We start from the raw sequence: 58,517 nt of genomic DNA on the forward strand, positions 1-58,517 counted from the left end.
ATGATTCCACGTCTAGCCAGGAGTGGCTGCTTAAGTTTAGAACAGCGCCTGGCACACAAGAGGTCCTCAATCAATAGCTAGCTGCTATCACTATTATAGTTGTCATGCGTTCAGCAGATGCTCATTGCAAGCCTACAAAACGTATGCCAAGCCCTGGGAACAGAGAAATGAACATCGCAGGGCGAGTGGCCCAGAGAGAACTTACAAAAAAGCAGAAGAGAGGTCTCAAACTCGGCCTCGCATCAGCGTCTTCTGGAGGGCTGCTGCATGCCGATTGCTGGGGCTCCCAGAGTACCTGATTCGAAGGTCCTGGGGTGGAGCCTGAGAATTTGCATTTCCAGTAAGTTCCCAGGGACTGTGCTTTGAGAACCTCTGGAGTAGAGGATACTGACCCAAAGAAGAGCAAGGACTGTAATAGTGCCAGGGAGGGCAGTGCTCAGGCGGGTGAGGGTAGATTATTGGGACAGTGATCATCATGCAACCCCCCTGCTCTCTCTTCCCAAGGACCTCTTGCAGTCCCAGGTGAGTATTACCCTGATCCCCTGGACAGATGAGATAACCAAGGAATGCTCCCTGGAATCCAGGACCTGACCCCCAAGCCCACACCTACTCCTGCACCCAGCTTTGAGGGTAGGGAGCACGTGGCTAGAAATCTGGGGTAGAGGAATATGGGAGGATTGGCTCGCTTTCCCCACCAGGCTTTCTTCTCTACCCTTCCCTAAAAATCCCTTCTGGACAGGTATGAAGGGAATGTCTTCTATCTAAGAAGCCAAACCTCTCCCCTTTTAGTCATTAGTCCTTCCTTCGTTCCTTCCTCCGTCCCTCCCTTCCTTCCTTCCATTACAGTTTTATTAATGGACTTGTAACATTTTGACATTATAATGCAGGAGTATGAATTTCTCAGCACTGTCAACAGCTAGGCTCCTCCTGTGCTCACTAGGTGCATGAGTCATTATTTCATTCATGCATTCATTCAAAAGGCACTATGGAGTGCCTACTGTGGGACAAATGCCATATCAGGTGCTGTGACACCAGAGGGACAAAACCAGATGTAGTGCCAGCCTGGGAAAAGCCAGAGTTTAGTCAGGCTGGCAGTCACACACATGTGAAACTCACCTGTGTGAAATTATTAACTGATGTCAAGAAGTACAAAGTGCTTTGAGAATGTATACAGGGCACTTGTCCAAATCCAAGGTACCTGGAAGAGAGTAAACTAGGTTACTAACAGAAAGGGACTGCACTTAGGCCCCCTGACTCACATTCCAGGAATTTTTATTTTAAACTATTCTTAACTTTTTAAAAAAGATCCTTGCCAGGGCACTATATTTATTCATATCTCTAAGTGTCAATTTTTTTGAGGTATAATTTATATACAAAGAAATGCTCACAGTTTAAGTTATTTTTAACATTTTTTTTTTAAACATCCTTGAGGAAACCACTGGATTTCCTTCATTTCTGTTCCCAGTGACTGGGGTTGAGGCACTCAATAAATATTTGTGGAAGTGACTTGGTCCATGTGACAAAAAAATAGAGAAATGGGAAGAAATTCACTGGTAACGGCTGCCCCAACACAGTGACTGTCTTGTCTTCCGATCTTTTTCCGCACCACGGGTCACTGGGTTTTCTCTGATTTGTTTCTTTCAGTATTTTCAAAGCTCTTCCATTTGGCCAAGCTATTCAGTCTCTGATACTACAAGTGCAGTCCTTGGACCAGCAGCGTGGACATCACCTGGGAGCTTGTTAGAAATGCAGACTCTCAGTCTCCACCCCAACCTGCTGATTCACAATCTGCATTTTAACAAGATACCCAGGTGATTCCTCAGCACATTGAAGTTTGAAGTATAAAATAATAACAACCATTTTTGTTACTTATTTGTTATTGAAGTGTAGTTGACGTATTGTATTCATTTCGGGTGTACAACATACTGATTTGACATTTATATACATTACAAAATGCTCACCGTAATAAGTATAATTACTGTCACCATATAAAGTTATGACAATATTATTGACTATATTCCTTATACCAAAATGTTTTACTTCTATTTCATTTTTTCCATTTTTAAATGCCTACCATGCACATGGCTTTGTTAAGCACCTGAACACACATGTATAATGACAATACTTTGCCTTGTCTACTTATTGCCACATATTATTTTCTGTTAATGTTTGTCACATTGTGTTAATTGTTGTCATTGAGTCTGTATGCCCTATTTACTAATAATGTTGTCTTGGGCAACATTACTAAGCTTTCTGTCCCTCGATTTCTTTTTTCATTTGTAAAAATGGAGACAATGATAGAACCTATTTGAAAAGATGAAATGAGACAAAGCTTGTAAAACACTTCGGAGAGCCACTGGCCCATAATAACCAAGTGCTTGCTAAGTGCTTGCTGGTATTACTACAATTTTTCCATCTTACAAAAACAACACGGCAATAAAGCATCCCTGTACACAATTCTTTACACCTAATTATTTCTTTAGGAAAAATTCCTAGAAGTATCAAGGGATGTTATGTTCTGACTTTCTGGGTTCTAAAGAGCCCAAGGATGGACAAACTTGGAAGGTAGGGAGAGACTAGATCCTGACGGACCTCTCCGAGAACGCCCAGAAATGAGCTGGAACCTGTTCGCACGAACCTGTTTGCAGTTTCATTTCCCTGACCAGGCTCTTGGAGAAACCTGCTTTCCTCCCACCTCCGTTCAGTTGCAAGGAGAAGAATCCAAGCCTTCTAAAAGAAACCTCAAAATTTCAGACTATCATTCTTGGCTTTGTTTATAAATGTTATCAACATGATCATAAAATGCTACATAATATACTACTGAGCAACAATATAATGCCATACCCAGTTCCCGCAGTCGCCTATTTAGGTGTTTACAATTTTTCAGTTTTATCAAGAACCTGGCCACTAGCAAAGACAACAGGTAAAGATCGGCTTTCCCGTGCTTTCCTCTACCATTTGCTCTTGGATGGAGGAAGAGCAGTGATTACTGTTAATGTGATAACCTTGTCGCAGGAAATGCAGACATGGGGTCAGTCCTCCTTTCTAGAGAGCCCCCGTCCCCAGCAGCTCCCATTTCAGCCTTAATGAGGGACCTTGCTCCTTTCATTCACTTTAAAATGTCCCGAATGTCCCTGTGGAGGGCAAAGGAGGTCCCCCTTCCCCCACCCCTGCAAGTGAAAGGAATTCATTAAGAAGTCTTTCTCAGTCACAGCTATTCCTGCTGGGAATTTCACCAAGGGGCCAGGTTCCTCCCAGGAGAAAGGCTTGACCCTGTGTGCTCTGCAGTAACAAACAGCATTTTTTAAAAGTTAAACCTTTTATTTTGACATAATTGTAGATTCATGTACAGTTGTAAGAAATAATACGGAGAGATCCCTTGTGCCTTCCTCCAGTTTCTCTCCATGTACGAATCCCATCTTGCAAAGCCATAGCACAATTTCCCAACGAGGATACTGACATTGTAACAGTCAAGATATAGAACATTTCCATCACCATAAAGATCCTGCATGTAGCCCAAGGATATTTTAAAAGATGGGACAGACTCCAGGTCTTCTTTCTACCAAAAATGGGAGAAAAAAAACACTATGGACATCTTCATGTTTCCATTTATTATTATCCTCATCATACCTTCAATATTAGCTTCTCCATGAAAAAAGCACATAAAATTGCAAAATTGCAGTTGGTCTGGACTCTTCAAAACACCTGTGTCCTGAAAACCATTGACAAAGGAAGGCTGTGGAATTGTTCCAGATTATAAGAAACTAGAAAAAACACAAGATAAACTAAATGCAATGTGTGATCTTGGATGGAGGTAAACAATTGCTATAAAAGATATTATTGGCACAGGAAAGTGAATATACTTAATGCTACTTAACTGTACACTTAGAAATGGTTAACATGGTAAGATTTATGTTATGATATTTGTAAAACCACAGTTTTAAAAAGATGTTATTAGAATATTTGATATTTGAACAGTATTGTAGAAAAGGTGATCATATTATATAGATGTTCGATTTCCAGAATTTGATAGTTGTACTTTGGTTATGTAAGAGAATGTCTCCATTCTTAAGAAATAAATGCTGAAAGTATTTAAGGTAAAGGGAAATAAAATGGCTCAGGAGAAAAATAAGGAAGAGGTAGCACAAATACGTCAAACGTTAGTAATTGATGGCTCTGGGTAAAGAGTATACAGGTATCCTTTCATTATTCTTGTAACCTTTCTGTAGATTTGAATTTATTTACTGAATACATTTTAAAGGGGTCTTTAAAAAAGTTAAAAAACCTTTGTTCCCATCCTGTCACAGGGGAAATGATCTTGTTTTTTAATTGAAGTATAGGGAAATGGTTTTCTATTTTAACTAATGTATTTTTGAGTACTCACTCTGGGAGAGGTGTTGGGCATTTACATTCATTTTCCCCGTTAATCCTCTCAGTAACCCCACCAGGAGGTCTTAACTCTCATCCTTGTTTTTTTCGGGGGGTGGGGGGGGTGGGGGATGGAACTTAGAGAGGAAAGGTGCCATCCAAGGTCACATGCTGGTTAGGGGCAGACCGAGGTTGGAACCTCCCAAATGTGCTCTTAGGATCATTCTGGAATAGCACAGACACCTTTTTCATTTTTCCTCCCCCCAGATCAGGACTCATACATGCACTGCTTTTGCTGTTTAGCATCTTGTCTTTTTACATATACATATATCAGTGCATGCAGATATTTTATGAATGGAGTTACTAGGTCTTAGAATGGAATTGCTGGATCAGTACCTTTCATTTGGGTAGAAGTTGCCAAATTGCCCAAGAAGATAGAAGTCAGCCTTGTACATACATTTGTCCATTCACACAACATGTCTTTACTGAACATCTACTATACAAGAGGCATTGTGCTGGGGGCTGGGGTAGAGCAGTGAGCCAGACAAACACTCCCCTGTTGGGAGGCTGTTACTGGCTGAAGAAATGGGACCCTTAAGATAGGAGGAAACAAACAAACAAACACGAATCAGGACCAGGTAGGATGCAAACTCACCAACATATGGGATCATGGAGATATTACTTAGTTTTCAAAATGGCTCTGAGTTTGCTGGAACCCAGGGAGAAGGGAGAGGAGTCAATTCCTCCTTTAGCTTTCTATCCTTATACTTATAAATTAATGTGAACCATCTTCTATTGTTGGGCTTCTAAGACAGTTCCAATTCTCTGATTTTTCTATCAAATGTGGTGATGAACTTGCTTACCTGTTCAAAAATCTCCTTCCAAATCTCAAGGTTTTTCTTTGAGATAGATTTTAGGAGTGAAATTCCGGAGGTAAAGCTTAAGCCTTTTTCAGATCCTGAGCCTAAGCTCCACCGGACATTTAAACTGACCCCTCTAGAAATTTGCTTCTTAAAGGGCTCTATGGCAGTTTCTAGCTTTGAGGGTGGGGGTGACAACACCTCCACCTTTTGGGAATCTCACCTCTTATTTCAAATTCAAAGGTAGGAATCACTTTGAGAAAATGAGGCCTCGGATCTCTATTGTCTGCTTTGTTTTTTTCCTCAGGATGATTATAAAGTGAATGCCTGGCCTGGCCCCCATTTCAGACTGCAATGCAAATCGCTGGGGGGTGTAACCTTGGAGGAGTTACCTGGAGAACTTTCTCTGTCAGACCATTTTTATTATCTGAAAGTTGGTGGAATCCATTCAGACATTTAGGCAGTGGACATTCACTGAACACCTACTATGTGCCAGGCTCTGTGGTAGGTGCTGGGGACACAGTGGTGAACTGGACTGGCCACTGCTACGCTCCCATGCAGTGGGGTTGGTAGTGGTGGGGAAGAGATACACTCTGTTTGAAAAGCCACTCAAAGACATGATGATAAAGGGATAAAAGCTAGGAAGGAAGGTGGAGGATTGTGAGCAGGTTTGATGGGGGTGAACACATCTTGGGGGTGTAAGCCAGGTGTGAAGACCTAAAAGATGAATGGAAGTTAGATTGAGTCCTCAGCCTCTGACAGGGTGTGGACACACAAACATAACAATCAAGGGGGATCCTCAGAGTCCTGGGTATGTCACCCTGCCTTCTCCCATACTTCCCAGTCAGCATAACTCAGTAATCACTTTCCCAAGCCCAGCCTTCAGGCAGGATCATTGGCATGCTGCATATATGGGCTTCCTGAAACTTGGAAAGAGAGGGCCTGCCCAAAGGAGATAAGGACAGGTCTGAACAAGAGGGATCCATCCTCTTTATGTTTATCCCACAACAAAAGAGGAGGCAGAGTCCAGAGTCAGAGTAAACCCAGGAAGTAGAATCCCTCCTTTTTAGGCCTTTAACAACAACCATTATTATTACTACAGGTCAGGCACTGTGTTGAGCACTTCCCACGTGGCTTCTTGTTTAACCCTCAACAGACTAATGAAGCAGGTTCTAATAGGGACAGGAAACTTGAGTGATCTGCCCAAGGTCACACAGGTGTCCAGAGCCAATGCCCTAAGCCACTGGACCTCCTCACCACCAACATTTGGGCAGCACTCCTAAAACATGCATTTCCACTTACCATCTACTTTTTATAACAACACAGTTAAGGAAAACATTAGGAGCCCTTTTTAAAGGGAGGAGTCCAAGCCTTAGAAGATAAGTGCTGGGAGATAAGTCCCAAATCCATGTGCCCTGACTCACTAACAAATCACTTACTGAGCCCCTACCATGAGCTAGGCCCTGTTCTATGTGCATAGTGAACAAAATATGGCAGTGGTCAAAACAGATAAATAAGCTATCCCTCACGGAGCTTACATTCTAGTTGGGTAGACAGACAATATAAGGGCAGAAATACACAACACATTGAATGACAGTTAAGTGGAAGGGAGAGTGAATGCAGTAGAGGAAGGTGGAGGTTTGTTCTTTAAACAGGAGGTGAGGGGAGGCATCTTTCATAATGTGATGTTTGAGCAAAGACTTGAAGGAAGTGAAGAAATAAGCCATGCAAATATCTGGGTGGAAGACTTCTAAGCAGAGAAGAAAGTGACTGCAAAGGCCCTGAGGTTAGTATGTGCTTGGCATGTTCAAGGAAAAGTAGAGGTCAGTGTGGGGACAGCTGAGGATACAGAAAGTGGGATTGCACCAAGGTCATAGGGGCCCTTGTGAGCCACTGGAAGGACTTTGACTTTTGCCCTGAGATGGGGAGTCACAGGAGGGCTTTGAACAGAGGAGGGGTGTGTTCTGACTTAAGTGTTGCAAAGACCTAATCAGCTGCACCGGAACAGAAGACTGACCGTGGGGCCAAGGGTGGAAGCCAGGAGCCCAATAAGGATGCCGGTGCAGTGTTCTAGTGCAGTGAGGAAGATGGTAGCTTACATTAGGGTGGTGGCTAAGTGGAAGGGTGGTAAGGATCTGATCTGCTGGTGAATCCAGCACAGAAGCATGAGAGAAAGGGGTCAAGAATGACAGTAAGGTTTCTGGCCTCATTCCACACTAGACCATCTGCTTCATTTGACAGTGGAGGAAAGCAGGTGCCCAGAGAGGGAAAGATGCTAACACGAGGTCACTCAATAGGTTTGGGAGAATGAGACTGGGGCCCAAGGCTGCTGACCGTCTTCCCTTTACCATCTTATACCCCTCAGGTATCAAGCCTAAATTTCCCCAAAATTAAGGAAGGCCCAAGTGTACTTGATAGTTTCTTTGAAGGTCAGAGAAAGATGACAATAATAAGTCAAGGCTTCAAGGAAAACAAACATATATTGAGCACCTACCATGGAGTAGATGTGATGGCTGCTCTCAGGTAGTGAGTGCAAAGCCTAAATGCACGTGTCCCAGGGGATGAGAAGTTAGTTATTGAAACTCAGAGGAGGAAAGGAACTCATCTGGCCAGGAAGAAATAATTTCCTTTGGACATTGGAGAGTGGACGAGATCTTTTTTCTCCCCAGAGAAAAGCTCTAGAATAGGTAATCTGTAGTAGAAAACATAAGAATTCTAGGGTAATGGTGATATTCTGTGTCATGTAAACACAGGTGTGTACGCACATGCATGTGTGTACTAATGTTCAATTAATGTACACTTAAGATGTGTGTGTATCTTTGCATGTAAATTTTACCTTGAAGACAAAAAGAAACTAAACAAGTATTACACTCTAGTTAGTGATATGCATGTTGAAATGTTTAGAGGTTAAGTATACTGATATCTGCAATTTACTCAGAAATGCTTAAAAAAATAAGAATGATGGATGGATAAATGGGTTGAAGTATACAATGTTCACAGCAAAGTCTGGGTGGTGGGATAAGGGTGTTCCCTGTAAATCTTTCAACTTTGCTGAATGTTGTAATATTTTCTTAACAAAAATGTTGGAAAATTATAAAAAGTAATTAATATGTTATATAGTCATCGTAGACAATTTAACAGTAATTCTTAAAACTAAAAACGTATTTACACAGGAGATACATGTGAGAATGTTTTTTGTAGCTAGGATTGTAATGGGGGTAAACAAACTGTCCACTCACAAGATAAATTATAAAATAGATTGTAGTTCATTGATACCATGGGATTCTGTGAAGCAGTTATTAAAGAATGAGAGTCAAATGTGCTGACACGGACATTTTGTCCATATGGGTTGACCAAGGGAAGGGCAAAATGTTATACACGTAGAATATAACATGTCCTCAACCCTACCTCCAAGACTGGCTTTTGCCCTGAAAGCAACCTGTGTAAGAGATCTAATCAGAGGCTTGAGGGTAATGGGATAGGGGGCAAACACTTTACTAATCCAAGAGATCCTTTATCCATCTGCCTGGGAGTAGCAGACAAGAACTTCAGATGGGAACCCTGGAACTTGGAAGGTAGACTGGGGAAGGACAGAGGTCTCCTGGAGGTCCTGAGATGGAAGTTGAATGGGCACAGGGGCCTGGAACTTGTAAAAGTGAACAAGGCCTGGTTATTGGGCACCTGTAGTTCCTCGTCCCCATCACCACCTCCATCCAAGTTGATGTTTCTTGGGGGAGATCTCTAGGGCGAAGTCTGTGCCCACATGTGTGAGCACATACATGAGGACGTGCCTTATCCCTTTCAACCCTCACCATGCTCCAGTTTACATATGGCGAATGTGAAGCTCAGACAGGTGAGGTTGCTAGGCCAGGTCATAAAGTGACAGAAGCAAGACTTTTTCAAGAGCTTCCTCAAAGTGGAAACCTATCAAGTGTGGATGAATCTAAGTAAATGCTACCTCATTTCATGATCACAAAATCTGGAGGGGACATGGAACATTCTCTAAAGATTAAGGCATACTATGTGTTTTAAGGCTCCGGATGGAGAAAGCAACCAGTGGTTCAGGCCTGGGCCCCAAGTCAAAAGCCACAAAAGAGACATCACATACTATTCTGCGGTGGAACCTCTTCTCATGAGGCCAGACTAAAAGGGATGTTTCAGGGCGATGGGCAGTACGGCTGTGTTTCCTTAATCATGTCTTTTAAAATGATTTTAGGCAATTCAGGGGAAACAATTAGGAGGAATATTGTTACTACTAATAACAGTAATAAGTAACTTAAGTACTCATTCATTTGATGTCTGGAGAAATGGGGATAAAATGCTCTCTATAGATACAGACACTCCTACAGATTGAAGGGAGGTCTGTCTTGCCTTCTATTAGCTATCATTGTACCAGAGACTGCAAAATGCCTTATTCATATCTGATCACATTACTGACCTGCCTACTGAAAGCCCTTCAGCGGCTCCATTTCTTAAGGTCCACTTGGTCCAGCCCCTGCCGTCACCTTCACCTGCCTTCACAAAAGATCTTGTCTCCCTTTCCAGCTATGTGCTCCAGCCACACAGCCTCCCCTCAGTTCCTTGTGGGGTGCCAGGACCTCAACCAGGGCTGTTCCCACTGCCCAGAAAGCATTTTCCTCCACACTTTAGCCTGCTTCACTGCTTCCTCGCTGATCTGCTGGACCATCACTTTCTCAAGAAAGTCTTTTTTTCAGGTCACTGAGCCCTGTGACCTAAAATCCTTTTATTATGCCCTATCCTTGTCTTCTTAGCATTTAACGCAATTGTACCATCACAATTGTTCATGAGATAAACTTATTAATGTGTTTCCCCTACGCAGTTGTAAGCACCAGGACTGAGTCTGTTTCTGTTCTCTGCTTTATCCCCAGTCTTTCCCCAGTGCCTGGCATGTAGTTCAACAAATTCAATAAATATTCACACCCCTCCTCCACCAAAGCGTCCTCTTTGGTGACAGCAGGGAGGAGAGCTTCCATGCTGCTGCAGCAGGAGATGGGGACAGTGGTTTGTGCTCTTGGCACCCTTCCTGGCACTATGATTTTGGACAGTTACTCTGCTGCTGAGGGCCTCAGTTTCCCCATGTGTAAAATGGAGATAACGCTCCTTCCTAGTAAGTCAGACTGCCCTAAAAGTCAACGGGTAGTGCATATAAAATGCTCAGCCCAGCGCCTGGCACATGCTATTCTCTCAATAGCTACTACTCTGTGCTTATTTAATAATACCAATGAGTAACACCCGGCCGGACTGTGTGTACTCGTCTAAGGCATGTATACTTAAATATTTCAATGGCCCATTTGGGGGCTTAAAAAAAGCAGAAAAGAATTCCTTCCGTGGATCAACGGGGCAAAAGAAGTCTGGGTGTTCCTGTTGAAAACGAAAGGTGAGGAACCCACTTTGCAAATGAACGTGCCCTCTAATGACACTGCAATTAAGATTGAATACTTTACAATGGAGTTCTTTCACATACACGGGCTCTGCGAATCCCCGCAGTCGCTTCGGGAAGTAGGCATTACTATTATTATTATTCCAATTAGACAGGGAGATGACTGAGGCCCAGACTCCTTAGCATAGCACACAGGGAGTGGCGAGAGGGGGATCACACAGAGTGGGGGGTCGGGCTGGGAGTCTAGTCTCAGCTCTGCCACCAACCAGCTGTGGTTTTCAGACAAACCTCATCTTGCACACTCAGTTTCCTCAACCGTAAAATGGGGCCCATCATACTAGACACTGCTTATGGACCTAAGCAGCTGGGAGTCCCAGGGACGGGATTATGTAACACTGAGGTCACAGGCAGAGCGCTCATCTCTGTACCTTCCAAGAGATGAGACAGCCAGGAAAGCAGTGCATTTTTTTTTTTTTTTACTTAACGAGCACTTTTATGGTGTTTTTTATGCACCAGGCACTGCTCAAAATGCCTTACATGCATTAACTCACAGAATTCTCACAACAATCCTACGAAGCAGGTACTATTATTACCTCCATTTCACAGATGAAGAAATTGAGGCACAGAGAGATGAAGTCAACTTTCTAATAAAAATACCTGTGATCTATGAAGTATCTATTATGCATCAGGCCCCGTGTCAAGCACTTTGCATGTGTTATTAAAAACCTGTAGCTGCTTGAAGACCTGAAAAGATGATGGTATAATTCAACACAAATATAATATTTAACCACAACACAGGTGTAAGTCCATCAATGTGTTGATTTATTAGCACAAGGGTACTAAGGATGTATGTACATGTGTTTCTTCTTTTCAAAAAATTTTCCAATTGATATTTTTAGTGGAGTATTGTTGATATATGTGGTTTTCTTTTTAATGTTAATTTTTATTTGATATAATCTCTAATATATCAAATAAAATCTTTATCCAGTCTAATATCTCTAATAAAATCTTTATAGAAGAGTTATAAGACTGGTACAAGGAATGTCTTTTTAACCTGACTCTCCATTTGCCCCATTTGCTTTACAGTTTTCCTCTCCCATGTATATGCATATTATTGTTTCTGAACCACTTAAGGGTAAATTGGACACACTGTGCCCCTTTACCTTAAGTACCTTACTGCTTATTTCCTAAGAGCAAGGACATTCTCTGATCTGGTTTTTTTTTTTGATGATGAAACAAATGACCTTTAATTACAGAATTTTTGTTGTTTCCTTAAAAAACATTGATTACCATCATGAGCATAATGATTGTGATGTTACAGTAAATTTTAAAATAAACACGGTTGCACCTGTGTGCAAGAAGAAGATTTGAAATCAATCTGAAACAGAAGTTCTGTTTCTAGCCTTCCGGGTTCTCCACTGCCTTTGTGTGTAGTAATACCAACAGGTTGTGTTTGTTTTTGTTTTTGTTTTTTAACATCAAAAAGCAAACTCTTGAGGGTGTAGGAGAGAAATAGCAAATCTTCTGTAAAAATATTTCTTTGGGAGCTGGAGCCGTGTCTGCCCAGTTGCGTAATCCAGCATCAATGTTTTCATTTGGTCCCAGTGCCAGTCTCCTGAGCTATTTCTCTCTAAGGCTGAGGAAATCTAGGCTCAGAGAGGCCAGGTGATTTATCAGATCCATGCAATGTAGGAGGCAGGCAGGAATCAAACCACAGTGTCTGATGACAAGTCCCCCTCTGAGGATGCAATCTGGGAGAGTGGTGTGGTGGGGAAGTTGTATATGGCATGGCTTACCACCCAGGCAGGAAGAGGAGCACTGGACAGAGTCAGGGCACCTGGGTACCAGCCCAGCCCAGCCCATAGTATGACTCCCATTCACAAGGCCAAGGCAGACCTACTGAGTTCCCCTCCAAATCCACATTCTGCAAACTTTTCCCATTTAGGTAAATGTACCACCTTTTACCTGGGTACTCAGGCTAAAATCCCTGGGACATCTTTGATGCTACTCTTTCCTTTACCACTTGGTTCAACCTCCACAATCTATCCCAAATCCAATCACTTCTTTCTACTTACTTGCTCCCACTGTGGTCCAGGTCACCATTCTCAGTCTTCCAGAATAGGTACCAGCCTCCTCCCCATCCACTTCCCCACTCAAGTCTATTTTAAGCATCTGAGCCAGATCATGGCTCAAATAGAAACATCCAACCCCCCCCCACTATGGCTTACTAGGTTTCACAAGACATGGGCCCTGTTATTTCTTTCCTCCTTACTCCTGCTGCTCTGGCTACTGGCTGTCCCTCCCACATGCCAAAGTAGATCCTGGCCTAGGTCTTCCTCTGGCTCCATCATGCCAACCTCCATTTTATCTTCTTCCCATATTTATCCATACTTGGCATTCTCTTATCGTTTGTTTCTGATGCTCGCCAACCAGCATGTAAGCTCTGGATCTTCCTATCTGTATTCCTAGCTAGGTGCCTGCCGCGTAGCAGGTGTTTGTTCAGTCAAGGTCAGGCTGCCCAGCTGCCTCACTCTGCACAAGTTCTCTCTTCTCTGGGCCTTAGGCCATTCATCTGAAATGGAGCCCCCAGTTCTCCTTGCCCTGATTCCTCATTTGGCTGAGACTCAAATGAGGGGGTGAATATGACCAATGAACTTTGTAGACTACCAAGTTCTGTGCCCTGGGGTCACATCAGGTCTTTTTCCTTTTTCTGGTTCTCCTGGCATTCATCCTCCTTTCCAAATGACAGAACTGAGACCACTTGCTCCATCAGACCTTCTACTTTTTTATTCCTGGATTTTTTATTAGAGGGTCTGCTGTCCCCAGAAATATCTGCCATGTCCCAGAAAGCCCCAGTTCTTCGGCCTCTTCAGTAGGCCTCCCAGGCATTCCTTGTGGTGCATGGACATCCTTTGCCACGTGGCAGGTCTTGGCTTATGGATCAGAAAACAGAGACCCAACAGCCCTCCCCATAGGCCCACCAGCTCATATGCATTTTTCTCTCCTCTAAAGACATACCCTAGATGGTGGGGGCAAGCCATAGGCCCTCTTGAGAGATTCTCCTCATCCTGCACCAGTGACTGGAAGGCAGTTTTCTATGTTTGTGTCAGAAGGCCAATGCCTAGGAGTTCCTGCTGCTCATTCACCTGGGGTTCTCTGAGTTGCTGGGTTCATTTCACTCCTGTACCTTCCTACCCTCTCTCCAGGTCCCTAGGTAGAACAAGATGCAGTAAGTTTAGAAACTTTTGTAGCTTCCAGAGAATTTGCCATTTTCTTATTTGCAAATACCTGATAAGAGATGAAGGGAGAAAGCTCTGGTTTTACTCAGAGAACTGGAGCTCAGGAGGCAGGAAACCCTTGCTCATTCATTCCTTCAGCAAACTTTTATCAAACTCCTCCTGTGGGCACTAGAAACACATCTTGGAACAAGCAGACAGGTGTGGTTCCTGCTGTCATGCCGTAGAGTTTGTAATATGTGTGTGTAACAAGAAAAAAAAGCAAGAAAAGGAAATATTCAAACAAGGCACTATGCGAAACAATTCAAATAGCTGTAAGTGCTACAAAGAGAATAAAATAGGATAGGAATGATGGAGAAAGGAGACTGTTCAGGTGGGGTGGTCAGGAAAAGCCTCTCCAGAAGGTAGGCTTTTGGTAGAGAACTGACTGGTGAGAAGCTGGCTATACGGAGATTTGGGCAAATAAATGTCCAGGAACATGATTGATGTGTTTAAGGAACAATACAGAGGTGAGGACAGAGTGAAGGGAGGGAGGAGGAAGGGTAGGCAATGTCTGGAAAGGCAGGCAAGAGCTAGGGCACATAAGTCCTGTAGGCCATCATGTCATCACTCATTTGTTCATTCATTCATTCAGCACATATTTATAGAGCATCTACTGTGTGCTAAGACACACTGAGACCCTGGCCCCATAGTCTAATGTGCAGACACACAGAAAGCAGGTAAACAAATATTTAAGTATAAATATCAGCTGCAATAAATATTAGGAAGCACAGTTTTCCAGTAGCTCAGTGGTCCTTTAGGGCAGAAGCATCTGAGACCTACTACCAGCACGGGGCTTCACCTTCTGCTCCTGATGCCAGCAGTACCCGACAACCCAGGCAGCCAGGGACCTGGCTGCTTTCCCTCCTCTGCGCTTCCCTCCTCCCCTTAAGATGGCTGACAAAGGCCGAGCACGGTGGGAGGAAGGGAGGAAGGACTAGTTCGAGGGTCCAAAGCCAGGTGACTGACTGGCGGGGTCACCCCAGCGCCCAGGTGGCCTTGCAGCTGGAGGTGGGGGTAAACAGGAGACTCGGCTGCTGTGTGATTCCAGTGGGAGCGCTTCCCTCTCTGGGCCCCCGCAACTAGACGTGCGTGTCTGGGTCCGGGGTCGAGGTGGGGCGGGGGCGAAGTGAGGCTCCAGGAGCAGTCTCCGCTGTTGGCGGAGGTCTGCGAGCCCCGCGTTAGGGCCGGTTATCCCGGCGGGTGATTTAACACGCCCAGGGGACCAGGAGGCGGCGCCTATGGAGGAGGGGCGGAGGGGAGGCTCCGGAGTGATTTCAAATTTCCCTCGTCTCCTCCCCGGCTCCCCCCGGCGCCCGGGGCCCGGCTCTGAGTGGCTGCGGCGGGGGCGCCCCAGGGCGGGGGCGGGGCGAGTGCCGGGCAGGGGTTACAAGGGGACTCGGCACCGCCCCCTCCCCACCTACTCCCCCTGTCCGGACCGGCCCGCGAGGCTTCCTCCCAGCAGCCGCCCCGGCCCGGCGGCCGCAGCTTGCGTGGACACTCCGAGCGCCCCCCGACGGGCGCCACCGGCCCACTGGCAGGCGGGCGAGCGGGCGGCCGCGCCCCGCCGGCAACGCGGGGGTTAAGTGGCCCAAGTAAACGTAGCTCGGCGATCGGCGCCGGAGATTCGCGAGCCCGGCGCCCTGCGCGGCCGCCCGCCGGCCTCCCGCCAGCCTGTCCCGACCCGCGGCTCCACCGCGGAGCCCCGCCCGAGCCAGGCTCTCGGCAGGTGAGCGCTCCGTGGCCCCGAGGGCAGCTCGCCAGTCGAGGGGCTCCGTGGGCTGGTGGGGGAGGGGACGGTGGAGGGGTCCCGGGTCGGCACGGAGGGACCCTCTCCCGGGGACTCCTGGGGAGGCGGCTCCCATCCGGCTGGAGACCAGGCATGCTAGGGTAGGAGAGGTCCCCTGACTACTTAGGAGAAGCGGTCAAGAAGGAAAAAAGGGGGCATATGTCCTACAGGGATACGAGTGTGAGAGATACCCTTGTTGTACACCCCGGGCCCCGAGGAGAGAGGTTCGTCCCCAGGGAGGAGGACGGGGTGGCCTTCCTAACGTCTAGAGTCGTTGCGGGGGGGGGGGCGGGCGGAAGGTGGCCCTCAGGAGAAGTGGAGCGAGAGGGGTGTTTTTGCTCGTGGGGAGGGGGTAACCTTACCTGCTCCGGCTTCAGAGGGAACCGCCCTCGGGGCAGCAGAGGGTGAGGAGAGAATTCTGCGATGGAGTGGGCGTCCGTCCTTTAAGACTCGGACCTGTTGGGATTCAGGCAATGGGCCGTTTTTTGTTCGGTTTTTTCCGAGGGATAGAAAAGAACCGAGTGGACGTGGGTGCGGGCGACCGAGTGGGCCAGGGTGTGCGCCAGAGGGGAGGTGTCCCGGGGTCCTCATTAGATGAGCCACTGAGGGCGAGGCGCAGCGGCTGCCCAGCACACCTGGCCGGGGAGGAGCCGGTCCCGGGCGGCGCCTCCCTGCCCCGGCCGCGCTGTCTGCCCTGGGGGCTCACTTTCCATTTTTTACCTCTTCCGGGGTAAAGCTGGTTCCACTTCCCAAACTCCGCAAACTGAGACCTCACAGCTTTTATCACTACCTCCTAGAAGGCAGGCTTCCGTGCCGGTGTGATTGTCCAGCGAGGGAGGTGGGTGTTGAGTCCCATTTCACAGGGGAGAAAGTAGAAAGCCGGGAAAGACAGACGGCAGCCTTAGCAAGTTATCAACGTGGAGCTGCACTGGGGTCGGGGCCGTCCTGCTGGAGGCACTTACCTGTGGCAAGGGAGGGCTGCTGGAGTTCTCTGCCCAACCCCAGGTCTGGGCTTCCATCCTTATCACCCCTGGTCTGAGAGGCTGGGCCCTTGTTCTTCCCCTCCCCTGCAAGCTGAGAGGTACATGAATTAAAGGGAATTAAGGACAAAATATGAACTTTGAACCGTCTCTTGATTTTTGGATGCTGTGGGTTTTGGTGGACTAGTGGCAGTTATTTTTGGCCCTCATAGTTAGAGGGCCCAGGATACTGACCTGCCTCTGCCCTCTGGGAGGCTTGCTGTGGCTTCTTGACCCCCACCCCCCCCACCGCCATTGCCCAGGTGCAGATGTGATTTTTGCAGGGTTGAGATGATGGTACCAATTTTATAGGGCTGGCATACAGTAATCCCTCATTAAAAGCCTGCCACTGTTGGCATCACTATCAAGCATGTAGGCTAAACTGGCTGCCCTCTTCAGGGGGGACACACAGGGCTTTGGCATGTGTTAAGTCTGCCCCAACAAGTTCATTGCCCTCTGTGCCTTTGGTTATTACATCTGTGAAATAGTCACAACCATAGTAATCCCGAGTTGTGTAAGAATGAAACCAGTGTTATGTGTGATACAGCCTCTAATGCTCGATGTTGCTCAGATGTCTGATGAGTGTTAACTGCCCCTACCACACTGGACTCAGGGAAGGGCTCCATAGTGTTTGGTATAGCAGGTGATGAATGTTAATATCTGTACTAATTAACCAACAGCCCCTCTTTTTAGGGTGGCCATCAGTGAAAACTGGGGATGAAGGGAGGCACCTCTGTTGGCCCCTCCTTTCCTGCCTTCCTCCACCCAGGAACTCTATTCCTCTCAGCTATGAAAACTTTTCCAAATCGTTATCCACAATTTGGGAGTTGGCTGGAAGGAGTGCCTTTGTTCTCTTTTGAAAGGAGCCATGGTTTTTGTTTTATGAGTTGGGGCCATTTTTATCCCCACCCCCAAAGCTTGCTGCCTACCTTGAAGGTTTAATTGCAGAGCTAAGTGAGATCCTTTACCTTTCCCCGATTGGGTTGAGACAAAGGGGGCCCAGAGCTGAGGCTGACTGCATCCTGCTCCTTGAAGCCATGGGTATACCAGCCCGCCCTTGGAGGGAGGGGAGAAAGGATCTGGGAGCTGCAGGGGGCCAAGGGGAGGAGCAAAGGAGGTGGGGTCTGGGGAGGCTGCTTTGCTTCCCCTCCTTTTCCTCCAGCCATGTGGGGCCCTGTGGCCCAGAAATGCCTGTCACCCCTCATTGCAGCCCCAGGGACCTGCTTCTGATACAGGGTTTGGGCAGGTTCTCCTGGGAAAAATTTACGTTGGGATTCCTTTGTCTCAGTCCAGCTCTCGTGCCAGCTGTCCAGCGAGCACTTCCAGGCTCAGACACCTTTTCCAATTTCCTCTGAGATGGTCCTTGCTCCATTTCTTAAGTCCTCCTGTGTCCTACACCATGGCAAGTGCTCTAACCCTCCTCAGCCCTTGATACAGGGCCTCACATCTGGCACATGCCTTTTTTTGTTTTTGTTTTTTATGAATCATGAATATAGGGTGATTTTCAGTTTCTTGGTGGACCAGAGCTGGAAAAGCACACAGTTCCTCCTTTCACTTGCAGACCATCTTCTTCCTTTCTAATGCGATGGTTTCCCTTCTTGTAGGGGGCTGATCTTCTCACTGGGCCTCTTTTGCATCTGATGGAACTGAGGTACTGAGCTATCCAGTCACTTCTGTACCTGGGCAGTTAGCACTTCCCAGGACACTTCCAGATCTGCCACCATCCCAGGACAGTTTGCCCTTTCAGAAGGTAAAAAGCCCAGTGCAGGTATTGAGATGTGTCTGGCTGTGGCTGGGGTAAGTGGCCTGGTGAACGCATAGGGCACGTAGTCCTTCTTGAGATTCTTGTTCCTGTAGGTGAGGTGGGTACAAGTAATCACCTACCCAGTAGAGTTGTTAGGACTAAATGGAACCCAGGATCCTTTATTAGCTTAGCAAGCCTTAGTCATCATTCATAAAATAAATTAGCTTGGAACTCTAAATATTGTAGAACACCTGTTATTCATTGGGTCATATTAACAGTCTGAGGCATAAGGCTAATTGGGCCTGGGCATTAGCATAAAGTTTGGATTTACTTTCCTGTTCACTCCATTTAACCAGTGGCCTGTGCCTCAGAGGTTGCTCCATCTGTAAAATAGGCCAAAAATGGTTGGTGATTTGCTCAGGATGTTGAATTTTAAATCAGTTGAGTTGCTACAGATTAAAAAATACACATCCTGAGGATTCAATAAATGTTGCATGTTATGTACTAAACACTCAAATATTGGCAAGTGGTTGTTTCCTGAGAGAAATGCAATCCCATTTAGCATTCCTGAGGTTTTCCAGGGAATGAGCAAAGAATGGAGGAGGACCTGTTTTTGTGTAAGGAATTGGAATATTTCAAAAGATGTTTCACTGTTTTTGATATGAATGAAAATCGAATTAGTTATCTTCAGATGCCAAGAAGAAACTAATCATCCCTTGTAATCTCACATTCCCAAGGTAATCCATGTTTTGCTTTCATTTTGGGGACTCATCAATTTCTTTTAGAAATGAAGAAAAATGTAGATAGGACCAGGAGCCTTTCTTAAGGGAAGAGATGTACACCCATGAAAGTGGAGTGGTAAGAACAGGTGGCTCAGTTGGTGAAAGTCTTTTAGAGACCACTGGAGTCACCACTGGGGCTGGTTTCCCAAGTTGACGGAGGACAGTTTTGGCGGAGTAGTGGGAAGAGAGCCTTTGGAATTGCAACTACCTGCTTCTGCTCCTGTATGTTCTTCATCATCAGCTTGCCTGGCCAACTTGCCCAAATAAACTTAACTGGTGGAGATAGTCATTCATTTAAACAATGTGGCCTCTGGGCTCTGCCCTGGTGTAAACGCCTGCTTGCCCCTCACCTCCTTCACTCTCCCTGTCTCTCTCTCTCTCTCTCGTTTTAGTTTTATGACTCAAGGATCAAACTTAAATTTCCTGGAAAATGGTCTTTTGCGATCTTTGAAATTTGTGGGAGAGTGGTAGTCACTGAAGGATTAATAGGAGGAAGTCACAAATGCATTTCTGGAAATGACTGAGAGTCAAGTATGGGTGGGAGAGAGGTAAACAGTTGTCAGTGGGAAAAGATTCTTAACCAATAAGTTTCTTTTTGCAATGGGTTGATGCTGATCAGGTGTATGGGAGGGGGTTTCAGGGGAGAGCCCAAAAAGGCTAGGGGCTCCTATAAATTCCTTGGATCATCACCTCCCTTTTATTTTTCTGCTCTTATTCTATAAGTTGTCTTAATCAGATGCTGAGTCTCCTGGCCTGATGGAATTTTCTTCTAACATTTGTCCTTATATTCTGTCTTTGTGATGTTCTTGACTTCCAACCTCTGTATTTGAGCTTTTATCTTTTTGTTTTGAAGACCACAGATTCCATTTGTAATGGTGTCCCCATCTTGTTTTTTGAATACATCTTTCATCTCCCTGAGAATATTAAATTATAGTCTTTAGTGCTCCCTCCAATATTTGAGTTTTAGTTTTACTGTTTTCAGTTTTAATATTTAAGTTTTGAACTTTATTGCCAAGTTTGAGAGGGACCGAAATTATCTGTGGGACAGTAACTTGAACTTGTCTTTGGATCTCCCAAAATCTGAAGGAAATTATCTGCACTCAGGTCTGTCTGTGCACCAGAACAGAGGAATCTTCCATTGCCCTGCCTGGGAGGTACAAGCCTGGCTGCAGTGAAAGCATAGCTGAGGGGTTCTTAGTATGGTGTCAATCCCTCGCTCCCTCAAGCCTCCTGTGCTTGCTCCTGGGTGGAGGAAAGGGCCCTGGGGAGACAGTACCTAACCATTTCTTTTCCATCCCTCCCTGCAGCCCCACCTTTGGAGGTTAATTGGGCCTCTTCCTAAGCAGCATTTGCTTCCTATTGCAAGTGGACATGTTTGGGCCACAGCTGGGGCTGGAACCCAGGCTTCTACTGGACTCACAGTGCTGGGCCCTTGGCATATTGGTTGCATGAATGTGTGCTGTGTAACTTGACTACAGCAGCAAAAGCAGGCATGGCTTTACCTAAGGGTCATGTAACTGCAGCACTGGAGCCCAGAAGACATGTGGACCTGGCTGAGAGTGTTGGCCAGGATGTCAGCAGAGGTTCAACCTCGGTTGTCCTGGGTTACATGGGAGGTAGTGTGCATGCAAATGCAGGCAGTGTGTAACTGGGTGATAGGCTTTGGAAGAGTCTGAGCAGATGTGCATAGAGGTGTGGGCAAAATCTTGTCCTCTTGAGCCCTTGGCACAAGGATATATATATATACTTAATATACTATATAATCCTTAATACTACATATATATATATATGTAGTATTAAGAGCAGTGCAGGTTCTGGGATGAACCAGCCATGTTATCTCAGCTGTCTTGTAGTTTTTCTCTACCACCCTCTCCTAACCCAGCTGGCAGCTTCTTGAGGACATGGACTGTCTCTGTCTGGCCCTAGTCTACCTTTGATTCTTAGTACTAATACTAAGCACGATACCTGAAGCAGAGCAGAAACTCTTCTCTGATGAATGGATAAGACTGGCCTTTCCCAGTGCACTGACCTGTCTTAGGATGTTACATGTTGAGCTGTAAGCATAGTACAGAGTAACTGCTCAAAATTAAATATGATTGTCACCAAAACCTAAGGCCATACAGCTAGCAAGGAGCCAGAGTCTGGATTGAAATGATGTTAAATTTCTTTGAGGCCTTTGCTTCCACCTGGCTTGTACCCCCAAAACTGGCAGGATGCACAGATCTGTGGGTTTGAGGTGCTGTGAAGAGCCTGCTGTGCCAACTTCTTTGTGTGCAGTCCTGCTCCACCAGTGTGTGGAGGTGGGCAGATAACCCGTCCCTACCAGGTTGTTTAAAAAAATTTTTGTGAGTTTTTTTTTTTAAAGCCAGTTTTATTATGCAGTTCCCTTTATTTTAATGTTGCATAGTTACAAATTTTTTCTCTTGTGTGAGAACTTTGAAGGTCTACTCTTAGTGTAACTGTCAAATAAATATACAATACAGTATTGTGTAGTCAGCATGCTGTATGTGCACTAACTTCCCAGGACTTATTTATCTTAAAATGGGAAGTTTGTACTTTTTGACCACCATCACCCTCTTTCCCCACCCCCTAATTTTTCTGTGAAATACTTTGTCTTTTTTTAAAACAAACAGTAAACAAGGACGTATTTTCTGATTATGGTGGAGACAATTCTAGCCCTCCCAACTAGAAATGCTGTCTAAATTTATTTGCATGTAGAGTTAAGCTCCCTAGAAAAGAAATCTAGGGGCTAGAAAAGGGAACTAAAAATGAGAAAACACAAATTAAGGGGTTGTTCAAGACCTTTGAGAAAATGGATGAACATTTTCAATTAGGTTGGTAGGCTTGCCCTAGCAGGTACAAGCACTTACTATGAAGCTGTGATGATTGGAAGGGGTGGCAAGGGATAAATACCAAAAATAGAGCCCAGAAACATCCCACATGTATAGGAGAACTTTATAAAAAAGAGGTGGAGTTGGGACATACTAGTCATCATAGATGTCTAACTTTCCTTATAGAGAAAAGTGAATCCCTACCTCATACCATATACAAGTAATTTTAGATTGACTAAACTTGAATGGCTATTGCAAAAGAAGAAATGTTTCTTGGATGCGGTGTTTTTAAAGTCTGCTTTCTGCTTATAAAAGCGTCGTGGGTAGTCAGCCCTCCCACCAAGTACTTTCCTTAGAGACCTGACTTTTTACATTAGAGAAAAAATGCTGGAGGAACAGGGTTAATATATATGCTAACACTAACAAGTGGGTTGTATTGTTATGCAAACTCTTCACATTACATGTTTCATTTAACAATAGTTACTTCTTTCTTTGCCTCTCAGTAGTATTCCCCAGTATGGCTGCATGTAATTTAGCTATTGACAGTCATTTGTTTGCAGCTATTGCTTTGACAAACAGGACAGCAGTGACCATCTTGACACCCAGGCCTTGATGAGAGCTTTGGTTTTGGGTCTGATTCCTAGCAGTAGAATCCCACGTAACAGGGTACAGACACTTGGCATTTTAAATCATATTGTGAGATTGCCATCTTAAAGGCTGACTCAGTATCCCCACTGTGTCGGTGTGTAGTGGGGTTGAAATTTAAAGCATTGGTTGGAGCAGCAAGTCTAGCCTACTGTGAGAGGCTGAATTGGTGGCTTTTCAGTATATTGTTCTCCTTTCTTACCCAGCCCCTTTAGGAGAGAGCAGAGGGCTCTTTGGCTCTGGTTTTGCCAAAGGGCACCTGGCCACAGGAGTGGACACTTAAGTACAGAATTTTCTGCTCCTCATGCTGCCTCACCCTTCATTTTCTGAGTTACCACTCCACATTTGCACACCCTTCCAAGGGTTTCCCAGATAAATTGTAGGGGAAGGGGGCTGGTGGCTTGCATTTTGTTTACATAGGATAATAAACCTTGACTTTAAACTCCAGTTTAAGTTGTCATATGTTTTCAGACCTCTGTATGTTCCTAGGTTTTGTGTGTGTGTATGAATGATATTTTAAATGGAATATAATTTTATTCCAGTCTGTTGATAAACATCTTGGTGTTAATATTTTGCTAATACGATCAATGCTGCAAGGAGTATCATCATATAGCCAACTTTTTGCAGTTGTTCAATTAGACAGCCCTTGGATAAGTCTTGGTAATTCTGATAAATATACCGTGGCCCAGCGTTACCTTACAATGAAGTGGTTCATGTAGTCATGACCTAGAGGCACCTTCTAGAACAATTCTCCAAGCTCCTGAATCATCCGGGATGAAGGGATGCTTCCCTTTGTGAAGCAGAGATGGCATTCTGGCAAGATGGCACGTGAGAATGTGTAATCTCCAGGTCTCAGGGTTTTATCATCTACTTTTGGGGTCCTTAGCACCAGCCACCCAGGGAATCAGGTGAGGCCATTTCATTTCACAGATGCCAAAACTGGAGTTTGAGAAAAACATTGAGAGCAACTTCTTTCCTGCTTTCCTGTGAATCTGATCTTTTCTGAAATTTCATGGAGATTCCTCATCAGGCAAAGGCACAGAGTGGGGACTATGTGCTCTGCCATCAGCCAGGTGGACTGCCTGTTTTCAGCTCCCTGGCCCTTGTATGCACTGTCCCCACTGCCTGGGTGTTCTCCCTCCTCTCCACTCACCTGGATGAGGTGTTCATCCTGCACTTAACTTTTTTAGAAATCAGGTCTGCTCATCCCAAGCCACTACATTCACTATTATAGATCTGTTCATGTTTTTTATTTTTATTTTATTTTATTTTTATTTTATCTATCTATTTATTTATTGTATTATTATTATTCGGTATCATTAATCTACAATTACACGAAGAGCATTGTTTACTAGACTCCCCCCATCACCAAGTCCCCCCCACAAACCCCATTACAGTCACTGTCCATCAGCGTAGTAAGATGTTATAGAATCACTACTTGTCTTCTCTGTGTTGCACAGTCCTCCCCATGCCCCACCGCCTCCCCACATACATGCTAATCGTAATGCTTGGGCTTAACTTTTGTAACTATACTTAGCATGTTATTAAGATGTCCTTAAGATCTGTCTCTTGGATCAGGCCTAATTCTCCATCCCTAAGCTGCTGTGTGAGCCTGGGCTAGGGATCTGTGGTTCTGTTTCCTCTGAGCCCTAGTTCAGTTATCTGCAGAATGGGGGCTCACAAGAGTAGCTCTTTTTTTGTGAGGTACATAGTGATTGCTCCATCTGAGCTATTTTTTTTTTTTTTGAATCTTGGACAGAGGAAATAGCTAACAAAGACTTGAGCAGTTCAAGAGGGAAGATTGAGAAGTCTAGATTTCCCTTCCTCCCACAGGCTGTGGAGAGGAAAGAATGTTTTAAATAGGGGAGCTGGGGGAATATTTTTCAAAGGCTCCCTTTTTGCTTCACCATATCTTTAAGCCCTGGGGAACTGAGGGTGGGACAGGGTTGTCAAGTGCCCCCCCTCCCCACTATGCCCACCGTCCCCAACTTCCTGCATTGTGTCTTTAATTAATGCAATTAACATTTACAAGAGGCTGTGAAGTAGCTCTGCTGCTAGTGCCAGCCTGGAGGAAATGAATGACATCACTTCTCAGCTTTATAGCTGGGTTGGGGGGAGTCCCTGGGCTGCCTCCCTGAATCTAATTGGGGGTGCCACCCACCCTTCTGTCTGCCACATTGCATTTGGACACATCTGACCTGGTTCAGTCAGGGCATAAACACGCTACACTAATGAGGCAGGGTCTTGCACAGAGGACCTTGTGGGTGAGCCCACCCCTGAATCACGTGCTAGACCCTAGCCTCTGGGAAAAGGTCAGAGTTCACCCAACATTACAAGGTTAGACCACCACCTTCTGTGAAGGGAAACACTCAGCTGGTGTATCGTCCCTAAGGCATAAGGCTCCCATAGCCCCTGGGATGTTGGATGCATTGTGCATAACTTTATAATCCTCGTCCTCCTTGTCTTGGGCACAGCAGTTAGTAGGCACATGCCCTGGACTGTGTGTGCATGGGCGTGAGTCTTGGCACTGCCACTTCGTGGGATGACTTAATTCATCTGAGTCTGTTGAGAGGAGGTTGGTAAGACAGGTCTTAGGATGGTGGTGGGGTGGGAGGGGTTTGAAAGAGATGTTTGTACCACTTTTAGCTTAGAGAAGGGACCTGGGAACTGCACAATAGTGGGGTGGTGAGGTGCAGCTCTAAATGATGGTCTTAGATAAAGCACTTGGCTTATCTTGGGGGCCATATTATCTGAGAAATCTTATCTTTAGTCAATAGATGCTGAACTGAGATACATGGGAGGAGGTGAAAGAGATGTGTATCCACCATTACACACCAGTCCCTGGTACTAATTTCTTCCTGTTTCCAAGAGCATGTAGTTAAATTTGTGTGTTCTTGATTGCTTAACTTCCCTGGACTTATTCAAGTACTATAACAAGTCACATTGATCAAGTGTGCATTTGGATGTTTAACCTATCTGTGCCTCAGTTTGCCCATCTGTAAAATAGGGGTAATGGTACGTACCACATATAAGGATTAAGTTAGTACACATACAGCTCAGAAGAGTGCCTGGCATATGGTAGTAAATACTGAAAAAAAATTGGTATATTATCAGGTGAGAGGATTTATATACCCACATGAAGACAGCCAGGTTATTACTTTTTGGAGCAGAGACCTTTGAGAGAAGTCTTCCCAGCTTTTGAGATGTGGTGGTTGAAGTCTGAGTGAGGAGGCATGTGGTAGGGAGATGGGGAGGGCGTCTAGGCTGAGGGAGCCACAGCAGCGCCTTCCTGGAGGCTGGATTTATTTGGCCTGTGTGTAGAAGGTGGAAGGTGGAGAGGAACTAACTGAGCTGGGCATCTTCCAGTTATGGAAGCAGGGCCTTGGAGGCTGGTGTGGGTTGTAGCAGTAAGGTAACAAGGGTAGTTAATGCCATCACAAACCCAGGTTGATGACAACTACTGAGAAGGAATTTTGTATGGAACCACATACTGAATTTGCAACTGGGAGGAGGGGGAGTTCACTGGCCAGCTCACTGGGGCACCCTGGCTGCTCGTGACACCACTGGTTGGTTTCTGTCTCGGAATCTCCCTCCAGTGCTGGGGCTAGTCTAGGTGCAGGATGTTTTCCTTGAGTGTGGAGATCTGGCATTGGGAAGGTGCTTTGCTCACATGTCTGTCCAGCAGGCTGGCAGACATATTGGCACTGCTGAGGCCCTGGGAGACAGCCTGAGGTAGTTAATCATTGTTGGCTGTGGTTTCCAGGCTCTACCTGGGCCTGTACAAGAGGGAGACTCCTGATTGACCCAGTTAGGGGCTGTCTGAGGGAGCCCTGGATCACCAGTGAAAAGTCATGCCCCTTGATTTTAGCCTCTGACCTGCTATCAGCTCTTGACTAGCAGCTCTGTCTGCCAATACGCCTCCCCCAAATTCCCTGTAGGCCATCCTGGTGTCTTGAACGCTGTGGCCCAGCCTCACCCTGTGCCAGGCCACCCAGGTTACTTAGTTCACCGGGTTGGCCTGAGGCGAAACGATGGAAATTAATTATTACTTTGAACCACACTCCAGCAGTTTTCCTGGGATTTTGGCAACTTGGTCTCACAGGAACTGGCTGTAGGTCAGCCAGTCTGTTCTTCGGGGTTAGGGTGGGGAGGGAGGTAAAGGTACCGAGAGGCGGGGTCAGGCACTTCTCTGTGGGGTTGGTGTGGTTCCTTAATGTGTACTGAAAGAAAACAAACTAGGAACAGACCTGCACACCCTGGGCCACATTGTGCTGTGCATCAGTGTATACATTTATAACCAGAACAGTGCTTCTGGAACTTGCCTCTTAATCACCTAGGGATCTTGTGAAAATGTCCATCTTTATTTAGTAGGTTTAGCGTGGTGCCTGAGATTCTGCAGCTCTAACTAGCTCCCAGGTGTTTCCAAGAGTGCTGGTTCCTGGGCCATATAGGGAATAGCAGAGGTCTAGTTGCCCCACGCCCACACCTGTGGGATGGACAAGAGCAGAGGAGGGAACTGGGATTCCAATTGGCATTGCGAATCCTCCTGGGGACGCTGCAGGCCCCTTCAGACTGAGCTCCCACAGCGCCCCCTGGTGGGTGTGGTGCCAGATGATGCTTCTGGAAGGTACCCTGGGAGGCTAGCATGGGTCATCTGGTCCGGCATGGTGAGTCCCCAGGATGGGCCGGGAACACTCAGAGCTGATAGGCAGCTATTTTCTGGGGAAGTTTTTCCCAGGTAGTGTTCCAGACAGGATGGTGTGGCGCCAAACACCTCTGGAGCGGTTTGGGGGAAACTAAGGAATGGGATTCTGGGGGCTTCATGCTGTATCTGGGCTCTGTATTTGCCTTGGTCCCACCTCTTAGATACGATTTTTGACTTCAGAGACTAATCCAGTCTGTGTATCAGTTTTTCCTTGTCTATAAAACGGGCCCACAATTACATTAGAAGGCATAAAGGAGAGAAAGGTGCAGGTTCTTATAGCCAAAAGATGTTGCAGGCTGTGGGCCGGGTCGAAGGTCGCACAGCCCTTCAACCCATCAGTGAAGACCTGGCTTGAGCTGGTCTTGGCGGAATAGCCTAGTAATGATTGCAGTTGTCAGGAGGGACAGCAGCGGGGAGACAAAAGGTGGGGTGAGGCTGGAGCAGATGGGGGCGTGCCCCTTGTTAACTGCCCCAGTCCTTTGCTGTGCCTTCTCCATCCCTTCCCTTCTTGGGAACTTGGGACTCTGAGCCCCAGCTGGTGAGGGAGGAGGGGAGTGAGCGACAGGCCATCAGACCAATGGGCCCCTGAGGTTGGAGCAGGGCGGGTCTTGTGCTGCCATGGAGAGGAGAGAAGCTGTTCTGTGGGGGAGGAGGGGGTGGGTGGGAAGAGGACCTGGAGATTGAGGGGAAGGGAGAGAGCAAACAAAGGGGTCAGGAGGGAAAATAATGCACTGGCTTCCTGAGGCCCTGCAGAGCCTGGGCAGGGAGAGGGGGCCAGGGGCAGAGGGGACCAAGGCTGGCGGCAGGCAGGCCAGAGCAGGCTGGTCCTAAATGGCATTGTTTGAAGTGGCCGGCTAATTGCACAGGGCAGTCTGAGCCTCAGACCACAGCCCAGCCCCCTCCTCTGTCCTGGGTGCTGGCGTCTGAGTCTTCAGGCCGCCTGGCCACATGGAACCAAGTCCTGAGCCTCCGAGTTTGGTGAGGGGGGCAGGTATGGGGGGCAGCCTGGGCGGGGTCCTTGGGCAGGAGTATCACCCTGAGAATACGTCAAGGGGCCTCTCTTGGCCTGATGACATAGGGCCATTGGCGGGAGGTTTGGGGGTGTGCTGACCCCTCATGCCCTTGCTCCTGTGCTACCCTGCCAATTCTGGCCCTCGCAGGAAACAATGAAGGGAGACACCAGACGTCTCAACGGAGAGGAGGACGCCAGCAGGAGGGAAGACTCCATCATGACCAATGGGGGCTGCAGCGACCGGTCTTCTGATTCTAAGGACGCGCCCTCTCCCCCGATCCTGGAGGCTGTCGTCACCCCGGAGATCAGAGGTGGCTGGGCCGTGGGGAGGTGGGGTGGGGCAGGCTGCAGACCACAGCTGGGGCATAAGTCTTCAGCGGGCTCAGGGCAGGTTGTGGGGAGAGGGTCTGCTCTCTGACAACCTCCATCACACCCCCTAGGCAGAGCAAAGCCCATTTTTCATCCCTGCCACAGCCCCTGGCCCCCTCCTCTCCTCTCATCTCAGCTGGGATTCAGAGGAGATGACCCTAAGGTGATGACCCCTGTCCTTTATCAGTCACGATAGGGGTGATTGCAGCATAAGCTGGGGTCTTTGATGGCTCTTCTGCAGTGGGACCCCTGCCTTACAGCTGGGGCTGATTGTGTGGGAAGAAAAAGGCTTCGTTTCTCAACATCCTCTCCCCTGAGCAGTTCCCAGGTCATGCCACCTGGGATCCTCCCCACTGAAATTCTCAGACCCAGCTGGTTTGGAAACCCCTGTACTGTCCCGTCCTGTTGTTGAGAACTCCTGTAGAGCTGTGCTGTCCAATGGAACTTTCTGCAAGAGTGGAAGTGTTCTTTTTCTGCATTGTTCATCGTAATAGCTACAAGCCACATGTGAACACTTGAACTGTGGCGCCACATGTGAACACTTGAACTGTGGCTGATATGACAGGCACTGGATTGCTCATTTCAGTGTCATAAATGGCCAGTTCTGCAAGGAGTTTGATGCCTTTTCTTACAAGTACCTTCAGTATTGTTTTGGGTCTTTTTAGGTGCTTGCCCTATGCCCTGTTACCTTATGAACTGTGTGAGTACATCGAAGGGACTATGGATGGGTCCTGAGGAGCTAGGAGTTAACCCCAAGGATGTTTAGGAGATCCCAACCATAGCCCAAAGAGGAAGGCCACAGAGGACAGCCCATCAGCAAGGAAGACATGGCTGTCACGCAGTGGCGTAGTAGCTGCCTCTTCCTCAAAACACAGACTGGTTCTTTCCTCCACAGGCCGCAGATCAAGCTCACGACTATCCAAGCGGGAAGTCTCCAGCTTGCTGAGTTATACTCAGGTACAGGATGTACTCTCCCTTTTTCAGGGTTCCAGGGCGTTCCGTTAAGCTTTCATTAAATGTGGAAGCTGGGACCCACCTAAGCTACCCAATAAATATTTGATGAATGACACATTTTGAATATTGTTAAGTGCACAGAGGGCTTCAAACAACCTTTAGGATGGTATTTGCTGTTGTTATAGGCCAAGTCTTTTTTTCTTATCATAACCATTAATTTCATTAAACTAGGAAGCTTTTTACTACATCCTTCCTGCTTAGTTTTTGAAGTTGTTTTTTTCTTAATCTGGATGATGAGTTACACTGATAAATTTCTTATGTAGCAAACTGTCCTATTCCTGGAATAAGTCCAACTTGGTCATGGTATGTTTTGAATTTGATTTACTTTAGTATCTATGAATAAAATGGATATATGATTTTATTTTTTGTAATATATCTTTGTCTGGTTTTGATAGCAGGGTATGTGACCTCAAGAAATTTTTTTTTTTCTCTTAACACATTAGAAAGAACTTGCCTAGCTGTTTCAGGGGATTTTTAATAATCACTACAGTATCTTTTAACACTTAACTGCAGTATCTAGGTTTCTGCTTGATCAGTTTTTTCCAAGTTAGTTTTTCCATAATGTTTTTTTATTCCTGACATTATTTATGCCTTCTGTTTTTTTACTAAATCATACTAGTGTTTTGTCTGTTTGGTTACTTTTTCAAAGAACCAGTGTCAGGCACTGGGGACAAAGTCCTAGACAAAAGTCTTGGACAAATGAAAAGTCTGCCTCATACAGTTTCTGTCTATCCTGCTGGAGGGCACCCAGTGGACACTCAGATGGTGAGGAACAAGAGTTGTGTGGCGAACTGGGACAGTGTGCCGGGACCAGAGGCTCAGGACAGCTGTTTCAGTTCTGGGAGGTAGCCGCAACAGTCATGCGACGTCCTGTCTGAGCATCTCCTCTGTGCCCGGCCTTGGGGGAAGCATACATTAACTGGATTCTCAGTACAACTGTGTTAATGCTATAAAGGACGCCCTGTTACAGTTCTACAGAGAGAAGAATGGACTTGCCCAGGCCCACAGAATTGGCAAGTGAAAATTCAAGTCCTTAATCCCTCTGGCCAGACCTCGAGGCCACTCACCACTGCTCTAGTTTTTGTGCTCAGTTTTTACTGTGTTTTGATGTATGCCACTGACTTGGACTAGGGAAGCCTTTACAACTTGACGCAGAACTGGCGCCATTTCTTTCTGGTCATTGTGTCATGAGGCATCTCCCTTGAGCCTATGATTTCTCCCAGACACTGTTAATTGTGAAAATTGACCAGTCTCCCTTGCTAGGCATGGCCAAACCAGTCTAACTAGGGTGTAGACACAGAATCCTTCATGATACATATTGCATTGACATTCATTTTGTCAGTTTCCAGATTCCTCTGGGGTTTATCTTGTCAGTCATGTCTTGAACTCATGTGGTGAGCCACTGTAGAACCTTTCTGGAACAAAATGAGGTAGTTGAACCTTTTAAGGTCATGTGGACCAATATCAAGATTATTTTCAATATGATTAACTTTTCCTTTTGAAACTGTTCTGGTTATCTGACCTTTTAGTGATACCCTAAAGCTTATGTTTCATTTATAAAGGATCTCACAGGTGACGGAGATGGCGAAGGGGAAGATGGAGACGGTTTGGACACTCCAGTGATGCCAAAACTCTTCCGTGAAACCAGGACACGGTCTGAAAGCCCAGCTGTAAGTCCCCAACTTTGAGCTAAGGAACTTCCAACCACGCATAGGCCTGCCTAGAAAAACTTACCTTGGTTCTCCCTGGGGAACTTTGGAGAGAGGTGAACAAATGTTTCGACATTGGAAAATGACAGCAAAGCTCATGAACTATCCTTGTGAAGGTTTTCTTTCACACATACATGGCAGTTTTTAAACTCTCTCTCTCTCTCTCTCTTTTTTTAAAATTTGGTATCATTAATCTACAATTACATAAGGAACATTATGTTTACTAGGTTCCCCCCTTCACCAAGTCCCCCCCACAACCTCCATCACAGTCACTGTCCATCAGGGTAGTGAGATGCTATAGAATCACTACTTGTCTTCTTTGTGTTGCACAGCCCTCCCCGTGCCCCCCCACATTATACATGCTAATCGTAATGGCCCCTTTCTTTCCACCCTCCCTTATCCCTCCCTTCCCACCCATCCTTCCCAGTCCCTTTCCCTTTGGTAACTGTTAGTCCATTCTTGGGTTCTGTGAGTCTGCTGCTGTTTTCTTCCTTCAGTTTTTTTCTTTGTTCTTATACTTCACATATGAGTGAAATCATTTGGTACTTGTCTTTCTCCACCTGGCTTATTTCACTGAGCATAATACACTCTAGCTCCATCCATGCTGTTGCAAATGGTAGGATTTGTTTTCTTCTATGGCTGAATAGTATTCCATTGTGTATATGTACCACATCTTCTTTATCTCTCTCTCTTTTTTTTAAAAAATGCTCTTGGGAGTGCCCAAGCGTGATAGCTTGCAGGTCGATGGCTCAGTTGCCAGTTACCTTGGGGAGTCACTTCTGTAGGTGAATTCTGTGACTTAAAGTTTGAAATCCGGAAAAGGGGGAGGCAACTTTTGCTCATGGTCGCCCAGCCCCGCTAAGCAAAAGACTGACATTTGGTGACCATTGCAGGCCCAGTTCATAGTCTCACCCAGTATATGTGTATCATCCCCTTTTACAGGTGAGAGGATTTCAGTAACTTACCCAAAGTTAAACAGTTAACTCTCATTTTCAGGATTTGAACACAGGTCTGCAACACCCAAGTGTGTGCCATTTTGAGACAGAAATTTAAGGGCTCCTCATCCACTTTTGCTCCAGCACTTTTCCTGAAGAATGTAACAATCGTTCTAAAGCTTTTTGGAAAAAAAATGTTTGGTTTAGAGTAGACTTAGATTTTATTTTTCAATTTAATTTGTAGGTAGCAGTTTCAGCTGTGACAGGCAGAGTGAGATCTGCCGTGGACTGTCGGGCGGCACTGCTGATTTCTCTATTCCCTTATCTCACTAGCTGGAGAGTTTTGGGGTGGGAAGTAGCCACTCCAGAGTCCCCCCACTACTTAATGTCTCTTTTTTTCTTCTGTTGACCTAAAACTGCCTCTTGGCCCCCTGCTGGAGCCTCCGTGCTTCCAGTCACCAAAGGCCTCGTGCTTATCCTCTCTTGCTTCCAGGTCCGAACCCGAAATAGCAACATTGCCTCCAGCCGGGAGAGGCACAGGCCCTCCCCACGGTCCACCCGAGGCCGGCAGGGCCGCAGTCACGTGGAGGAATCCCCCGTGGAGTTCTCAGCTACCAGGGTTGGTTCCCAGATGCTCAGACCCCGTCCCCAGACTCTAAGTGGGAGAGCTGCCTCTCTCACCGCGTCACTGCTCACGGCTGGTGACAACTTGTTTCCATTCTTTGCACTCGTCTCCTTTTCAGGGTCTTGCTCTCCTTTCTCTCCTGGGTACTGGGTAAGCTTTTCTTAAGCCTGATTTCTCTCAGCCTGAACCTGGATGGAACTCGGGTGAGAATGTGAAAATTCCGGGTTGACTGGGTTCTTGCCCCTCCTTGAATGAGCTCTAAACCACTGACTTCCAGAACTGTCTTGTCTCCCTAGTATCTTCATTGACTGTCTCGAGGCCACCCCAGGGGTTACAGCAACTCTCCACTCCTGTTGCAAGGTTGGGCACACAGTAAGCACTTACGGAGACCAGTGGCCCTCTCTGAGCTTGACTCTGGGAGCCTCTCCGCATCACTTGCCCTTATGCCTCTGTTCAGGTGCAAGTTGCTTTCTCCCACCACTTATGGGTTACTTGTTCCTGGAAAACCGTCCTTGGTGGTCTCTGTTCTCCTTAACTTAGTCTTCACTCTTTCTGCTTGCCTGGGAAACAATTGGGGTACCACTGCTGTCTGGTCACCCACTTGGTTTGCTGTGGCCCAAGCTATGTGTCCTTCTGTCCACAGTCCCTGAGGCGGAGGACAGTATCATTGGCAGGCACGCCGTGGCCATCCCCTGCCAGCCCCTACCTCACCATTGACCTCACAGATGACGATGTGGTACCCCAGAGCAGCAGTACTCCCTACGCCCGCCTGGCCCAGGACAGCCAGCAGGAGAACACAGAGTCCCTGCAGGTGGATGTAGAGGGTAGAGATGCAGACAGCACCGAGTATCAGGTACCACTTGGAAGGGCTTGAATAAAGAGAAAAGCAAACACAGTTACTATTACTATGATTTTTGTCACTTTTATTATAATATTTGAATTTATTCTCCATATATATTTCTGCATAAAACATAGTTCTTCCTTTACCCTACTTACCTCCCAGACAAAATTCAAGCACCTGATTACTGATATTTTTGAACATTACATATTTGTACTATACATATGATTGTAGACTGGCTTTTTTCACTCAGTAGGAACTAGAGGCACCTCACTTTCATGTCTATAATCATTGCATTGTATTATCATCTGGTGTTTTGTTCCCAATTATGTCTAAGAACATAAGGCAAAATGACAGATGAAAAACATGAGAGAAAAATTGAGACAGGGGTAATATTTATTAAAATATCTTAAAGTGTGTAGAAACAAGTCAGACAAATTGTTGAAGTTGTAACAGATTCACATCTTCAGTTTTGAAAGGGGCTACAAAGTCAAGGTGTATTAATTCATTTGTTTTTCAACAAATATTTGTTGAGCTCAGTTTATTCAGAATTTTGTGGTTATGGAAATGAGTGCTAAAAAGAAGCACCCATTGAGGTGGTTTGTGTCACTTGAGCACTGCTACATATGTAAGTACATATATGGTGCAGAAACCCTCTCTTCTGTGTACAGCAGACTATGTATATGTTAATAACTTGATTGTCCTCATGACATCTCATTTCATGGCAAGCTTATGCAAATGTCCAAATTTTTAAAAATATTTTGATGGCTTTCTAATAGCCCATTTGATGGCCTGTGGTGGGAATATATACAGGTAATTGCTATTATTTTACTCTAATCTTATTTCCTGTAAGCTTCTAGTTGATAGTTTTCATTCCCACATCCTAGGTTAAATGTTACAGATCTGATACAGTACACCCATGTTCCTGCCAAACAGCCAAACAGTCAAGCCTGCCCACCCGCTGGCCCATATCTTCAAGTCATTTTCACTCATGTTTTTTCAACCATGAAATATCAGGAGTGGGTGATAACTTCCTGAGGAGCTGTGCTGGGCACTTGCAGACAGCTCTGAGTTGGACCCTGAGGCAGTTGTTGTTGGGGTCAGCAAGGCGGTCAGGATTTTTCCTTGGTCTAGGTGGTCTGCCTCATTGGGATTCCTTCATATGTTTTTTTTCTTCCAGGATGGGAAGGAGTTTGGAATAGGGGACCTCGTGTGGGGCAAAATCAAGGGCTTCTCCTGGTGGCCTGCCATGGTAGTGTCCTGGAAGGCCACCTCCAAGCGCCAGGCCATGTCCGGCATGCGGTGGGTCCAGTGGTTTGGTGATGGCAAGTTCTCAGAGGTGAGTCCAGGCTTTGGCAGTCTCTCCTGGGTCGGCAGATCGGCAATGCTTTCCTTCCCCTCCTTTTACAGTTGCCTTGTAAGATAATGGCCTGTGACTGCTTCTTGCAGGTGGATGAGGCCATGATTGACTCTGTGTACTCAGAAAGGACAAAAACGTCTTGTTAACTGGCTTAAACAGAAAAATAGGATCTTGTGGGTCCCAGAGCTCAGTCTACTCTTACAGGAGACAAAAAGCTGGAAAGCCCTTTGGATCCATGGCCACAGTGCTCTTTTGGTTTTATTTCTCTGGGGCACAGTCACCTGTATGAATTCTAAGGGGTCTTGAATGGCCACCTGGGCAGACAAAGCTCTTCAGTGAAAAGTCCGGAAGAGTGAAAGAGAGAGGAAGGGTGGTCTCTGCCTCTGGGTTTCATTTAGCCCTGGAGAGGTGGGGGGTGAGGGGCATCCCCTGCTGGCCATAGAGATGGGTCTGCGGTTGCCTGGTTAAGTTCTTTGCAGAGTGATGATTTCAGAGTTTCTTGGTTATTCATTTAAGTCATTATCATTCACCAGATGATAATTTGCTGGCTAAGAGCTTGTGCTGGGCATGTATTAGACTGTTTAGGTGGCATCTCTCCTGGTTTTGATTGGAATGGAGTAGACAGAACTTTGCCTGTGATGGTCTCTTTTGGAAATGTTAGTCCATCCCTCAACATGTCCAGAGGTCAGGTGAGGAACAGCAGAGCAAGCTGGGCTGGGATAGAGGCAGGCGTGGGACTGAAGGATCATCTCGTACATGTGTGGCATTTGGTGTCAAGTTGAGGTTTTGGTTTTCCCCTGATTTGGGCTTTGGGCTTCCCCAGGGCCATCTGTCATAAACACTGAGATTCCCCAAAGGACCAGAATAACATGACCTGGAGTCTGCCTGGTAGGGGAATAGTCTGTATGCAGTTGCTCTCTTTGGCCAGCGGAGGGAGCAGAAGGACCAATGTCTGGGGCGTCTAATTGCAGGGATGTGGGCAGTGACTTCTGTGAAATGAAAAAGCATGGGTTGTTTGCAATTGCTTTGCCCTGTTAGAAATAAACTGTGCTTTCCAGAACTGGGTTCGATGCTAATAAGATGAGGTGTGGAGCTGCTAGCATTATGGGTTGGAATTATAGTGTGTGTGGCCTGGTGCTTAGGCTGCATTCTTCATTGGAGTGATTTGGAGCTGGGAACAGCTCCAGCATTTCAGTGCATGACTGTGTTGAGCCCCAGTTTTTTCTCACAAACGGTGGTAACACCCCCTCATGGGAGGTCAGGCTGAGAGGTGCAAAATGGAGGTTAGCAGATGCAAGCAGGCACCATGGACAATGAACTGTCGTGTGACTTTCTATTCTGAGCAGCATCTCTGAACACCCAGTTTCATTACTTTCCACTGGCAACCTGATTAGTTCACGCATGGCCTGGGGACATGGGGTATGAGACTTGTAACATATGGATATTTAGCCACAGCGGCAGGCACCTGTCAACAGATCATGAGAAATAAAAATGCTTACTCCGTGCCAAGTACTAGTTTCTAAACATGTTAAATTGTCAATTAATAAAAGGCTAAATAGTGAAGTAACCACAACTGCTATTGGTCAGGCTTACGAAGGAGGAATGAAGATGTTCAGAACCTCCAGTGTTGGAGCATTTACCACAAATTTCAAGACTGAGCTGCAAGGAGCCCACACCAGGAACCCTGTGGGTCATTTGCTCTCAAAATACACAGTACAGGGAGCATTTTCTGTATGCACTCAGAGTATCATACTTTGTCATACTTGAAGTGGCATGTCCACCTTGCCTCTGGCTATAGGTGGCATCAGGAGTCTATATACCATTTATACTTTCTGCTTTTCTGTTTCTCTCTCTTCTTTTGAATCTGTGAACTTGATCCCTGGGAATAACCCTGTGAAAGACACAGGGCACCCCAGACACAGGCTGTAGGTGGATGTTGATGCTGGTGTTCTCTTTCAGGTCTCAGCGGATAAACTGGTGGCCCTGGGGCTGTTCAGCCAGCACTTTAACCTGGCGACCTTCAATAAGCTGGTCTCTTACAGGAAGGCCTTGTACCATGTACTGGAGGTAACAAACACAGTAGTGGGTGGTAAAGACCTGGCCCCAAGAACAGAGTTAAGCAGAGAGGCATACAGAAAGCCAGCTGAAGCCACAGTGTGGGTGAGGATGGCTTAGACAGGATAGGGCAACAAGGGAGGAAGTGACTACAAACCTGAGAGTAGTCTGTTGGGCCTGACTGGGAAGGGTGACAGAAGGGGCTTGAGACTTCCCCATGTACCCCAGTATCCAGCTGGTGGCTGTTGGTGTTGTTAAATGAGGAAGGGGGGACCCTCGAGGTAGGACCCAGTGGATAAGCTTTTCCGGGGCCCTCACAGCTTGCTTCCTTTGAGTAGTGGTGTGGTTCAGGGCCAAGACTGGGCAGCATCTGAGTCCAGCTGCCTCTTCCCCTTGTCTGAGATCAGCTTCCGTCCCTCCTTCCACCTTGACTTGCAACTGAAAAGGTCAGTGGCCTTTGTCCAGCATTTATGAGCCAGATTCTGTGCTTAGATATGTAAATCCTCATGATGCTTCTGAGATAAGACTTAACACTGACACCTGTACATCTTCTTTAGCGGAAATAAAACAAGAAATGTGGAGCTTTCACTGGCGAGGAGACAATACTGTCTGATGCTTCCCCTGTATCTTTAGTGGCAGGGCTAATTCCGATCTTCTTTCCTTTGAGAAGGAAGGAACTGACCACTTGAGGTCCCTACTGGAAAGAGGTCGTATTTGGGGCCTATGTGAAAGGACTTGAACTCTCCATGGCCTCCTTCCTGTCTCCCTGCACAGGCCCCTCCTTCTGTCACATACCACAACTCAGGACAGCTGCCGGCAATGAAAGGGACCAGTGTAAAGGGGAATGCAGGCCCCTGTTGGGGGAATCCTTGGGTATAGCCTAGCAAGATCCTGTGATCTGTTCATCATAGATTCAACTTTATCTCGGCAGAAAGCCAGGGTGCGAGCTGGCAAGATCTTCCCCAGCAGCCCTGGAGACTCGTTGGAAGACCAGCTGAAGCCAATGTTGGAGTGGGCCCACGGGGGCTTTAAGCCCACCGGGATTGAGGGCCTCAAACCCAACAATAAGCGACAAGGTGGGAATGGGTCACTGTGAGCACCTACTGCCACTGCTGGTGGGAGTGCCCTTGGGAGGTATCGTCTAGTCTGTTCCACACCCACCCTGGCTTTCCAGCAGCCACTTAGCCTGGGGCTCTTCAACCCTATGAACCCTCAGGGCTATGGAAAAACAAACAGCCCAGCCTTTTCTGGCTTCCCTGGTCACTTTACTGCTGAAGGTCAAGTACATATAATTGGGATTGAATCTGTTCTAAACTTGAGTAAACAAGGTCAAAATGGACTCTTCACTAGCACCTTTTCTTTAAAAGAAAACAAGAATTAAGGTCTGCTACTGGTTTAAAAAATAACAGATCCAAAAAACCCATAAACTACCTCCATTCAAGAAACATCACCTATTGGAACATTTTGACCAATACCATGATCTCCTCCATTATAAGATAAGTGTGGTTTCACGTTGTAATCTCAGGAGATCTGGGATGCCTGAAGTTCAAGATTTGCTTCCAGTCTGTACATTTAACATAGTTTTTTCTGTTTTGTTTTGTTTCCCCTCCAAAAAAAGTGGTTAATAAGTCGAAGGTGCGTCGTGCAGGCAGTGGGAACTTAGAATCAAGGAAATACGGTATTCCCTTCGGGTCTTTTGACTATGCACTCATTTCTCTGCACTTCCTTTCAATTTCTTTGCATATATAGTGGTCACTGGAAAAGAATCGAATCTGTAAAAAGTCAACCTGAACTTGAACTTTGACCCACCCCTTCACTCCCAACCCTCACACTGCCCCTCAGGTTAACGTTGGGTGTGCACATCCTTCCAGCCTTTTCTGTACACTAGTTGGGTTCCTGCTTGCTTTTTATTTCTCAGTATTAATTGTTTAAGCACTGTCAAATGTCATTTTGTCACTGATGGTCCTTATGATTTCTAACGGCTGCATAGTTTTCTTCCCTAGGGGCAAAGTTAAATTTAACCATGTCCCTTATAGATTATACCTATAGACTGAATAAAAATATAAATGGGGTTTGTAGAAATAAAAACACTAGCCATGAATATAATTAAAATTTTTTCTAGTATCACACACTGAGAAGAGTAAAGCACTTAATTTAATCCAGTGTTTTCCAACACATGTTCCGAGTGGTCAGTATAAAAAATAATTTTTTATTTCCTTTTAGTATTGTTTTCAAAATCTGATATTTTACATGCCTTACAACATCTTAATTTGGATGCTAAGTTTTCATTATGAATACTTGATTTGTCCAAATTGTTCGAAATTTTCACATGTCCAGGGTATTCCAAATGTACTAGTTGATTGGATCAATTGGCAGTTTAAAAATTTATATTAAAGTTAAATGTAAAATGTAATTCAGACACAAGTCATATTTCAAATGCTCTGGAGCTACATGTGGTATCAGCTAGCATTAGGCATCACAGACAGGCAGGCTATCAGGGTTTCAGCTGTGCACTAAACCTTGTCTGACTGTATTGTGCTGGGCCTATAAGGATGTATTCTTTTGCACCTGGAGCTGTTTAAAACCCTATAAACGTGTTCGGTATGTGAGGGGTTTTGGGTTCTGTCCTCATTTGAGTTGCCCATAGAGGCTCCATACAATCTCCAGTGTGGGTCCATGCTATGCCCCAGATGCAGCTGATGCTAGGCAGAGCATGGTCCTGTCCTAGGCTCGTGTTCTCCTTGCTCCCTCCTCCTACCCAGTCACGGCTGTCATCTCCTTACCTTCCACAGAGAACAAAACCCGAAGGCGCACAGCCGACGACTCGGCCACCTCTGACTACTGCCCCCCACCCAAGCGCCTCAAGACAAATTGCTATAACAACGGCAAAGACCGAGGAGAGGAGGACCAGAGTCGAGGTGATTGTGGGGAGCGAGGAGGCTGGGGGTCTGTTATCACTGGTTATCAGGAGGAGTGGCTGGGTGGTGAGCACTACGCAAGGGAGTATGGTTTAGTTGAGCAGTAAGGCTCCTGACCCCATCTGACCTTCTTTTTTCCCAACAGAGCAAATGGCTTTGGATGTTACCAACAATAAGAGTAACTTGGAAGGTAATGCTCTCTCCATGGGGCCCACCCCCTCATCCTATGTAGTACTCAAGGCCTGCCGTACCCTGCTTGTCTGTCCTGCCGGGGCAAAACCCAGAGTGCTGTGCCTGGACCTCCGGCTGAGGGGTGGACATCTCAGTTGTTACATTTTATAGGATAAGTTGCCTGATTTTAAGAGAGACAGATTCTGCCCCTAAGGTAAGTGTCAAGTCAGGTTGGGGCAGAATGGAAATGAGGGCATCGTGGCCAGGAGAACCCAAAACCTGATGCTGTGATCTGTGACATCTTGAGCCTTCCCAAACAAGAAATGAAACTGGCTTTGAGGTGAAGGGCAGACATACTTTGCTACTGTCAAGCTTTCAAGCTAAGTCTGGGCCATTTGTCCCAGCTGGGATTGCCACTGGAATTGAAACTCTACCCTGAATGTATCTAATGGAATTCAGAATGTGTGAGGAAGGAGAGACCCCTTGATTCCTCAGCCTGATGTCCTTTTAGTCAACAAATACTGAGTGGTTACTCAATCCTGGGTAGGAAAACAACATAGCCCCTGACCCAGAGAACCCTGGGGAAAGCTTGGGTTTGGAGCAGTCTCTGATAATCCTGGGACCCTTGACCCATAATTCTCCCATTCCCCAGTTTGCCTTCACCTATTAGTCTGCCTGGCCGGGCTCTCAAAGGCCCTCCTTTACCTGGTCAGTGGTGTGGATCAGTCCTGCTGATCCTGCTGATACAGCGGGAAGGCAGGGTTCTGACATTGCAGCCTGTGTATAGGGTTGGTTATGGGTAAGTCCTATCCTGGTGAGACAACAAGCAGATTGGTGGCAGAACCAAATCTTGAAGCCCCAGTTTTTAAAGAGTCTCCAAGATACTCATATAGGCTCTCTGGGCACGCTGCTCTGCTAGAGTGGCCCTTGCTCAGTGTTTGCCCCACATCTTCCTTCTGGGCCACACGCCTTTGGCTGCCTTATGGGACCTTCCGCTTGGAGCTGTTGTACTAGCCTTTCTCCATCTCTACAACTGTGAAGCATGGTGGAAAGGAGCAAATCATGAAATCCTTGGCATATCACTAGCTTGGAGTAAATATCCCAGAACAGTTAGACCCAAGGCGTGGCAGCTGGTGTTGGGACCGTAATTGCCACAAGCAGCATTCCTGTGTCTCTTACAGATAGCTGTTTGTCCTGTGGTAGGAAAAACCCCGTGTCTTTCCACCCTCTCTTTGAGGGTGGCCTCTGCCAGACGTGCCGGGTAAGTCCTACCCCCCATCTGGGACTTTCCTGCCCCTTCCCTTGTCTACAACTCCCTGTACTTCCCCAGAATAAAGCACCTGTGTGTAGGCATTAGGGAAGGCTGTAGGAAAGCCCTCCTGGGGGGCCAGCAGCTCCACCCTCCACTCTATGAGGGGTGGGTGCTGCAGCAGAGCAGCCCATATCTGTAGTGGCATGCAGTTGTTCCTGGAAAGGGCCCCAAGCCACAAGTGACCTGTTCTGTGGCTGCGTCCTAGGGCCTCAGCCATCCAGCAAGCAGGGCCTGGTGGTCCCTGGTCTCCGATTTCATGGGCGTTTCTCTCTGGCTGCCAGGACCGGTTCCTCGAGCTGTTCTACATGTACGACGACGATGGCTATCAGTCTTACTGCACCGTGTGCTGTGAGGGCCGCGAGCTGCTGCTCTGCAGCAACACAAGCTGCTGCCGGTAAGCTCTGGGCCTTGGGCAGGGCCAGCGGCCCAAATTCCCTCGTGGGACTGCGAGCCAGACTGATTCTGGGGCAGGGCCTCGAGTCTATACTCGGCAGGGGCCATGGTTCTCAGGTCCTCGATGTAGGGTTGTGCTTAGGAGGTTATGTCTGTGAGGTGGGAAGTAGGGTGGGAAAGGCTCCCTGGAGATCAGCCAGTTTGTGGGGGGTTTGGAGAGCTTTTCAGTGCAAAGAGCATGTGGACTGAGGGTGCTTGGGGATCTAAGGACAAAGTAGTGTACCCGAATGAGGAAGGACACAGGCCTTCAGCCCCTAGGGAGGAGCAACTGGGGGTCCCAAAAAGGCTTCAGGCAGTGTGGCGCCTTCTCCCAGGGAGAGGGGCTTACACAGGCAAGCTGCCTGACGGCTGAGGTGCCCCTTCTCCCCTGCTGCTGGGCACAGGTGCTTCTGTGTGGAGTGCCTGGAGGTGCTGGTGGGAGCAGGCACGGCAGCCGATGCAAAGCTGCAGGAGCCCTGGAGCTGCTACATGTGCCTCCCGCAGCGCTGTCATGGAGTCCTGCGGCGCAGGAAGGACTGGAATGTGCGCCTGCAGGCCTTCTTCACCAGTGACATGGGGCTCGAATATGTAAGCCACAGGCCCCTTCCCCCAGCACCATCTACCCCAGAGCTTCAAGGGTCTGGAATGCTCTGGAAGTCTATTGGCAAAAGAGTTGATGGAAATAAAGCTCCATTATACAAATGAGCATCTGAGAGCCTCCAACTTCAGAGCCCCGGCTAAATGACATGTCCTCCGTACAGTTCTCAGGTTCTCCAGTGCTCTCTCCCCACCTCGTCGCTCTCTCGTTCTGTGGATTTTCAAGGACCTGCTGAAGAAAGAGTTATAGAACCAACCCAGCCCCAATCTTAGTAGAACTGAAGGGAGAAGGGAACTGTGGCTGATGTGACTCCTGCATCTTAGTGGGAGTGGATTGTCCTGGGCTCCATTCTGCAGTTCACTGTGGGAGGCTCCAGATCATTCCCACATAGAGTAACGTGTCTTTGTGTGTGTACATGGGTATCAGTCCCATCTGTTCCATGTCCAAGGATAGAACGGCCATTCTAGACAAAAGCTCCTCAGGGGATCCCAGTGAGGAAATGGCAGAGTGCAGGGTTTGTGCCCTCCCACGCCCCAGGAAGGTCAGCCCTCTCTCCCCTCAGATGATGAGTCTTCCCCCTGTGCTTTGACCTCCCTGACCCCTTCTTTAATGTTGCAGGAAGCCCCCAAGTTATACCCTGCAATTCCCGCAGCTCGAAGGCGGCCCATTCGGGTTTTGTCCCTGTTTGATGGAATTGCAACAGGTGAGTTCGTGGTTCGCCTAGGGATGCTCACCTGGCCCAGGTGTGTGTCGTCAATGCCAAGAAACACCCCTGGGATTATCTGTTATCACTTGTTCTGAGAAAACTACTGGTTCCCTGTTTCTCTCCCCATACCTCTCCACCATTTCACCACCTGACTTTTGGGTCCTTTGTAAAGGCATATATATCTTAGCTGTTGCATTATTTTTGTCACATGCACGTATCTTGGAAAATTATCTTCTATTCCGTAAGCACAGATATATTGAGATTAACTAGGCAGCTCCTCCTACTAATATCACCGGTCTTGGTTCCTTCCCATTCCCACAGGTTTCCCCGTGTATAGAATAAGCCTAACTAACATGCATGTTGCCCCAGGGGGCTTTGTCTGATTTAAGTTATCTAATCCTTAAAACTGCCTTGTGATACGTTGTTAGGGATGTATGTTCACCAAAGCAGGAAGCAGTGGAAATGAGCTGTTGTACATTTAGCATCATTTGTACTTAATGTGTACACTGGTGTCCACGTGCCTAAAACATTGACAGCTTTTAATGACTCCCTGGTGTTTGCTAACAGCTTGCTTTTCCCACTCTGCTGGGTCTTAAGACCTGTTTGTGTTGGCACAGATAACCCTCAGTAGGACTAAGCCTAGGCCATTGCCACCAGGCCATGAGTTCTTTTCTAAATATGGTTTTGGCAAAGATCCCTGTCCGTGTGTCTGTTTTAACTATCCTGGGGTGGTAGGTGCTGGGGAATCAGCCATGCTCCCGTCAGCTTTAATAGGTCCTGCCAGTGGGCTGCCATACTCACTACACATACACAGTGTCTTGAAGAAACTGCAATCCAGAGAGCCTGGTATGGCCCTGTGTGCTGTTTCTGTGCCATCTGCACAAGTTTGCTTGAGGACCATCCTGTCCTTGCTGGGTCTGCTCTGAGCTCTGGAGATGGCTTAGAATCACGGGAGGGAGGGGCCCTGGGCAGGACAACTCTGATGCATTTTCTGTCCCCCCATGGCCCCCACAGGATACTTGGTCCTCAAAGAATTGGGCATCAAAGTGGAGAAGTACATCGCCTCTGAAGTATGTGAAGAGTCCATTGCCGTTGGAACTGTTAAGCATGAAGGCAATATCAAATATGTGAATGACGTCAGGAACATCACAAAGAGAAATGTGAGGGCATTCTGCACCCCCCGGGGGCTCTGCAGCACCCTCTCTTCCTCTTCCACTCCCCACATCCCACACGTCTCACAGCCATGTCTTCACCTTCCCCATGGCCAGAGTCTTGGGAGAAGGGAACCTGAGGTTATATCAAGCTGTTGTGCCAAGACCCACAACTTGGAAACTATGCAAATGATTTGGATCTTAGGGAATCCTGAGCATGAGGTTTTCTTGGATTAGATGTGGAATTGGGGGACTTAAGTGACTGACCAAGTGGGTTTTCTTGACAGGTTATCTTGAACACAGGCTACCCTTCCCTTTATCCTTAACACCATGCCTTTCCTAAGCATGCCTGTTTTTCTTGCAGATTGAAGAATGGGGCCCCTTTGACTTGGTGATTGGTGGAAGCCCATGCAATGATCTCTCAAATGTGAACCCTGCCAGGAAAGGCCTGTATGGTGAGCATCTTGTCTTTTTGGTGGCTCCAAAAGACTAAGTCACCTGAGTGCTGGTCCAGGAGGAGTGACCTGAGGAGCTGTTTGCTTCTAACATTACCTGTCAGCTCTGTACATGCCCCATCGTGATCCTCCGTCCCCAAAGATGCTAATAAGTGTTGCCCTGCAGTTGCCTGTGTCCCCAGTCATTCAAGGACTATAGGTAGAGGGATGTAGGGTGTCAGTCTTAGTAGGGTGTTCTTTGGGAACCTTTTGATCTCAATGTGTAGGGGTGGGCTGAAGGTTGTGAACCTGGTTCAACTGTCTTCTTTTGGGGGCTTAGAGGGCACAGGCCGGCTCTTCTTTGAGTTCTACCACCTGCTGAATTACACACGCCCCAAGGAGGGTGATGAAAGGCCCTTCTTCTGGATGTTTGAGAATGTGGTAGCCATGAAAGTCGGTGACAAGAGGGACATCTCTCGGTTCCTGGAGGTGAGTCCTGATTGTCAAGACAACATGGTTGGGGAAGGCCTTGCTGGTAATGGGTTTGTGGGTGTTTCCAATGTTGAGAATGATTTTTGGGTTCCTGATGGAGGGGGTGGCATGTTCAGATCCAAGAGTGATAGAATCAAGCAGACTGTTTTTCTTTAGTACACGAAAAAATATTTGACCTCTAACCTGCCCCAAAACCCCACTGAAGTCAGATGATGAAACCATCACCAATGTTTAGAGGCCTCATGAGATGTGACTAAACTTTTTTTACTCTAGGAAGTTTTTTTCTCATCCTTTTTCTAAGAACTGCTGCTTTAGGGCCATAGGCAAGTTAATTATCCACTGTTAAATATGCATCAAGCATTGTAGCAAATACTTTTTATATACTTAACTCATTTCCCCTAAAACTTTAAAGCATAAGGTCTGCTAGAGAAGTTTTAGAACTGGCTAGTCGGTCTTTTATCATGCTGTGTGAACTGGACAGATGGGTTCCACATGCCACCTTTTGCTAACACTGCGTTTCTACAACCAGTACCTCAACTTGCCAGCTTTCCAATTTTGAGCTGCTTTACCACCTGTACATAGCACATTCTATAATAATCTGTCACACAGAAGCAGCAAGTCCAGTCTGGTCTCTTTATCCGTCATCAATGTGGGGACACTAGCTATATCCTCCAGCCAGATCCTTGATGGGACTGTAGCAGCCTGGCAGGAACCATACCTCCTCCACAGCAAGGGGACAGGCCCTGTCAATTGCCCAGATCAAGCCCCACTGGCTGCCACCTGAATTCTGATGTAGGCTCCCAGCAGCTGCTCTTCTTTCTCCCCACAGTGTAATCCAGTGATGATAGATGCCATCAAAGTGTCCGCTGCTCACAGAGCCCGATACTTCTGGGGCAACCTACCTGGGATGAACAGGTAACAAGGGGCTCCAAGTGGGACAGGTAACAGCCAGATTAAATACAACTAATAATGTAAGCTCTCTCCGTCAACTCTTGTAAGAAAGACACATGTTGGAACCTTCTAGAAAGAGCTGGACCTACTGAGAAATGGCCACACCTGGGCATCAGACCCATCTCTGGTGTTATGGTTAAAGCCTCTTATGATGTACAGCAGCCATCTGGGAATCTCAGGCTGGGATCCCTCAGGGTAGGGAGTGCAGGCTCCTGCCCTGCCCATGGCCTGATTCTTGGAAGTGTGGTGTGCTGGAGCACTGTTTCTTCTTCCCAGCCAGTGGTACTAATACATGTGCATTCTACCTCTTCTCCCAGTTGCTGCCCCACTGGGAAATGGAAGTGAACTGTTTATATTTTCTCCCTGCCCCTGAGATGATGTGAACTTTGGGCCAGGCCTGTGGTATGACCAGTCAAGTGGCAGAGCTAACAGTTGGTAGCCCAGAACCCATCTCCTTCAGATTCTGTCAACCAAGAACTTTCCCCAGCTTTTTGTCAGTTCTTCGATTTTGAAAGCCATAAAGCAAGTGGCTTTGCTGAGGATTAATTATCTGCTATATGTGGTTTCAGGGAGAGCAACCTGCTAATTAAGGTATGAAATGTAATGATAATAAGTCCTCCCAGACTTGCAAATGAGTTAAATTTATAAAAAGTCTCTTTTAGAAGGAAGTGTTGGAAACATAATAACTTTTAGTTGTTTAGCAAAGTGTGGAGAGAAGTAAGGAAGTGCTGGAATAGCTTAGAGGATTTCTGTCAGGTATCTTGCATTTTTATTTGGCTAATCAGCCAGTCAAATGGTGCAGTGTCCTTGTCTGGAGTGAAGTAGGCTGCGCTCACTCAACAATCCATGCCAGGCACTGCTGTATATGCTGCCAGTTAAGTGGCAAACACTTTCCACATCTGTCTTGGCTCTTGGAGTTGATGTGCTGATGGGGGAGAGGTAGATAAGTCAGTAAATGATTCAGGTCATGGCTATAACGGGGTGGCATTGGAAGAGTTGATGGGCAGCCTTTTCATTCCAGCAGGACTCTAAATGAAGGAATGAAGCCATGCAGCTCTTTGAGGGAAAAGCATTCCAGGCAGGAGGAAGAGGCTAAGGGATGTCAGGTGACAGAACATTCTCAGACCAGCCTAGAGAACAATGTTCTAGGAGCAGAGAGTAGCTGGGACAGGAGGGAAGGGAACTCAGAAGTATGGGCCAAAGTCTGTGGGGCCTGTGTGTCATGGTACCACTTGACCTTTACTTTAGGTGGGAATTCACATGAGCTTTCAAGCAGATGTATTGTGTCATGGGTTCATGGTAGTTTGTGGTGGCAGAACAGACTACAGCAGCATGAGGGCAGAAAAGGGAGACCAGTGAGGTGGTAGGTTATGCAGAGGAGGAGGGCTAGCTGATTGTTGTGCTCTGAGAGGTGTGCCTTCCACAGACACCACACAGTATGAATGGTGGCTTGGGGTGTCCTGTGGAACTCCCACAGGAAGAATCAGACTCTAAATGATGTGAGGGTAGGGCTTGCAGACTTTGCTGACGCACTGGGTGTAGGTAGGGTGTGAGATGGAAAGATGGTCAGCAGAGGCCCCATAGTTGCCTGTGTGGATTGTGATAAGAGCTGAGCAGCTCCATGTGGGCTCTGGGGGGCTCTTGGATGGGTGACTCCAGCATCTTCCAAGGGTATGGACCCAAACCTAGCCTTCAGATGAAAAACCTTGGTTATTTAGATATCAGTCCCAGAATAAATATAAGGTAGGGCTATGCTGTGTCCCCAAGGTCCCTCAACTCCCTTAGGTTCATGGAAATGTTGGTAACAGGGAAAGGGTGGCATTGGGAACCTGGAAGGTGGTGAGGTCGAGGAAGTCTCTGCCAGAATCTAGGGGAGAATTATGTGTGACTCAGTGGCCCCTCCGTGGGCACCACATCCATTCCTGTATCTGATATGTTTTTGGCCTTGAAGTTGCCCAGGGGTCACTGTGGTGCTCATCAGCTCTGTGCATTCGACCTCTTGCTGGTTTTCTGCTCTGGAACTGCTTAACTACTTCAGTTTCTAAAGTTCTGTTCCTTCCCCTTCTCAAGCATCTGCTCTGCCTCTGTTTTCAGGTTGTCCGAGGGGAAAGTCATTGTTGAAGGCTAAGGGTGATCAGTTACTCGTGAATCACCCGTTGTCCTTCTGACCTGTACCCACTTAATAGTCCTTAAAGTCCTTGTCCTTTTACCTGTACCTTTAAAAGTCTTTCAAGCCTGAGGCCACATCCCCAGCAGCAAGTCACCACGTCATGGGTTTGCTGAACTGTTTGTAGCAGCAGATCCACAGAGATCTAACCCAAGCTCCTGAGGCCCAGAGAGGAGGCATCACTTGCTCAAGGTCACTCACTCAGCCAGTGAGCCTTGGGGCTGGGATTGGAGGGTCTCCTGACTCCTCCCACTGTGCTTGCCCCTGTCCTACTCTTCTCAGTGGGAGAGCTTTGACTGACTAATAACATTGGGGAAGGGGAGCATTTGCTCCTGGACATTGGCCTGCCCCCTCAAGGGGCTCGTCTGTCTTTGGCTTTGGCGCACAGGCTTGTGCTCATGCCAGGGTCATTTTTATTATGTATTTGTAGCAAGTTCACTGCCAGAGCACGTTTTGCAGCCTCGGGCCCTCACTCCCACCTTGGGAGGTGCCTAGCCGAGGCCCCTTTATAGTCGGTAGAAAGTAATGGGTTTTGGATGTTCCCAGGCCTGTGATAGCATCAAAGAATGATAAACTCGAGCTGCAGGACTGCCTGGAGTTCAATAGGACAGCAAAGGTAAGATGTGATCACAACTGGTCTGTGCCTCAGCCCTTGGGGAAACACACTTGGTGACCTCCAAGCGGGGACTTGACCTTGGTCTCCAGTTTGTTCTGTCCCTCCCCACACATGACTCCCTGGTGCTGGGCCTCTCTTTTCCCCATATAATTTGTTCTGTCCCATTTTCAAGAATAGGAGAGGTTCTTGATAAAACAAGTAATCACTTGTGAGAAAAGGCAACTAGACTTTACAATTGTGAATGCGTACTCCATAGATAAGATAATTTTAGCTCATCCTCCCAGTGAGAAATGCATGAGTATACTTTTGCCTCCAAGAAAAGAAAAGTGCTGTTAAGGCATTGATAATTATATTAAGACTTCCATAAACATAATTCCCAATGTTTACATCAACTAAATTCCATTCATTTAAACCCCATTTGACCATCCTCCTCTGTAATGTGGGTGGATTTTCCTTTGCTTAATCTTGCTTGTTTAATGACTGTGGTGTTTTTTTGGCCCCTGTGTGATCTCATTCATGGTCACGTTTTGTTTCTCTCTTGTTCTCTCTGAGGCTGGCCCTTCCTGTTCATTAACTTGGTGTTTGTGGGGAGCACAAAATGTTCTTGGCCTTCCAACTCCTCATGCCCTCTGTGAGCTCAGTTTTGCCACCCTTTCTCCTCTACCTGCCCTCCCTCCTCCATCTTCCCTAGGTGCTTCTGAGCCTTGACTCAACCCAGAACCCTTCGTTCTGTGCTCACTCTATGATGTCGTTTTGTTCTCCAGTTAAAGAAAGTACAGACAATAACCACCAAGTCGAACTCGATCAAACAGGGGAAAAACCAACTTTTCCCTGTTGTCATGAATGGGAAAGAAGATGTTTTGTGGTGCACTGAGCTAGAAAGGTGAGCAAGGCTGCACATGGAGAGGGGAAATCATGCAGATAGAGAGAAAGGGGAAGAACATTAGTTAAGACAAGCAGCACAAATGGGCAGGTGCTTGCCTTAATATATAGCCTCACTGACCTATGTTAGTGGGACTGGGAATAGTATCTTTTTCAGAGTCTGTCCTTATTTTCTGCCAGAAATGGCGGAAGGGTGGTGGTGGTGAGGAATCTGAAACATGAGGTCATCAGACAGCACCATCTGTCTATTTTGGCTTAGCTGTCCTGGCATTTGCCTGCCCCAACATGCTGGCACACCAGGATGTGCAAGGAACCAGCTCAAGAAAAGTCCACCGACATACCATTGCTCTGTCTCAGAAGATCCCTTCTGCCAAGTTGCTTGTTCCAAAGCTGATTCCTACTTAGCCACAGTCCGTCTTCTCCTCTTTTATTTATTTGGCTAAGTTGGTAGTTGATCTATATTGATTCAAAGAATGAGCTCTTAGATTTCAGCTCTCCTATTCTAGTTTCTTTTTTTTTTCTCTCTTCATTTGCTTTTCCTGTTTATTTATTCTTATTGTTAGAAATGCAGTAAGGTCTATGCCTGTTCCTCTTTGCGTTTTTGGCTCTGTGTCCGAGGAGTTGCTACACTATATATTTTCATTCCAGATAGTTTAATTCTACAGCTGGTTTTATTTTTTCTTTGATGTAACAAGATTTCCTAGTATAAAAGTTCTGATTAGTAGACAGCAACTGGTGGGTGACCTCATCCATTCATGTTGTGGATGATCCTGTATTTTGAGACCCAAGCCTAACATGCTGGGCTGGACCTCTGATACTAGTGTTGGTGCTGGTGGCTGTCATTGTGTCTGCAGAGCAAGACACAGGCCTGAGGTGTTATATCTTTGGCAGTTTTCTTAACCATTCAGCCATTGGCCTGTGGCCTGTTGGTGTGATTTTAGTATTATATTGTAAACCTGGGAAAGAATGAGCTCCAGTGTATCTGTATCCTTCAACCAGACCTGGTAGAACCCCATAAAGGAGACTCTCGGTATATTTGGTTGCCATATGCCATTAAGACCAGCCTGGCTCTTGACCCAGGGCTGAGTTTGAAGAGGGAAAAAAAAATGTAGGGGGACTTTATGTACTCATGTTAAATTATCTGAGCATGTGATGTTTGAAAATAAGGTCCATTTTTGTGAATGCCCTTATAAGGAAATTGCCTAACTTCCCTCATCTTGTGGTGTGAAGACAGATACGTGTCTTGTCTTGTGGCTGTCCGTCTCACCTGCCTTGGCGTGCTTTCACTGATTCATTTGGGAGAGGTCCTTTGAGCACCAAGTATGTGCCAGGCACTCAGTGCTAGTGCTGGGGGATGCGGAAGACACGTGGTCCTCATACAGGGACCATGCCCTCAGGACCATTAGCGTTCTAGAGACCCAGTGGACCTGACTTCTGGGGGTTAAGAGAGGGCTCATGTGAGGGCCCGGTGGGCCTCCTAGAAAGGTCGGGACAAAGGGCAGAAAGAGTGGCACTGTGTTGGCGGAAGTGAGGATCTCCCAGAGGCCCTAAGCATGCTGGAGGGAGCACTTCTGACTCCCTGTCTTTTCACTCTGGTGCCCCTTCCCCCTCAGGATCTTCGGCTTTCCCGTACACTACACGGATGTGTCCAACATGGGCCGAGGTGCCCGCCAGAAGCTGCTTGGGAGGTCCTGGAGTGTGCCTGTCATCCGACACCTCTTCGCTCCCCTGAAGGACTACTTTGCCTGTGAATAGGCACCAGGCTTGCTGGGGGCTTTCCGGGCAGAGCCAGGACCCAGGAGGTGCAGCCCAGGCTCTGCCCTTCCTCAGCTCAGCTGTGTGTGGTCCCACTGCATACCTCTGCGGGAGCAGAGAGCTGCCTGACCCCCTCCTGGCAGGGGGAGCCCATGGTGCCACCTCCTTGTGCACAGTTCAGACCTGGTCGCTTGGAGCGGCCAAACATGGTGCTCATTTTGTCTTCTCCTAAAACTTTAAAACTTGAAGTAGGTAGTAAGATGGCTTTTTTTTCCCTCCTGGGTTTACCGCTCAGAAATGATGGCTAAGAAACCAAAACCACAGTGCCAACAGCCTCTCAATACTCAGGTTAATGCTAAAAAATCACCCAAAACAGTTACTGCAAGACTAATTTTTAAAAACGTCTATGGCTCCTTGTTTCCGGGAGTGTGCAGTAGAAGACAGGTAGCTAAGGGACATTTTAAGGGCCCGAGAGTTTTTTCTAGGGCTAGCAGAAGAGAAAATGATGTCTATGTCTGTCTTGAATTTTCCCTGGCACATTCCCCTGGCCTCCGTTACGTAAAGGGCTGGGATCTCCTGTCAGGGCCCATGTTAGAGAATTTTCCACAGTGGTGATGGTTTCAGCAGGGATGACATCATCATCGCGTTCAGGGCTATTTTTTCCCCACAGACCCAAGGGCAGGGCCACCCTTAGCTAAATCCCTCCCAGTGACTGCAGTAGGACCCTTAGGGGAGCTCAGGAAGGGGTGGGCTGGGTTGTAAGCTGCCATAGGTTATGCAGACAGGTATGGCTTCTCACTGCCTCTCTCTTGCCTATGTGAAGGAAGTGAAGGAGGCGGCTTAGGTAAGACCCTCCCCCACCTAAAAAAAATGCAACCTCCAGACTGCTCTGCAGGCGTGGGTCCCTGGATCCAAGCATGACTCCCTGATTCCTCAGCCTTTTTCTAATCTCAAGCTGTGGCAGCCGGGGGGCAGAAGCACATTTGCTGTTTTTTTCCCATCATCTAAGAGATGGCAGGGGAAAACTGCAATAAAAGCTCAATCCTCCCTCCAGAGATTTTAAAGTCCTTTTTTATTCCATGATGAGTCATTTTTAGGGGGGAATGGGAGGTCAGATAAGCTGCATTTCAGAAATGCTGTCGTAATGGTTTTTAACACCTTTTACTCTTCTTACTGGTGCTATTTTGTAGAAAAAAGGAACAACTTTGACAGGTTTTATGGCAGTTTTTTTTATACACTTTTTAAAAAATCTCAGACTTCTATTTTTATGTTTTAACATTTTCATAATTTTTGTTTTTGTAACTGGAGCCACATAACAAGTATGGGGAAAAATTGTGCCTTGTTTCAACAGTTTTGCTGATTTTTAGGCTGAAAGATGACTGATGCCTAGAGTTTACCTTATGTTGAATTAAAATCAGTATTTGTCTATAACAGTCTGGTGTCCCTTTTTCTTTTTGCAGGTCAGATGGGTGGGGCATGGGAGGGCCTGATTAAAATGGAAAGGTGAGTGGTTGAAATAGGTCATTTCTTCATTCAACAAGCACAGGGCAGGAATACCATGATGACCCCAAGCCAACAAGGAGGTAATGGTCTAGTGCCCTCATCTCCAAACTCCAGGGTGTCAGCATCCCCTGGGAAGCTTGTTAAAGTTGAGATTTCTGGGCCCCATCTCCAGAGTTTAACTCATTAAGACTAGAGTGGAGCCTGAGAATTGCATGGGGGTGGCTCAGGGACCACAGTGGGTTAGTGAGTGGGTTTCTAAACCTTGGTTCCCCAAACAAGTGACTGGAGCCTTTGAGTTCATTTAAAGGCCTGATGTCTGGAACAGCCATCTCTTGATCAGTTCTTACAGCTCTTGGGTAGCTGGTCAAGATGATTAATGTTCCAAGGATCCCAGGGCTGATTCCCTCTGTTTCTCAAGCCTCTGTGGGATTCCCTTACACCTTGTTCATCCACTGCAACCACATTGTCATGTTGCTGTTCAGCCATATTCAGTGAGAGAATTTAGCCCCAGCAAGAGGTCTGTTGGGAGAGGCCCTGTTACTCTAACCTAGTAGTCAGTGCCCTCAGCTCTTTGGATGGGGCTTGTGTACCTGTTGCTTTTTAAATTTAACATTGCAACTCCTCTTCAGTAGTTACCTTAGAGTTTACCTGGGGCCACTCAGCCAATATCCCAAGCCCAGTACCTATCATGCCATAATCCTCATGTCTCAGTACCTGTACAATTTGTTCAAGGGAAAAGGAGATAATAAAGATTACAGTACATAACAAACTGGTCCCAGGGATGCTAGTACAGCATGGAGAAGATAGCCAATGATTCTGTAACATCTTCCCATGTTGACAGTAACTGCACTAGTTAGGGTGAGAATTTAATAATATGGGTAACTGTTGAACTTGTGTTGTATACTTGAAACCATTGTAAGATTGTCACTTACACTTGAGGTTAATAGCTGGTGCATGCAGAGGGAGAAAGGTATGTGAAAGGGATGTACATGTAGTGAATCAAGCATCAGTCAGACTCAGCACCTGTGTGAGCCTCTTTCTTCATATGTAAGATAGGTTGTAACTGTGGCCACCTCTATGATTATAGTTGTGCACCTTAAGGTCAAGTTCCTAAAGGGTCCAGCTCAGAGTTGCAGTGGAGAATGAGGACCTGTGTTCTGAAGTGCTGCTGGGCTAGAACAGCCCAAGTGCAAGTTGCCATGGTGAGAATTGGCAATTAGCAAGTTGGGTTGGCACTCCTCTCTGAGGTGTTGAGACCCCAGGGGCCTTGGCGATCCTATTAAGCCATCTTGTGTACAGTGCTGCACCAAATACCAGGACAGGATGAAGCAAAATAAACAGCCCTGGCCTCAAAACCCTAAGAGAAGAGATGGACTAACCTTCCAGGTGAGGGGCCCTTGGGCATCTTTGCCAACTTGTGGGGTAAGGTTTGAGGGTGGCGATGGAGGGGCTGTGCAGGCAGTTTATGTATTCAAGTTGGGGGCTGGTTCAGATGTGAGTGTTCCCAGGTTTGCAGACAAGGGGAGAATGCGACAAGCCTTCTGATACGGGGGAAAGGGCTGGAGGCTGAACTTTGCATCCCTTGCAGGCCGTTTCTGAAGCTGGGTCCTAGTTGGCCTTGGGCTAAATCTGGGGTCTAGCATGTTACTGGCTCACTTTGGGCAGGTGACTCTTGGAGTTTTCTTGGGGATCATAAGTCCTACCTACTGTGGGCTTCTATGGGTGTTGAAGGACTAGATCTGGGTAATGTTCTTTACCTGGTGGCTGGCATGCCGTAAACCCTCATGTATTGGATGGTATTGTGACAAGGAAAGCTATTGGTCAATACAGTGTTAATAACTGGGTGCCAGCAGTGATGGTAACATGCAGTGTTACTGTATTAGTAATAGTCTTAAAAAGGAAGGTTGGGTTAAAACACCCTGGTATGTATAGGAGCTGGGCTGATTGATACTAACTGTAGCAATGGCAGCATATCTGGTGTTTAAGTTGTGTCTGTCACTGCCCCTTTGCATCATGTTGGATCCCCCTGATCCTGGTTAGGGAGAGTGAATATGAGTACCTTTAGCATCTGGCACCCCAGAGGCTTGTGAAAAGGATCTTGCCTGGGGGAACAGGGACCACCTTCTGGACAGTTCCAGAGCTGTTTGGTATAGGGCTCAGCACCAGTCTCCCACCCTACTTCAGTTTCTGGTTTTCCAGCCACTGCATTCCAAGTGATCCTCTGTTCCCGGCCTGTGCTTGGTCCCTGATTCTTCTGCAGCCAGTCTGGGTGCTCATTTTGGCTTTACCTCCAGCTAACTTGTGACCTTACGTGTGTTCCGTAGTCTCTCTCTGCCTCTGCCTCAGTCCATTATGCCATGATTATAAGGGGACTGAGACTCTTAGAAGTCCAGTAATACACCTAAGGCTACATATCCAGTGGCAAAGGAGTTGTGAGTTGGAATCTGTTTTGTGAAGCGAAAGTAGTGTTTCTCCTTGGTCTCACCTGCATCAATTTGTGTGTGTGTGTGTGTGTGTGTGTGTTTTGCTGGAGTTTGAAATTACCTGCTGCCCTTTGCAGTCTGGGGTACAATTTGCCTACCGTCCTTTCCTTACATTCTTCCAGCCTACCTTCCCTTCTTCCCTCCCTTCCTGTTTTCTTTCCTTCCTTCTTTCTGTTTAACTTTATTGGTTTCTTACATTAGAAAAAATTTTTAAATAATTTCAGACTTAGAGAAAAGCTGCAAGCAGAGTACAAAGAGCTCCTAAATACCCTCACACAAACCCACCAAATGTAACCATTTTGCCCTTTTTATTTTGTCATCTTTTCTCTATCTTAATATTACTTTTTTCTGGACCATTTGAGAGTGAGTTACAGACATGTCTCTCTTCCCTTAAAGTCCTTTAATGTGTATTTTTCCCAAACCAGAACATTCTCTTAAATAACTTCAGTGCGTTTATCACAATCAAGAAGTAACCATCCCTTCACTTCTTTATCTAGTCTACAGACCTTATTTAGATTTTGCCAATTGCTCCAATAATGTCTATACAGAAGAAGAAAAATACATATTTTTTTCTGGCCTAGAATCCATTCCAGAGCCACACATTGCACTTGGTTATTTTTGACTTTTAAAACTTCTAATTATGAAATTTATAAACAGCAGTGCATAAATGCTGGTGCTTCAGGCCTTATAACCTACCCTAGCTTTGGTTCAACCCTAAGGTCTCAGCATTACAGAAGGAAAACAGGTTGGCATTATTGGAGTTGGTGATTATTTACTCTGAGTCTCTGCATGTGCTGTTCTCTGCTTGGAGCAGCCTTCTCCCTCCTTGCCAGACTGGTCCTCCAGTTCTCACCTCTTGCAGGAAGACTTTTTGCCCTCATTCTAGGCAGGATTAGAAGCTATAATCTGGCTCCTCTTTCCCTGTGAATAGATAGGAGAATCTATCTTAGCACAAAGCAGTCTGTATCATAATGTCTTTCTTTTGTAGTCATCACCCCCATGAGCTTGTGAAGTCCTCAGGCAGCTGGACCTCCCAACAACATCTTTTAGTTCAATATAAACCTGTCATACATTTGAAAAACTCAGGCCTTTAAGTCATAATTTTATGTTCTGTTTTTTTTTTTGGAGAGGAGACTAATAATTTCTACCTGTGATAATGACATTACTTCACATATTAGAACAGTTGCTTAAAGATGCACATTAAAGTCTCCAAAGCTAGTTCTCCTGAATAGAAGTTCTCTTTTCTTTTTATGCTCTGGCCTTTTGCATTCAAGGCTTAATCTGACTCAGAAAACTGGCTAGCTCCCTCCTGAGGAAGGAGAGTGGACTCTGAGTAGATCGTGTGTCCCTCTCATCTCTGCATTCTGTCTCTGGGAGGGTAGATGAATTTTGTCTTGGGAGCCCTTGCTCAGAAACTTGTGATGTCATGTGTCTACAGAACCAGGTCCAAACTCTATCTAGTCTGGTACTTGAGGCTCTTCTTGACTTCGCTTTCTCCACTGATCTCACCCCCAACACTAACGTCCACTCCCTCTACCCCAAACCAAAATGGCCTTTACGTAATGCTACAACAATTACCTGATGTTAATTGAATATTGACATTAATCAAAATCACTAACATTTATCGAGCATGAGTAGTCTAAAAATTTACATGCATCTTATTTAATTCTAACTCCTAACAGTCAGGATTTTAGCCCAGACCTTTGCTACTTAATGAAATTCACTTGCTTGTTGGAAACTTAACATTCTGTGTATAAAATAGGGATAACACATTTTATAGCACTTGTTGCCCCAAAGCACTTGTGAATATCTTTACTTGATTATCCATGCTTCCTACCAATTCACTATAATGCCAGTATCACTACTGTTGCAATAATCATTTAGTTTACAGGGCTTTTTGCCCTTTCTTACTCCAACCCTTTTGCTGTGTTAACATCTCATCTTTTAGGGCAAGTATCATCTCTGGGAAGAGTGTTCTTCCCACACTGCTCAGGTGAGGTCTGTCTCCAAAAGATGTTCTGTTGGAGTGCTACATAACAAGGAAAAAACCAGCAGTACTGGTACTTAAAATATTGACATGCCTCCAGACCCGTTGATAAACAGATCCTGCATCAGCTCCCCACCCCATTCTTCCCTAAACACATCCCTGGGCTTCAGCAACTAACTGGGTGAGCCCTGGCCCAGAATGGGCCTCCAGGACTTGACTCTATGCGATGCAGGTGCCATCACCCCTGCCACATACCACCCCTGCCCATCACTATGGCTGGTAATTAAACCGTGATTCGTTCATTACTTATGTCCTCTGCCTCCCCTGCCAGACTAAAAACTTTTAAGAAAGCAGAGGCTGTGTCTGGTTTTTGCTAACTGTTCGAGTCCCTATGGCCTGACGGATCAGGGGAAATAAATATTTGTTGAACACATGGGCAGATGATATCTAGACAAGGAAGCCGCCTCAAAACCTGGATCAGTCACTGTGATGCTGGACAAGTTTCTTCTTCTGTAAAGTGGGTGCAATTCATTCTTTCAGCAAGTTGCTTGTAAGAACCTATGTACACAGCCGAACAGGACTAAGAAGATCCTTGCTTCTGTAGACCTTAAGGCAGGCAATAA

The 58,517-nt window shown here is 46.6% G+C and overlaps 1 protein-coding gene and 1 long non-coding RNA gene across 7 annotated transcripts; one reads left to right on the forward strand and one right to left on the reverse strand.

Annotated features, from left to right (window-relative positions):
* Positions 1-13,135: 13,135 nt before the first annotated feature.
* On the reverse strand, positions 13,136-16,357 carry LOC118931835 (uncharacterized). The gene is made up of 3 exons (XR_005032508.2): positions 16,056-16,357; positions 13,918-14,078; positions 13,136-13,839 (listed from the first exon to the last, which is right to left on the reverse strand). It is a non-coding gene; the product is annotated as an uncharacterized LOC118931835 (long non-coding RNA).
* On the forward strand, positions 15,501-53,346 carry DNMT3B (DNA methyltransferase 3 beta). 6 transcript variants are annotated; one of them, XM_036924698.2, is made up of 22 exons: positions 15,501-15,633; positions 28,580-28,742; positions 29,696-29,757; positions 31,377-31,484; positions 32,952-33,077; positions 33,727-33,936; positions 35,102-35,260; positions 37,241-37,348; positions 38,268-38,412; positions 40,129-40,254; positions 40,400-40,444; positions 41,607-41,686; positions 42,019-42,131; positions 42,574-42,757; positions 43,386-43,470; positions 44,488-44,633; positions 44,989-45,079; positions 45,399-45,547; positions 46,380-46,465; positions 49,215-49,284; positions 50,049-50,167; positions 51,780-53,346. In XM_036924698.2, exons 2-22 carry the CDS (start codon positions 28,586-28,588, stop codon positions 51,919-51,921), a joined length of 2,511 nt encoding a protein of 836 aa, XP_036780593.2. In that variant the 5' UTR covers positions 15,501-15,633; positions 28,580-28,585; the 3' UTR covers positions 51,922-53,346. The 6 variants fall into 6 exon arrangements, with proteins under 6 accessions (XP_036780593.2, XP_036780594.2, XP_036780595.2 ...); XM_036924699.2 differs by lacking the exon at positions 32,952-33,077; XM_036924700.2 differs by lacking the exons at positions 49,215-49,284; positions 50,049-50,167.
* Positions 53,347-58,517: the final 5,171 nt, after the last annotated feature.

Source organism: Manis pentadactyla, chromosome 5, assembly GCF_030020395.1.
Source record: "Manis pentadactyla isolate mManPen7 chromosome 5, mManPen7.hap1, whole genome shotgun sequence".
In the NCBI taxonomy this organism is placed as follows: Eukaryota; Metazoa; Chordata; class Mammalia; order Pholidota; family Manidae; genus Manis; species Manis pentadactyla.

Coding starts and splice junctions, on each gene's coding strand:
- DNMT3B (XM_036924698.2), top strand. CDS start 28,586: ATGAAGGGAGACACCAGACGTCTCAACGGAGAGGAGGACGCCAGCAGG. Junction 43,471..44,487: donor GTTTGATGGAATTGCAACAG/GTGAGTTCGTGG, acceptor TGGCCCCCACAG/GATACTTGGTCCTCAAAGAA. Junction 46,466..49,214: donor AACCTACCTGGGATGAACAG/GTAACAAGGGGC, acceptor GGATGTTCCCAG/GCCTGTGATAGCATCAAAGA.